This window comes from Fistularia commersonii, chromosome 11, assembly GCF_037954325.1.
Source record: "Fistularia commersonii isolate RoL2024-O1a breed Wild chromosome 11, RoL_Fcom_v1.0, whole genome shotgun sequence".
NCBI lineage: Eukaryota > Metazoa > Chordata > Actinopteri > Syngnathiformes > Fistulariidae > Fistularia > Fistularia commersonii.
In genome coordinates, this window is record NC_141294.1 from 10125545 (window position 1) to 10197062 (window position 71518).

General features: G+C 38.9%; 4 protein-coding genes across 8 annotated transcripts in view; all 4 read right to left on the reverse strand.

The window, feature by feature from the left end:
- Positions 1-12115: 12115 nt before the first annotated feature.
- hace1 (HECT domain and ankyrin repeat containing E3 ubiquitin protein ligase 1) lies at positions 12116-38839 on the reverse strand. Of its 3 annotated transcripts, none has more exons than XM_086154892.1 (25): positions 38569-38839; positions 33272-33326; positions 33020-33109; positions 32806-32910; positions 32257-32332; positions 32006-32137; positions 30791-30873; positions 30439-30535; positions 30260-30361; positions 30024-30130; positions 29316-29466; positions 29123-29185; positions 27729-28033; positions 27438-27506; positions 27174-27261; positions 25338-25449; positions 24684-24781; positions 24439-24526; positions 24203-24352; positions 23356-23552; positions 21609-21740; positions 19795-19893; positions 18688-18758; positions 18484-18597; positions 12116-17052 (listed from the first exon to the last, which is right to left on the reverse strand). In XM_086154892.1, exons 1-25 carry the CDS (start codon positions 38657-38659, stop codon positions 16950-16952), a joined length of 2778 nt encoding a protein of 925 aa, XP_086011018.1. In that variant the 5' UTR covers positions 38660-38839; the 3' UTR covers positions 12116-16949. The 3 variants fall into 3 exon arrangements, with proteins under 3 accessions (XP_086011018.1, XP_086011020.1, XP_086011019.1); XM_086154894.1 differs by having other exon boundaries at positions 18688-18795; XM_086154893.1 differs by lacking the exon at positions 29123-29185.
- Positions 38840-41002: 2163 nt separating this feature from the next.
- Positions 41003-50109, reverse strand: popdc1 (popeye domain cAMP effector 1). The gene is made up of 8 exons (XM_086154898.1): positions 49996-50109; positions 47473-47708; positions 46382-46506; positions 44721-44908; positions 44471-44579; positions 43782-43949; positions 43556-43697; positions 41003-41821 (listed from the first exon to the last, which is right to left on the reverse strand). Exons 2-8 carry the CDS (start codon positions 47690-47692, stop codon positions 41691-41693), a joined length of 1083 nt encoding a protein of 360 aa, XP_086011024.1. The 5' UTR covers positions 47693-47708; positions 49996-50109; the 3' UTR covers positions 41003-41690.
- A 192-nt stretch (positions 50110-50301) lies between these two features.
- Positions 50302-58543, reverse strand: popdc3 (popeye domain cAMP effector 3). 3 transcript variants are annotated; one of them, XR_015106789.1, is made up of 4 exons: positions 57814-58539; positions 54816-54924; positions 51767-52107; positions 51585-51685 (listed from the first exon to the last, which is right to left on the reverse strand). XR_015106789.1 is itself a non-coding variant. In XM_086154897.1 (3 exons), exons 1-3 carry the CDS (start codon positions 58317-58319, stop codon positions 51575-51577), a joined length of 726 nt encoding a protein of 241 aa, XP_086011023.1. In that variant the 5' UTR covers positions 58320-58543; the 3' UTR covers positions 50302-51574. The 3 variants fall into 3 exon arrangements, 2 of the variants coding, with proteins under 2 accessions (XP_086011023.1, XP_086011021.1); XM_086154897.1 differs by lacking the exon at positions 51767-52107 and having other exon boundaries at positions 50302-51685; positions 57814-58543; XM_086154895.1 differs by having other exon boundaries at positions 50302-52107; positions 57814-58537.
- Positions 58544-64655: 6112 nt separating this feature from the next.
- Positions 64656-71518, reverse strand: part of stx12l (syntaxin 12, like) — a 7336-nt gene continuing 473 nt past the window's right edge. The window contains exons 2-10 of the mRNA XM_086155872.1: positions 70317-70456; positions 70151-70220; positions 69968-70067; positions 68384-68521; positions 68184-68227; positions 66829-66934; positions 66669-66741; positions 66491-66573; positions 64656-66059 (exon numbers count right to left, since the gene is read on the reverse strand). Of these exons, the coding sequence (XP_086011998.1) occupies positions 65970-66059; positions 66491-66573; positions 66669-66741; positions 66829-66934; positions 68184-68227; positions 68384-68521; positions 69968-70067; positions 70151-70220; positions 70317-70416 (804 nt within the window). The 5' untranslated portion in view covers positions 70417-70456 and the 3' untranslated portion in view covers positions 64656-65969. The remainder of the gene's footprint in view (positions 66060-66490; positions 66574-66668; positions 66742-66828; positions 66935-68183; positions 68228-68383; positions 68522-69967; positions 70068-70150; positions 70221-70316; positions 70457-71518) is intronic.

Here is a 71518-nt window from a genome sequence, read left to right on the forward strand (position 1 = left end):
TCATTTAGACTATCAGTGGTTGCTATGCGGGTGGCACAGTGGTGCATTGGTTAGCGCTTCCCTCACAGCACAAAGGACCTTGGTTCGATTCCAACAAGGGAACCTTTCTGCGCGGAGTTTCCATGTCCTCCCCCGTGTCTGCGTGGGTTTCAATCAGTTTCCTACCACAGTCCAAAACCATGCATTGGGAAAAAAATGCCCCAAATGAGAGAGTGACTGATTGCCTGTCTATACATGGGGACCTGCCAAATGTATAGACGCCCGATGACAGCTGGGACAGGCTCTATCATCCCCCGCAACCCTGATGCTAAGCGTCAGACGATGGATGGATGGATCGATCGATAGATGGTTGCCATACAATGGAATGTTTGATATAGTTGCCAGCTAATCATAGATGATGAAAATCCCCATGTCAGTTTTACATACAGTGCTGCCTAACTATTAAACTTGGTGGTTTTAAGTTGATTTCCTTTTTGTTAAAAGTAAAAGTTCCCTGTCAGTCTCAGTTTTATTTCAAAAAAGGAAAACTGAAACCTTATTTGTTACGCCAGCCTGTCTAGTGGGCGTAGCTTTTCATCTTCATCTGACCCTCCACGGCTGCAAAATTGTCTCAAGACCTAGAAACCCCAATTTTGTCTTCGTGATTTCGTAATTACAGCAAAATTTGACTGTCGTAATCCATGTCCTTTCTTTGCCAGTATAACAATGGCTAAACACACATGTGAGAGGAGGAGGTGAGCCTTGACAGGCATAAAAGCTCTGCAGTGCACGTTAAAAAGGAGATTGGCTTTTGACCAGGCAGGCAGAGTGGCACTGCTATTTAAGCCAGATGACACTTTCTGAATATGCAAAAGACTTAAAATGCCTTATCACAACAACGCAAGAATCTGTTTTATGTTGTTTTGCTGTGACTCAATGTTCGTTGGCCGCATCTCAGCTGCCCAGCTGGAGCAACGGGGTGAATTAATGAGCTAAAGTAGCGGAGCGCATTAAGGTTGCAGCCTTCTGCTGGTAAGCGGCAGCAGCATGGGCTGCTGTCTCCTCAAATGAGGAGCACTCCTGGTGGGAAAGTTAGGGGGAAATGGGGAGGAGGGGCTGAAATGAGAGAAAGCTGATATCTGCAATCCTAACAACAAAGGGCTGAGCAGAACACTAGAGAATGACTGTTTTTTTTTTTTTTCTCTGAATTAGGCTTGGCTCTTCTTTTTGTTGTGGCATAATGAGCTATAAAAGAAATCTAACTGAAAAAAGGGTGAGCTCTTTAGCAGTATGAACTGTATATCATTGCTTGGATTCCTTCTCTCCCTTTCTCTCTCCATCCCTGTTTCTCTTGGGGACTCACAGTCTGCCACAACTCTCTTCTTAGCCAACTCAATCAATTCCATTTTCTGATGTTTTGCACGTTTATTTAGACTGGCAATCCACCTTCTCCATTTCCTTCTTCGGCATCCTTTCTCTGCACATGTCCCAAAATTTACATCTGCTTGATCTTGCAGATTAGTTTCCCGTCTGTAACAGCTCAACATCCTCAACATTTGCCTTAAGGACCACACTGCATCTCTCCAAAGCTTTTTTCATGACAAATGTTATGGATCAAGATTCACTTCTATACACCAACATAGGATAAGTATCCTGGTCTTTACACTTAGTGTCCAATACCTAAGAATGCGCTTCACTTTTGAAAAAGCTGATGCATCTCGTGCAAATCCTTCTCATGATCTCATTACCACACTAAGAGTCTCCGGTTATAGTGTTACCATGGCAAATAAAAGAAGAAACCTGTTTGATATTCCAATCTTTCACCTTCAGATTGCAAGAGCGTCTTTCTTTTTTGAAAAAAAAAAAAAAAAACATACCTTCTGTCTTTCTTCTAGTTTGTTGATAATCCCTCCCTCTCTCTTTAACCATTACATCAAGGAGTTTCTGAAGGTCTTCTGTGATTTATGCCAGTAATAGACTTTCATCTGCATATCACAAGTTCTGAATAGTTTTCCTATCCATCTTTTAAACCTCTTTCATCTTCCGGTGCTCTTGAGGATCATTTCACTGTAATAGTTGAAAAGATCCAGAGACCCGCCCCTGTCTTAAACTGCTTTCCATAAACTCACTAAACTCTATCTATGTATCCTCCTTGCTCAGACACGGGCTTGACAAATGAATATATTTACCATTCAGGTCTATTCTGAGGATCTTCAAACAGGTCAAATGTGAATCCACTTCTATTTTTTTTATTAAAAAATCTATTGCTTATTAAATTTAAAAAGAAATGCACACATCCATCCATCCATCCTCTGCCGCTTATCCAGCGGCCAGTCAAACACACATATAATGACAAACCGCCATTCACTCACTCTTTCGGGGCAATTTTTCCCGATTAACCTGTTGCATGTTTTTGGACCATGAGAGGAAACCACGCAGACACACATGCAAACTCCACACAGAAAGGTCCACTTGTTGGAATCAATCCACTGCCCTTCGTGCTGTGAGGCACACAGTGATACATAAGCGTTGTGAAAATTGTAACGTAAGCATATGTAATTCTGCATTGATGATTTCGGGACTGAGCCATTTTCTATTGTGGGTAAAATATTCATGAAAGTTTACAAAAGACTTGTACTTTTCCAAAATCTTTTTTAAACTAGTTTCAATAGAATGTCTTGTATTAATGTTTTTGATTTATTTGTGCCCTAAAATGTCAGTATAGCACTGCTGTCTTTTAACGCAGCCCGCATGATGTACTTTCCAGGAGTAGCATTTGCATTGTTACATGTTCCTTCTGTGGCAGTATCAGAGTTAGTTTCTCTCAGCCAGACTCCTCAACTTGACAGAATGGATATCAGGGATCTGAACATGATTCAGGGAGATTTGCATTCCAGACACAGTGTGCTTACTTAGACACTTGCCTTCAAATTGGACAGGACGAATTCTTTTAGGGATAAATCACAGTGTTGTCTGCTTTGTAGATATTGTCCTCGCTGCCTGTATATATTTTGGAAGACTGTGAGACCTATTGAAATGCACAAATATAACTTTGGAATTCTGAGCCAGTAGCTCCATGAACTGTAAAACCAACTTGGGAGGTATGTTCAGACCACAGGGACCCTCTGAGTCTAGAGGCTTTTGTTAACAAGATCCCAACAATTAATCGAACACAGCGGGGGCACCATTTATCAATTTACCATGGAAAAATCTGAAAAAGTAAAGTCACTGTATGACAGGATTCTAGTGTGATTCATGAAAGGTTTAGGTCTCGTCAGTCCCAGCATGAGAATAACAATGATAAATGTGATGGCAGACAACTATCTTCACTTGTGACACCTATCTGGATTTTCAATTGAGACACCCAGCTTCTTCAGTCTAGTGGACGGAGAAACAAAATCCAGCCCCGAACAGGGACTCTGAAGCTGAAAATCAAGCAAATAACAAACAAGACAGTTCTTCACCATTGAAAAGGTCCCCAAATGACTTGGTGATCCTGTGGGGAAAGCAGATGCTGTAGTGCATGGGGATAATCACTCAACTGTGTCCTCTGTAAATCAAAAACTGTCACTCAGACACTAGCTGATGATCAATCATAATATTACAGGGTCCAGGTCATTTCAATTGCTAGGTTTATATTTATGGTATCCTGAGGTCAAAAGCCAGACATGCAGCCAATTGCCCAAGAGACCTCAGTCAAGCATATTAAAATGATTCCCACTTTGAGACTTCTACTCCAAGAGAACACTAGAGTTTCCAATAACAGTTAAGTAACAAAAATACCATTGAGATGGGGCTAAGGTTGCTATGTATTATTTACTGAGAAAAAAAAACTGCAGCTCTTGGGAAGAACAAGCTAGTGTTCTCCTCGAGCTGGTCTAAAAGGTGGCAGTTTGACTAGGTTCTTCCACAGGATCTTTGAGACTGAGAAAGTGCTAGTGCCTATTTTTAAAGAACAATTAATAAAGTAGAATAGCCATAAAATGACCTTAATGGAAAGAGCAGTGGAGGCTGCAAGAAGGGCAGAAGGGAGCAGCACTTCTGCCCTAGTAAGAGTACTATAGATGCAGTATTTGCTTTGAAACATTGAAGTACAGAGAGGGTCAGAGGGCGCTTCGTAGGTCTAGAAAAGCATACAACAGGATCCTGAAAGATGAGCTGCAGTCCTGCATTGTAATACAATGTTGAGGTGGGCCACAAGAGTACAAGGTAGGGGCGGGGTTGTGTCAGGTACCAGAATGTATACCTTTGTTTGCTATGGTTACAGATATGATTCAGCATGGACTAAGTTTGCAGATGACATTGTGATCTGGCTTGATGTTGGATTAGAATCAAGAGATTGAGATAGGTCCTTGAAAGGAAAGAAGTTAACCGGCATTAAGACAGAAAACATGTTAAGCAGAAGTACCAAAACGGAATGGTGACTTTACAGGGAGTAGAGATGAAATTGGTCAGGAATTTTAAGTATCGCGTCAGCAGCCACACAAGTGGCGAGTGTGGAAAAGAGGTGACGAAAGCAGGTTGGACAAAAGCATTAGGGGTAGTGTGTGTTAACATTGTCAGCTAAAATGAAAGACTTTACAAGAAAATCGTTAGACTACGATGCTGTACGGTTTAGAGACAGCAGCACTGATGAAGACCGAAGGTAGAGCGGTATTTGGCAAAGAGGAGGATGTTGAGGCTCTTTTTGGGAGTAATGAAGATGGATAGAATCAGAAATGGGTCCATCTGACATGTTAGAGATAAAGTCAGAGACTGGTTCGGGTATGTTCAGACGGATACAGAATATATTGTTAGAAGTCGCTGAAGTTGAACCAGCCAGGCAGGAGGCAGAGAAGAGGACCAAAGAGGAGACGGATGGAGTAAGAAGACATGAACTTTGTGAGAGAAGAGAATGCAGGGGATTTGTTGCAGTAACCCTGAAGAGAGCTGCTGAAAGGTAAAGTAGCATTGTTTGTAAAATGTAAACCCCTAAATATTTTAGATTGAGCAATCTCAACAGATTAAAAAGGAAGCAATTTAAAAGTGGTGCACTACTCATTGCTAACTTGTGTTCAGACTTCCAACGGGCAACAAAACCATGCTGCATGGGAAAAAAAAATGCAATTATATCAAATAAACCACTTCAATTTACTCTGAATACTAAACAGCTGACTCCACATTTGTAATATGAATGTCTTCTACTACTAGTAACAAATAGCCAAACAGTCAGGGTACTGCGTCGTTCCATTTTAAAATGACAAAGAGTTCTCTCGTCTCGAAGCAACAGCTGAAACATGCCACAGATGCCCATATCAGAAACCTTATTGTTCCTCTTCACCATCCTTTGGATCAGCATTTTAAAATTTTCAGATTATTCTTCATGCAAGTAAATCACAAGTCATAGCAACCTATGCCTACTGGTGCTTGATATGTCCGATTTAAGACCTTACCTGCAAAACAATGCATTAAAGGGGGACTGATTATCAGATCTGCCAACACACATCAATGCTGACGGTCAGTCAAAATGCTCTTAAAGGGACAAATTTCAATGTCACTTTCATTATTTCCAGCAAGAAATGTGTTAGACCCCAGCTCAGAGAGAAAAAGCACCATAAAACCAGAGGTAATTGGTATTTAATACTATTACAAAAGTGTCCAAAAAAAAGAAGGCAGAGTCACAGCTATCGGGGAAAAGGTGCAAGTTGGCTGCTGCTCAAAACAAAACCATTCTTATAAAAGGAGAATGTTCCACTACCTAAATGTCCACGGGCAGAACAACAAAAGGAAACAAAATCTGCACTATCTGAAACAGGAGGAGACACATAAACATATCAGTCAGCTGCGCTAAAACCCGCACAGTGGGCCGTAGTGTTTACCCTTGGCATGCTGCACATCAGCCGCCACCTTCAATGGTCTTTGTCCAGCTTTAAAGAAGTCAGTGCACGGTGATCGGTTGCAGTTGATTGAGTTCAGGTGTACTGACTGACAATTCAGAACACCTGCATGACAAGTTGAAACACAGAAAAGGGGTCGGGGGGCCAGGCGTTTGCCAGAACAAAAATAGCGACCAGGATTTTTCTGAAGGAGAAGAATCTGGGGGAAGTAAGCAAAACAACTTCTGAGAAGCAGCCCGTAAAGCAAACGCAAGGTCAGCACCATCCCCAAACCAAGATTTTGCTTACTTTGCCAAGTGTACTGGCGTATTAACTCAGAATCCAAAGCAAAGAACAGTAATTGAATTGATTCTGAGGATAATCCAGGCCTTTCCAAAAGCAAAAACAAGTACTTTAAGCTGACTGTCTTTCTCCCTACCACTGCAAATGGGAAAATCTACCTGAACATTCAGTTAAAATGGCAGCTGAAAACCCCTGCTGATGTATTCAGTAACACATGGGGACTGTTCCTCAAAACAACGTCGTCATACTAAATCGGTTCTGTATAGGCTCAGTTCCCCATCGTGCACATGACCGATGCAATCAAGAGATTACCACAAGGCGAATGACAGTGATCAATGCACGCAAATTTAAATCAGCTGGCAGCTTCCTGCTGACGTTCCGAGTGCATCTTAACCTCCTAAATGCTTACTAAGCTCCACAAATGCACACAGCCAAGCATCTTTCAACCATAATTCAATCAAAAGGTAGCAAAGGGACAAGGTGAAACTTCACATCCTTTCCTTGGTCACAAGTGTTAGGTGAGTTGCCAGCAGTGAGAATCACAGGGGCAGCCAGAGTGTGTTGGTTGTAGACCTGAGCAATCAAACATGGCTGCCATCTGAACAGGAGGATACCGTGATTACAGAGAGAGGGAGTAGTACATGGCATTTGTCAAAGCGATTCCATTTTCCTCAGCACCGATGAGATTTTTCACATATTATGACCAAGGGGTGTGAGAATGACGAGATACTAGATATTTGTCTCCCGGGAAATTGTTACCCATGAATCCTCTCATGCACATGCAACAAAGAATAAAACTGATATCTTGAATTGTTTTATTTCTTTGTCAGATAGCTTGAGTATATTCTTTGCATATTTAGGTCCACTGACTGGCCCATATAAGTGCATTGAGTATCTACAATGAGTAAGATGCAGAGCAACATCACCGACTTGAATGTCTGCAGCAAAATAAAAATGAAGGGCAGACTGAAGAAGTAAGATGAGGGTGAGTGAGGAGGGAAAGGCAGAGAAAGTTGTTTTGCAGAATGAAACAGGGTGTTGTTGTGCTGGAGAGCAACAGCCTGGGTGTTTGAGAGCAAGGGGTTGAACAGATGTAATCAGAGTTTGTGGATGCAGAGGTAATAACTCCACAGGGGGAAGCCGTAGAAGTGAATCTATCTCTGTCACGAAGCAATGGCACAATCAGGGAAAAACCCCAGCCAGCAGATAAAGAAGCAGCAGTTTAGAGTTCAGACCTTGTATTTTTTCAGGAAGTGGATCACCTGCAAGGAAGTCGCTGGAGGAACTTAGCAGCATAGTCATGTGTAAGTACAAGGATAGCTGAAAGGATGTTACAAGTATCTCTCCACGGATTCACAAATGATGAATTACTATCAGATAAACCATGTGATTTAGGCGCGTTTAAATAGTAGTGAAAAGTAGCATGGGTTATTACAAAGTTTTCACAGAATTCTGTTATGCATTTTTAAACTGAATTGACACACCCGCGACCAATTGAAATTAAATGTCACTCAGGACGGCATTTTTTTTGTTGAATGGAAAATAGAACAGTGATACTTATACAGAAAAAAATTTGTACAAGATATTCTCTTCATCTTTTGTTTCAAAACGTTTAGAAAGCTGTGACATTTATGTTGTCTTGTGTAAATAGCGGTAGATTTTCAAATGAACCTATTCAGATCTGGGAGAGGAAAAGGCCGATGTGTGACTCCAAAAACGAGTGTCCTCCATTATTATTAGATTTGAAAATATCTATCCATCATTTCCTCCACCCATCCATCCATCTATCCACTATCTATACCACTTATCGTGCACTCAGGGCCGCAAGGGTTGCTGGAGCCGATCCCAACTGTCAATGGGTAAGAGGTGAGGTACACCCTGGACTACCCACATGGAGAGCCAAGAACCATTCACTCTGTTTCATACATCTGGGCAATTTAGGGTCTCCGTACAACCTGCTGCGTGTTTTTTGGACTGTGGGAGGAAACTGAAGGACACACAAGCAGACGGGCAGAGCGTGCAAACTCCACTCATCAGGCCCCCTCTGTCGGGATCAAACTAAGGACCTTCTCAAAAACAAATATTGCTCAAGAATTGAATGATCCAACAAGAAAAACACTTGATCCCAAATCTTCAAGTCAGAAAAAATAAAACTATGCTATCATATCACCAGTTTACATATGGACCTGTCTTGATTGTCCCAACTGGTCACCTCAGGTCATTTTGGACTTGATCATGTAAAAGTCACGTTCTGATCATATTTGGGCAGCTTCTACCTTGTATATCAGTCATTTGCAATGCACATGACTTCTACGAGCCGTATTTTTTTTTCTCTTTTTTTATCATTTCTATCATTTATTAACCGATCCTCATCAAAACGTCCCCCAACTATCCAAAATGCAGCTGTCTGACTTTTATGAATAACTAATCAGATCATACATTTTCAAATCACTGTTAAAGTTATGAGCCATTTTCACATACAGTTTTTGAGATTAGGATGTATAAATGCTCTGTTCCATCACTGACCTCCTCCTCCTACCCTGCACACCCAATTGGGCTCCGAGGTTGTCTGATCAGTTATTCCTGGCTCTCCCATCTTAACTTGTCCTCTGACTCTAAAATTTAAAAAAATTCATTGAACAAGTTTTCCCTCAGACAGGTCTTTGCCTTGCCTCTGAATAAAATTTACCTGTATGGATTTCCTTGGTACAGTACTTTGGCATTATAACTTTACTACTGTTAAATCTCCTTTTTAGTTTCTCTGTGTAAGGTGCAATACTAACATTTTTTTTTTTATTGACTACAAAACCTACTTCCCCTAAACTACCTCTTAATTCCACCAAGTGTAATGTTTTGCTGTGCTGATTTAACAATAGGAGGTGCCTTCACTACTAAAAACCCAGTAAAAGGACTAATGCAATGTAAATCATCAGAGATTTCAACAATTTAAGGCTGCGATTCTGACTCAGGGCGATCCACACTTGTTATGGCAAATATTGGCCACATTTTTCATTCTGTGTATCAGCACCTCTTCTTCAAAACGCCCTTGGTAAGGAAAATAATCATGAAGATACCCCTTACATGTAATTGTTTTGACGAGGTTGTGTATTGTTTGAAATAGTGGTCTTGTACAAGGCATAAATGATGATGGTGGCAGAGCTTAACAATCAGTTCCATTTTGCGAGGCCAAATGTTGCACTGATTTTATTTATATTCTAATGACAATAAACTAGATGGAAATGAAAGCTCACTTGCCTTGCTTGAAATGATATAAAGATATTTGCTATAATTGTACCTAGATTCATTTTCTTATTGGCTATTAACCTTTTCAGAGTGAGATGTTGGTGAAAGTCAACAACAGATATAATCTGATAGGAAGTGGGCATTTTTGTCATTTTGTCTGTTTAATGTGCAGATTTGAAATGCAACAATGTCTATGTCTATATCAATGTTAGCCCATACTGTGGACCATTAGGCTGTATCCCATTGTGATATTGTCCTGCAGAGCTGTGGGGCCCCTGCAAGTCTATTTTGACTTACAGACTCTAGATCCTCCGGTTTTAAATGTAAATACAATATGTACCCAGAATGCAAGACAGCTCTAAATTTGACCCGGCTCTGAAATTTGTGGTAATTAAAGAAGGAGAGGGCCTGTTTAGCACCTTGTGGAGCACATAGATTTATGGTTTTACTGGCATTTGTGCGGCATTTTAATAATATTGCATATTGGTGAATAATCCAAATCGCCAGCTGCTACTGCCAGCCAAAAATTGGAGGGATAAGAGATTTTGCATTTCCACTCAAAGTTTGTGTATACTCAGAAATGTGTGATCTGTATGACAATCGATAGTTGCACAAATTACAAATGTATAACAGCAATTTTATACATTGAAATGAGACATTGCTTGGCTTTTCAGTACATGACTATACTGTGAGTAAGAGTAGAATACAGAAGATTGACAAGAAAATGTCAGGCATTGGCGAAAAGCTGACTTTTGTGTTTTTTTGTCTCTTTATTCAGGTCTGCCAGCAGGAAACAGGTAGCACTTGAAATGCTGCAACAATGGCAATACCGGACTAATGTTGTAAGGATGCTGTTGCCATGGCAAGCATCCTGTGTTTAAAGTAGAGTGCAGTCCATTATTTGTAAGAAGGATAGGTTGCCATGGGGACCAGGTACTGGGGGTTAGGAATAAGGTTAGACAGGAGGATACTTTACAAGCATGAGAGCATTTCACTGGAAGTCATGTACTGTAGTGTCAAAATAGTAAGTTTTAGATCATCATCACAGTGTTGATCCAAACCTTGAAGTGAAGTAATCAGATTATATTCTACAAGAAATATGCATGGTTGCTTTTTTTTTACATGGCAGCTTAAATCCAGTCTGAAAGCACCACAAACACTTCTGAAAGCAAAGCATCAATATTTAAAGCAAATGAGTTTCCATTTTCTCAAGAGGAATCCATTTTTGCTACATTTGGGATCATATAGCACACAGATAGACTCATCTAGGACACAAGAGAGGCAGTCATTTTAGACCACCATCAGACTAGCTTTCGAAAGATTTATATCAAAGACATTGAGGCTGTAAATGAAGGACTCCTGTGCTGATTTGATTTCATGGAGAATTATGTAAATTTGATTTTTTTTTTTTTCTTAAATGATTTTGCTGATAAAACTTACCCAAGCCACAGCATTTGTCATTTGTGAACACAAAACTATGTGAACATCACAGATATGAGCACAAATGCTGTACAAAAATGTGTCTTATGAAGTAATCAAGACTTTATGTTTTATAAATTTTTCAAATATGTTGACGTTGATCATTGATTGGAGCAGTTTTCATCTGATCTTGAACTATTAAACCTTTACTGTGGGTTACCTATCCAAGGTGTATCCACAGTCATCGCTCTCATTTTTCATCTTACTACATTTTTCGAGGAATCTCTCTGCAGTCCTTGCAGCTATTAATAGCCTTTAATAAGACATACTATATGATCCCAGTGTGATAAAAATAACAAGGCCTCTGATAATTATGATGACTTATTGTGTATTTCAATGAGATTCACATAATATGGAATTTAATTCTCTCATCTTCTTTAGTTCATTTATATCTGCAGTTTAAGTAGTAGGAGTCCTACAGTAGGAGAAGCCTACTTGCTTTAAGCCTCTAACAGAACAAAATGATTATACAGGATAAGCATCCGATATATCTATGGAGATTAATATTACATCCCCAAAATAGATAAACTGAAGTAAAATTATATTTTAGCCCTGATGATGGGATATTTGCACCTGATTGATTTTGAATGCTTTCATTGAAAACAAATGGCTACTCTTGTACTCTTAAAATTGAGGAGCAATGAAGAATATTTTTTCAATGTATAGAGATTTTGTCATACCGTCACATGTTGGTTTGGATTCGTATTGATATAGTGGTACAACAAATTGGCCACGTAAATACAGTTTGTGAATTTGGTCAAGGTCCTTTGGTCAAAATCAATGAAACATGGCTGTGAAAACCCTTCCGTAAATGTGAAAATCGGTACTGGTGGTAATGTTGTTGTTACTGAGCAACATACCTGTAGATCAAAAACAAGATAATGGTCACTTACAAACCTCTTCTTATTTCATAAAAATGTAAGAGCCACAATTACTTATAGGCAGAACAGCAGTTCCTCGCTAAACTACCAGTACATTCTCCATCAGCAGATAAACCTTGTATCTTTTCTTCTCTCCAAGCCAGTCCTGAAGTTCTCAGTAGGGACTGTTTCAGCATGAAATTCCCACATTCACAAGCTATTACAAGCAATTCAACATAAACAAAATAAAATCAAGCATCACTGATCAGGCCTTTATCACACGATGAGGATGTGCTTATTTTCTGTTATATAAATGAGCAAGTAAACAAGACATCAAGGTGTCCCTTTAGGTTTTTTGCATTCCTTGATAGCTCATTAACAAAAGCACAATTTCAGTTGGATTGTCAAAACAACTTTAATCCAATAAATCTCAAAGCACAACATAGTATATGATAAAATACATTATTCAACATGTAAAGAAATCTGTAAAAAGTCTTGTTCCTAAACATTTACATTTGTTTACAAAAGCTAAGGAGGCATTCGGGACAATACTGACAGATAATATATAGAGAGGAATTTGTACACTCCAATACTGAAGTAAAGGAGAAAGCCAGGCATGTTATGTAATACTGCAATATATTCATGACACAATCCCAATCCTATTAAAGAGAGGACAAAAAATTCAAAGTGTCTGTATAGCTGGTAGAACCAAAAAAAAACGATTTTACGTTGCTGCACAGCAAATTAAACATCTTTCATGAATGTATCTCGTATTACACAAGTCAGAACACAAATACAAAGCCAAAGTCATCCCTGGAGGAGATTGCTACTCATGAACACAGACACAGAAGCACATGTACAAATGATGGCAGAATACTCACTTGGAGCTTAAACAACAAGAATTAAACACAGATAATAATTATATACCTTTAAAGATACAGGGAATATTCAGCCAACTGGGGCAGCTGGGCGGCACTTCCACACCCACCTTCCATCACAGCTGGAAAACACTCAGCAGAAAACAGGATTTAAATTTTTTCTTCTCCGAGCACCACACGGTATTCTCCAGCAGTTTTGAATATTTGGTACTGCCAAACAGCGTGTGGGGACAGACTCTGGAGGTAGTGATCTAGCAGCCTGTCAGGGGGTTTTAAACTCACTACACCATACAGATTAATGGGAAACATGAACGTTGATGCCGATGCTTCAGTAGAAAATATGAATGAAGGTAGTTTTGACAAGTATGAAAATCAGTGAGTCACCTGCACCTAAACCCAGGCCAATGATTGGCACAATATTGGGTAAAAAAAATCTGATCAGAAACTGTTATGAACAAAAGATGCTTTGAATAAATCTGCATTTCCACATTCACCAACCAAGCTTATTAAATTTGCTCATACATTTCAAACATCCACACAGGATTTTCCTCATATTAAAAGTAAATGTGACTCAGTCAATAATCTGGTATTTTTTCACAAGTTATTTGCTGTTTCCCCAGCTTATTCGCAGTTTGGGTTTTCTTTTCTTAAACTGTAAGCTAAATTTAACAAGAAATCTCTTCATTTTTATAACGCTGGTAAATTTCGCGATAGTGTTGCAGCACTGAGAAACATTTCAAATCACAAAATCATACTTTTGCACATTCGGTTAACAAAAATGAATTACCAAATTAGTCCCTTTTCTCGTGAGGACATAATGAAAGAACCTGCTACAATATCTGACATAGGATCTAAACATTTAATCTAACTTTTAATAAAATTTCATTTTAATTAGGATGAAAGAGGGGTGCCATTAACTTGGTAAGGGGTCAAGGCATCATGCATGCTGCCTCTGTTAATATCACGTAGTTCTAAAGGTTGACTACCACATTATAATAACTGTGGTCTGTAAGTTTATACTGCCACCAATACTTAAATGAAAAATACAAACACTGACACAGATTCCTGGTTTCCCACATAACTAGTTCAGCCAACAAAGCAGAGCATAGAAACTCAAGGTATCATGCTGGTACTGGTGTTGATATACAGTGTGGGCTTTCTTGACGGGAGTTGATGGAGAATCGAGGTAAAACTGAAATATTTTCAATGAAGACTTTCTTTTAACTGAACATGGCATAATCCTGGCTCTTTAAAAACGTGACAAAAAAGATCCTGTGCTACACTGAGATATTGTCCTGGGGTATTTTCCACGCTGTGAAGGGTTTTCCAATTTCCTCCTTGAATTATACACAACATTTGAGGCAAAATAAAATTACATTTAACCTCGGAGGCAGATATATTAATACTGAGTCCATCTACATGGAACAGATTTCATCAGTATTCAAGATCATTTTAAAGATAGAATGAAACATCTTTCCACCTGTACTAACCCCGAAGAAAGCACGTATGCAGACCTACACCTGAACGCACAACAATCAAGAGTTATTCTGTTTCTGTCTTTCAGCTGAATGAACGTGTCACACATCACCTCCATATGTAGAAAAAGAAAAATCTTTGAGTGGATATTCAGCAGTATCTACAGTATTTCAAAAGGCTGGCACAATATTGTGTAGTAATTATATTATTTAATTATCATCAGTCTCTGTGTTTATTACTTATTATCAGGCAGAGTAAGTAAGTTCTGTATTTACAGCATAGCCATCACGGTCAATAATATTAAACTTCCCTGCAAAACTGATGACACCATTTCAAGTCAGAGAACTTTTTTCAGCAGAGGAAACTGGATTTCTGCTTGTACTATAAATGTCCAAACAGATGTTGTTGTACTTTGCAAAGAATTCTTTGTATGAATCTGGAGCCTCTACTTACTGCCCCAGAAAAAGCACTCACCTCACCAAGGCGAATACAAAAATTCATAGCTAAAAATAAAATTTAAATCAAGTTTTATACTGCTCAAATGCTAACTAAATCAATTCAAGATGTATTCATTTTTTACTACAGAGAATAAGCAAGTTGAAATTACTGTAGTGTGTTCAGCTTTGACATAAAATTTGAAAAGGTGCCTTTAAAATAAGCAGCATTTTACGCAGTTTAACATCAGCAGCATGATTATGTTACATAGCTTTCTCAGCCAGTTGGACACATTTTGACACTTAATACGTACCATTTTCTATTTTAGCATTGATCGGGTATGCACTGATTGGTGAGCAGGGAACCTTCTCACGATTATTTTCTCTAGAAACTGAGACACACCAAGGAGTGTTAGGATAATCAATTCCATGTCAGATGAATTGTCGGAAAATGCCTGATGTGACACGGACAGTGACAATGTAAACATGCAGAATAGCATGAGTGCAGAAATGATGACAGGAAACCATGAAATTACTGAAATCAGTGAGAGTAGAGCTGTGTCCAGCATTTAAGGACATCAAGGGATTTAAAAACAACGGCCTTTGTTTTCAGCTGAATGTTTGTAAGTTAATATGTAGCAGTGCAGATGAGTTGATGACAACAACGGTCTTTTGTTGGTGTTTATTTAAGGAGAGTTCTGGCATAGAAGTTAGTTAGGTAGACAATTGGATACACAATTGTCACACAGTCAGTTTCCATTCGCTTGAATTTGCAACCCGGAGCACTTACTGCATTGGGTTGTTTTAGGAGAGAAAGAGAACCTGGAACCTGTTTTTGATTAAATAAGATCTACCACAAAAGAGAAAAGAACCTATAACTGTCCAGTGAGGATGCTGGACATGCTTGGCATTCACGTACGCAAATACACACGTGTCTCAGAACACAACACACCTTACATTTGTTTTTCAGGTGCTATTTCTAACAACTTGGCAAACTTTTTTTTTTCATATACGACAGGTTGACCTTGGAAACCAGATCATAATTATTCAGGATGATGCTAGTAATTGATAAAATCCTTCAAACTTTCAAATGCCAGAGATGATGTTTTGATGTGACTGACATTTAATTTTGAGATATAAATTGTTTGGGGATTGTAAATTAAGTTTGTAATTTCATTTTTCCAGCTTGAAAAAAAACACAGTTGGTAACATTTATATCTGTAAATATATTGTAATGTCAATAAAGATGTTTTTTCTCTTAATTTTTTAAATTTTGTTTTGATTTTAATTGTGTGTGTGTGTGTGTGTGTGTGTGTGTGTGTGTGTGTGTGTGTGTGTGTGTGGTGTGTGTGCAAGGGAGCAACGGGGTTGGATGCTTTGTGGTTTTACCCTCTCTTCTCTTGTTTGTTGGACATGCTTCAAAGACAAAATGCAGATCACAGCTAATCAGCTCTCTGGAGATTCTCTCTTCTGGTAAAGGTACCCCCATGTTACTGATGCGTCCAGACAAATATACTGTTGCCTCTTCAAGGGACATAAGGACTGACATTGGGACTGGCATACCAAATTTTGCCAAAAACACAGCTATCAATAACTGAAGGTTCTGAAGATGACCTCCATGAAACTACGCACCGGCACAAAGGTGATCACTAGGATCATCATGTTATTTAGCCAAAGCCTGATGAAATAAAAAAAAAAAAAAACAATCATCAGATGCTGCAACCTCTGCAGTTTTATATAATAAAAATATAACCAGAAGGGCAATGTGCTAAAGGAAAGGCTAAGATTTACATTAACAATCTTTTTAATGCAGCTTCAAGTGGATTTTCCCTCAGATTCCTTTCTTTACCATTAACTGCACAGCAAAGACTCATTCTGTTAAATTTGTATTTGAGTAAACAAAGCTGTGATGGTTTGACAGCGAGCTGGGGTGGCCAAGAGATTATTTGGGCACCAGGCCTAATTATCTCTTAGACAGTGATGCAATTTGCTCGACTACATCAGCAAGTAAGCTAGTATTATAAATGTATAACGAAGAATACACTTCCATTTCTTTATTCTATATTTCCATATTGAGTATTCCATTTAAGGATTTAAAACAAATACAGTTTTTTTTGCTTTGCTTTGTTTTTTTTTTTTCAAATAAATCAAAGCATGAAATATGTGAAAAGAATAGATATCCCTGTATCATTTCTACAAATCCCCAGATACAAGCTTCAGTATAAAAACAAACAAAAAAGGTATTACTTGCACAGATGGGAGGTTTGGAGAAAGAGATCCTCTCAGTTGTGCCACTTCAGCAGCTTCTTAAAAAAAAAAAAAAATCAGGGTTTCCCTTTTTCTTTTTTTCTGTCCAGCAAAAGAAAGCAGTGGTCAGCTTCATAGAATATATCTGTGAAGGGGGGCTGCAGTCCCTCCGAGCAGCAAGAAGTGATAAGATGTTTAAGCCATGGTGTACCCATAGCTTCCACAATGCAGTGCTACCAGAAGTCGGTCCCTCAGGACTTCCTGGCTTGGGTATTCAGGCAGTTTCAGCATGTTGATGCTGTGTAAGGAGAGAGATCAGGGAGAGACAGTCAGAACAGTGTGAGCTCTGAGGTCGCAGTGGATCACAAGCTGGTGCATCATTCCATGCCTGTCCAAGAGGGACCTGCAGCAAATTGAAGAACCTGTTTGCGGGGAGAACTTCTTTCTAATTTCAAAGCATGCCACAGGAGTGGAAAACCACCAATAGCGCTGAAAATTGAAACACTGCCCTCTCGTGGTTGGCAATATTTAACCAATAATACAGAGAGCAAGTTGTTGGACAAACGATCTACTTATCATGATAACTTAAGGATGCTTTTGTTACTTGAAAACAGTATCCTGCTTTCGATTTTTAGGGTAGATCCACATTCATTTTAAGTTCTCTTTCTGCTCAAATGAATGTGGGTGCTGCTTGACTGAAGCATGCAGTGGTTTCATCAGGTACAAAGTTAATTGCTTTGAAACGCATTCTAGTGCCATTCTAGAGGTAATTTAGCAGGGAGACTGTGACTGCAACAAAGTGTTGCTTTTAATACAGAAGAACAAAAGCAATACAGCGTCTTATCACTGAGAGGGACTCCAAATCTGATATGATTAGATTTAGAAACATTTAGCCAGAGCCAAAGGCAAGCAAGCAAGCAAGCAAGCAAATAAATAAATAAATAAAAACTGTGAAATGCAACAGAAGCCAAAAGAGACAGAGAAGGGTTTGTATTCCTTCATATAAGGAGACCATCAAAAAACACTGTTAATAAAAACACTGTATATAAATGAAAAAGAGAGTTGGCAATTAAATTTGGCTGACTGGAAATGTAAACTCAGGTGATTTTTGTTTTTTATTCTAAATAACTACTAAATGCAAAGGTAATTTTTGAATGTGCTTTACTTCATTTCAGTTCTAAACCTTGCTGATTTTTGTAAGCCTGAAAATACCAAAGCCACTAGATAGCTGTGCATTATCTTTAAGTGATTATAACATTATAAACAAGCTAAAAATGTTACCAAACACTCCCTCATTCTTTCCAGTGGCATACTGTGACAGATTGATGCCATTAATATTACCAGTTTTTACCGTGATTTTACCAGGACTGCCAAGGACTTAAGCAAAACCTTACAGCAAACAGTGGTTGGAGGCTGACAACAGTAAAAAAAGAAATCCAGCAAAAAACACTGTTATTATGTGTGTGTGTGTGTGTGTGTGTGTGTGTGTTTGTGTGTGTGTGTGTGTGTGTGTGTGTGTGTGATGTTGATATTCTACCTGCAGTGGAGATTAGCAGCTCTTCAGAGGAGCATTACCATGAATAATGGATGCCGCTTTGCTTACTGCTCTTCATTTAAAAATAATGATAACTAATAGTTTTATCACCTGACTCTAATCCTGGTGTATTAGTAACAATTTTCTAAACTGAAAAAGATGAGAAAATTAAAAAAGAATTGCCAGCAGGTTTACCATGTACTAGAGGTAGGCAGTAGGTTGGAGGTGTATGGCACTGCAGCAATGGTAAACTTCTGTAAGCCGCTGCCACCCATCAGATAAGCAAATCCACCGTGAGGAACCCTGGAACTGAGATTGGAAAGAGAGGGAGGAGGACTTCACTTCTCTGGATGTTTACCCACCCAACTATATAGAGGAATGAAAATCCATAATACAAACCTTCCAGTGACAAACTGAAGCATCAAAACTCGTTCTTCCTGAGTCAGGCTCCGCACAACTTCCCAGAACCACTAAAACATAATAGCAAGTAGCTAACTTGAGGGCTACCTGGTAAAAAAAATGCAGTTCTCAAAAGGTAAAGTTTTTTTAAGAGTTACAAGTAACATTAAAACGTCGGCTTTAAAATATTTAAGGAAACTTTGTTTTCCCAATCTTGGCAGTTAAGATAAACTGTCCTCTTGTTTTAACCATGTAAAGAGAGATTGTAAATGCTGATCTGTGCTTGATCCTTCTACTGTGAACCGTATACAGTCATTTTTTTTTTTCCCCAACCACAAAGTTCCTGAAATATTTCTAGATAAAATGAAAGACGCTATTTTCACAACAGGGAGTGTGGCAGGGGATGAAAACACGTGTGTGATTCGACTCACCTGGTATGTGAGACTCATGTAAAAGGTCCAACTAGTTAATTAAAGATCATGAGTTTTTTTGTAACGGGTACAGAAACAGGATGTGTAAACCTGCTGTTATAGTCAGCCCTGGATAATAAAAATTCAATCTCATGCTTGAACATAGAACAAATGAACATTCTTTTTTCTTATTTTGGTCTATGAGGTCTTATAACATGCATCATTGCTGATCACAGCACAGCAGTGCTTTCTCAAAGGGACTGACAGTGTGTGTGTGTGTGTGTGTGTGTGTGTGTGTGTGTGTGTGTGTGTGTGTGTGTGTGTGTGTGTGTGTCTGTGTGTGTGTGTGTGTGTGTGTGTGTGTGTGTGTGTGTGTGTGTGTGTGTGTATTAACTTATCAAGGAACTGGAGCAAAGCAACTGGACAAATGTAATTTACATGGGACACATGGAAAAAAGACACAAACAATATCTAACAGGTCAAATGATGAGGAAAGACAATCCAGGTTTGGTTGCTTTGAGCCAGACACTAAAGTCTGAGGCAGGGAAATCAATTATGTTATAATGTCCCTATGCGCCATTGCTCTAAAAGTTTTGATTAATTACATTAATCAGCTACCTGTTACTACAGCAAGACATGCAAACTGGTAATCATGGACGACAATAGCAAGCCAAACGGAGAACAGAGAGTAGCCTACCTGTATAACAAGTTCCTGAGAATCATAGCCACTGGTGTACTCCGTGTTCCTGTACCAATCCTGCACATCAATCTCTGGCATCCCAGACAACAGGAGTTCCTAGACACATGCACACAACCAAACATGTATGTACACAAAGACAGTAGCACAATGTGGAAATAGAAATGGGGGAAAACTTGGTCCTAATGGTTGATTTTGAAAAGGGCGTTCTTCCAATCAGAGGGTTTGCTACCCCAGGTTGCATCTGATAGCTTTGACTAGACATTTGTATTGCAGCTTTGAAACCACAATGTGTGAAAGCACCATACAAGCTGAGACCATTTACTGTTTGCATGGGGGTATAGAGGACATTGCCAACTAAGAGCTCTGACAAACCACTTTTTTCTCCCATATTTTAAGTCAGTAAACCCCACTATCAGGAAAAGTCTGACCCACTAAATCCAATGTAACACTCCAGAAACAGATTGGCATAGGAACCGTTTAGCCCCTGGTGAATATTGACATGAACCAGGATTTGAAGTGAGTGACTACAAGAATCGGGGTAAGGGAGCAAAGGGGATCAATATGACTGAGGCATGCTGACTTTATATAACTGGCTGAACTGGCACCAGTAATTCCTATCTCCAATGTGAAAGCAGGGAAGAGGTTTCAGCCTTCAAAACAAAATCCAAAGGCTCTGGGAAGTCAGTTATCAGCTGTAAAAATGGAAAGCATGAACCAGCACAGGGGGAACCTACTTGTGACTCAATTGTTTCAAAACCTGAGGCTACCAACTCTTTCCCCATGCAATGATGACATTCTCTTGTCGTTTTTTTTAGCTATATTATGTGTGATGATGTAAGAATACAGTCAGCTTGTAACCGAGTTTCTGATAATATCAAATACAATATTCACAAATGCAAAATAAACCATTTTAAAGTGAATTTACTTTTAATAACTGCTATAGACACAATGTAATTCTGCCTTTTGAGTCATACTTTATGCCATGAAATGAAACTCTTCAAAACCAGCAATGACCCAACAATAATGATTTATGAATGATTGAAATTTAGTTTCAATGATTATCAAAAGGTTTAATAACAAAACTCAGTTAGTGAGTTTGTATTTGTTCCTTTATGTATTTTAAATCCATTCAGAAAGGTTGTTTATACCTTAAACATGATTTACTTTTAAATAGCCTTTTTATTTCTCTTTAAAACAGGAAATTTCATTAAAAGTTTTGAAGGTAGCCGCTGATTTGAGTTTGTGCCCATTTAACATTTGAAGTAGTTTAATTTGCTCAAACTAAATGTCTGCAATTGCCCTTTTTGACTCACAAAGAAATCACTATGAGACCCAACAAACCATATCAGTCTACACCTAATTTAAACATACCTCTAGTTAGGAGATCAATTGACCAATGCTTTGGGGTACTACGAGAATCTGAAGGCCACATATAAAATGTAGAATAACAGCTTGGTGATTTTTAAACTGTTATGGTGGCAGCAGCAGAGATTGAAAAAGCTTTTCTGTTGTTGACTTGTCAGCATCCCTGAGATCTGCAATGACAACATGACCGAGGCGTGTCCGACTCACACAAGGGGGAATAATCATCTTGCTACATAATTGATCTATCCAGGACTGAGGACAGCACACGCGGCTGACGAAAAAAGAAACATCAAATTAAGCTGAATAAGGGGGAGGAGCTTCAAGGTGACCCCCAGCCTTCTGATTCCACCCATCCAAACCAAGGCATGGTTAATGCCCACATCAGAAGCTTGCTGGAGGGTGGATAGGGGTGGGATGAAAGACTGTAAGACTGATTTAAAACTCACCAATTCATATTCATCAAACAGCTGGATGAGTGAGGGGGGGATGAAGGTGTGGAATCCTTGCAGAAAGGCATTTATTTGGGGCTGGATGGCCCGCGTCATTCGTAGTTCAGTCACTAGTTGGACATACTCGGCCTAAAACATGAAGAGAGAAGCACGCCACAAACACAAACACACACATACAGGGATTCAAGTCTTTAAGATGCACTGATAGGCTACAGAAAGCTCTCACAGAGCTGTATTCCGGTTTAGGGAGGCCGGTCTCTCTTGTGAAAACATTGCCATCTAGAGGCACACTGAGGAACTGCTCTGTGGAATTGGGAGTCATAGCCAATAGGTTGGAGAAGAGACATCAGCCGCTTAGACTAAATGAACAATGAATCAACAAACGAATGGGTAACAGTCATGGCTGATGGTACTACGGTCATTAGTGCCACTTTGAGACACCCAATTGCATGTCAAGAAGATTGAAAAGTCTTATGACTTTATTATGACTCTCAATATCCAATTTGTTTCCTTTTACTTTACTTTCTAGCATTTTAAAGGAACTGATTTTTGGCAGGTCAAAACACCACGAGGTAATGCAGCAGCAACATTGTACAGTGGGCAGCAATGGTTGGCACCCTTGCCTCATAGCAAGAACATCCTATGTTTGAAGGCCAACTGGGATCTTTGCATGGATTTGTGTGTTTGAATACCACATGGGTTCTCTCCAGAGACCTTGGCTTCCACCCACTGTTCAAAATCATAATACGCCATAGCTGGTGAGCGTCTCTAGATGCAGGGGCTATGTGATGAACTGATAAAAGCCTTGGGTGTAACTGGCTGTCACCAATTGCTGGCTGGGATCAGCTCCAGCCCTGGAAAATCCAGGGAGTAGGATTAACGGTCTAAATAACAAATGTATACCCAGGCAAAAAAAAAACCAAACACTTGTCAACAGTTTCATACTTGTGATCTATTATTATTGGCCATCAGCAGCACTTTTCACAAGCGTCTCAAAAAAGTCACTCCTCTCTGCTCCACTGAATATTTGTACGCCCATCGATTTTTGACAAGAGCTGCCTCAATCAGCACAGTGCACTTCAAGTGAAACAGAAAAATCAGACACACGAACAGCTTTGCACCAAGTAGATTTTACAAACACCAGGGCAGATGCTTGCATACAAGAATAATCCACTTGAATATATAGCCTTTTTATGCAAGGTAGAAGACCAAATACGCAAAAAAACTAAATAGAAAGATTGTATTATCAAGACAGCTGGGATGGGCTCCAGCACCCCCCGCGACCCTGTGTGCAGGATAAGGGGAAGAAGATGGATGGATAGGTGTATGTGTGTGTGTGTGTGTGTGTGTGTGTGTGTGTGTGCGTGTGTGTGTGTGTGTGTGTGTGTGTGTGTGTGTGTACACACAGAGGGTACAAAGAGAAATAAAATACATATTTGCATTTTTTTTTCTTTTCAATGAGGATGCAACAAATATAATTAGATTGTCTTTAAAAGGCCCTCTGTTCCAAACATACTAACTGCTTAGTACCTTCTGCTTTTATAAAGTGGAGAAACCTTAATTGTGTTAAAATTACACAGACAGGTAAATATTGCAGAAGGACATGACACATCCCACTATGATGGACTTCCAGAAGAAAAACAAATCTAAAGAATACTAAAGAACACTTTATAGTATCCAAAAACAATACAGAAAAGCATTGATTCAAATGTTTGTTGATTATGGATGCATTTGAGTTACATGCCTTGTTGTCTTGTGTGACCAGAATGCTGGTGCCTCCAGGTTTGAGTGGCACTTCCTCCATCGCCCCAAACACATCTGTCTCCACAGAGAAAGTGAGCTCTAGACCAAGGTCACTGATGTCATTGTCTAGGATCCATTGCAGGTTTTTGGCATATTCTGGATCGATAGAGGAAACATCCTGGTAGTTCACAGGGATACCTTGGACACACAAGCACATTATACACATAACAGGACAAAAATTAGCATTTTAAACAACACACAATGTGAATTGTAATTGAGGGTTTGAGACCAAGTAAGCTGTGAACATTAGACAATGTTTCAAGGTTGAAAACCTGTTTCAACACAGAGATTATCTTTCTATGAGAAAATAAAACAGTATCAATGTCATGGATTGATATAATGCATGTGTGAGAGCTTGCACACTTCTTCTGGCATGAACAGAATCCTTTGTTAAATGTGATTTATAAATCTTAGCTTCATTCTATTAGCAAAATGCACTTTAAGTGTTCTAAATATCATTATGCAAAATGGCTCATTAGCTGATTTTTTTTATCACTTGATTGACATTTAAGCTATAAAATGTTGTCATTGCTGTGGTAATTTAATATTACACTGTTTATTGGTCTCTAAAAATCAGCTACAGCAGATTGTCAGTTTATTGTAAGACATAGCTTGGATTTCAGAGATACAAACCTTAATGTTGGAGTTTCAGTTGCCTTTTAAGTGAAACATTCGTGGATAAACACCAAATATTTGCAACAGTTCTCAGAATCTTACACCTAATTAAGTCATTAGTAATCCTGACATCAGATTTTGGTCACCATTAAGTATAACCATGTTCCTCTCACCCAGTATGTGCTTGTAGAAGGAGCGGGTGAAATAGATGTTCACCAGCTGTCGGTGGTAGAGCGCCAGTCCCAGGATTTGGCCTGCAAACCGGAAGTAGTTAAGGTGATCTGGGTTCACTGACGAGTTGCTGTTGGGCTGGAAGGTTGTACCTGTGGAGCACAGAAGTTAACCTTAATACTACACAGAGCGTCTTTTTTTGGTTGATAATAAACCTGATCAGAAAGGTGTTGCATACCATCAGCTGACTGAGTAAAGAGAGCATAGTCTGGATTGATTATCTCGTTGGACAGAATGTCAAACCACTCCCTGACCACACCCTGCCCCTGTAACATCAAGAAATGACCATAACAAAGTATTAAATCATGACTGCTGAGTTGAGTATCCAGTATCATCGAACATGATAGGAGTTTCATTATTTCCAACTTTCATTACTCCCACAAATAGAGAAAAGAAAAACAAAAAACAAAACACAAAACCCACCATCCCCTCCTCGCCATGGAAACGGACTGCAATGCCTTGTTTGAGTTTCTCATTGGTGGATTTGGAAACCATCTCACAGCTGCTCCTGAATATGGAGTCTGGTGATGTGAGGGTGGGAGAAATAACATTCAGCTGAATAAAAAATTAAAGTGGAGGTTTTCAGGAAAAAAGGAGTGGAATCAAAAAATCTAAAAAAGCTGGGGAAAATTTGTTTTTTTATCAATTTTCCAATAATACATTTAGTTCATCATTAAAATTCATTTTATTTGACACAGTCAGATCATGAAAGTTTATCTGAAACTGAATTGACATTTGTTTCATATTAAATGCAATTACTAATCAAGTTCATATGAGGCTGAATTGTTCTTTTTTCTTTGCCTGCTTTGTTAAGGGTCGCCACAACGAATCAAGTTATTTCGAAGATTCGGCTATATTAAACCTCTTAATACACAATAACCACAATTTAGTGTCTGGAGACACTAAAAATAGCTGACGTTGATCCTACGGGGGTTCAAAACTCTGTGCCATGCAAAGCAATATTCTATGTCTTTGAAAATGTCAAAAGTAAATAGATCTTTTAATGTCTTTCCACATGAATATGTCAAAAAGAGCTCGCACAAAGAAAAGAAAAAAACATGTGGCGGTATTTTGTACCTCTGTGGATGAGAAGGATGTCGTTCTCGTTGACCGGACGATGAACCATGTCTGAGTCAGGCTGACCCACCAAGAGATGTTCATAGAACCACTCACAGCGATCCTTGAAAGGCTGGGAGGTGGTGAAAGGGGGTAGGGGGATGACACAACTTGAAAACAACACCACACAGCACTACCCTGAACTAATCACTGCTTAGCTTGTCTTTCAAGTCTCAGACTGTGGATTTTTTCAGTCTCAACCGACGGCCTGGAAAGCCTTCACAGTTGAAATACTCGTCTCTAATGCAGAGTTGAGGCTGAGCTCGATTTGCATAATGTATGCCTTTGTTCTTTAAGCGTTGGCGGTGGAGTGAATGATGAGCCTTGGAGGGAGAGAGAGCGAGAGGCTTTTCCTCCCGGGGCCACAGGGCACACTGTGAGAGGAATCAGGAGATGAAATCAAATTCACCAGGTTAAAGTCTGTAATTAAAACAAGGGCCTGCTCCCCAGTGAGCAATAATCCATGGGTAACGAGGCTGGAATGCAGCAGCTGAAGTATGAATACTGAAGAGTGAGTGAGTGGCGCAAAACTCAGAGCAGCACTTAAAATTTATGGAGCTGCATGAATACAACTTAAGACGAGTGTTATTGCCATGGTTACAACACGGTTAAATGGTCCTGAAGTGAAGACAGGGAGTCTTCAAAGTCACTTCCACAATTCATTGAAGACACAAATTGAAAGACAGAGTGCCTGGTGGAAAACATAGAAGACTATAGGCAATCAGGTATATATTTTTGCACCCAGGCGGCACCTTGTATACAACTGATATTATTGTATACAACAGATATTTATGTTATAGAACATGATTTTAAATAATGACTATTTTTTAGATACAGTTCTGTAAAATCTGTTTTTGTGAATACATTTTACAGGACATTCTCCACCTTAAAAGTACTTAATGTAGTAAGCAAAAGTCTCTAATTCAAATTTACACTCACATTCACTCAAGATATCAAAAAAATCTGCCATGCAAAATAATGACCAATAATGGGAAGCAGAGGAGGGCAATAGAAAATTATTAAAAATCAGAAGAGTAAAACTAGTAACAACTACGCAATCACATGAAGCTGTTTTTCATCAAGCCTCTTTTTTCTTCAATTAAACATATGCTTCACGGAAGCAAAACACAGATCTTTGTGCGGAGCAATACCTGCAAGATATAGAAAACTGCAGTGCGACGAGGCAACAAGAAAAGGACGGGAGTATGTCATGCAAAGTTCTTTCAGACACTTGCAAAATTGCAATGTGAGACTAAAACTGAACAAATCTTATGTGTATAAAACAACAGCAATCAACCTTGGTTAAGATTTTTAACTGAAAATGCCTCAAGACAAATTGGCACTCATTTATGGAACAAATGAAAAACGGTAAACTGAGCAAACACCACCTTCCAGATAAAACTGTTATTTACCAGTATTGGCATCATGTTTCACCTTACACAGGAAATTTGGAGCCACGTTCTGCAGTTTCTTAAATGTCTTAAAACAAAAAATCCAGTTCAGACGGGAATCAAGATGGTGAAATTCCATTATGAAGTTTGGGTATTATAAAATACAATTTTGTTCAGTATATTCAAAAATATCTGGCAGGTGCAGCTATAAGAACTCAGTCTCACACCAAAGTACTATCAGTTTGGCAAGCCATGCAGAGTTGATTTTTTGTAGTTGTTATATTTGTAGTGAAGCATATTTTTTTAATTATATACTTGCTAATACTAAATAACCATTCAAAAAAAGTAAAAGAAGAGACTTCCATAACCAGTTTTCTTCAAACACCTGATAAAAATGACTTCTCACCTGGCCCTTAATGATATGCATGAAGCGAGACATAAGTTCGGGACACTCCAGCAGGAAGTGGAAATGGTTGAAGATGATCTTTGGATTGCTTCAAAAGTAGTGGCACAGTCGTGGACAGAGGAAGACACAGGAGAAGGGGAAAGTATGGAAACAAACAGACAAGTGTTAAAGTAAATTGAGAGGAAAGAAGTTTCTAGATCAATAGCCTGTCTCTTGGCACTGTGTGAGGAGGTTGATGCGTGGCAGAGAGCCACATTGACTCACCGGGTTACAAAACACTTCAGCACCTCGTCATGTTTGCAGACAAACTCAATGAAGTGAGGAGATGTCATTCTGGGTGATGAAAGAGTTGGATGCCAAGAGTGAGCCAAGAAAAGGGCAGCATTGACAATTGTTGTGTAGCATCTGCCTCACAATTTGATATAAATAACTCATTCCAGCACTCAAATTGGTATCAGATTAGAATATAGGATGAGGTCCTGCCAGAATTTAAATAAGAAAGGGGGTAGAGCTAAAAAATAGACATGTCAAACTGGAGTACAAGCGAGCACTGACCCTTGTGGCATTTGGCAGGAGCAACACATGTAAAAGGCCTGGATTACAGCACTGAGCCGATTGGCTGTCATGGAGATAACATCCTCTCCATCCGCATACACTTCCGTTTCCATGACAATCTGCGCATCCAAAGATGTTGGGAGCTTTGGCGTGGAGTTAGAGTGCTCAACCTCCCGCTGTTTGAGAAGCAGAGAGGCTATCTCACTGCTGGATGTGGAGGAAGAGGGGTTCTTCTTATTCCTGTCCAGCTCAGTGGAGATTAGAACCAGCCACTCATCCAGAGAGTGCCACAGCAGCTCCAAGGGCTGTCCACACAAGCAAACACGCACACAGACCGACAACAGAGAGGTGAGAAGTGGACAAGCATAAAAAAAATGGCTTTGGCTTCCATGATATCTGCAAGTTTCACAAATGTTAATTTACAGTTTCAGCACAGATTTGAAATAAGACCAATTTCCCTTGAAAACAATGACCGTTACAAGATAAAGCAATGCTAGATAGGAGCAAACTTATCATTTATCTTTTTTTCAACAATAGTTTGTGATGTTTTTGTTTCTGAGAACTTAAGCCGACATACAAACACAAATTAAATACCTGGCTGGTAAAATTATGGATCAGGCTTGAGTGTGAATATTGTAAAAGACTTGAAGATATTCTATAAACCACATACACCAATATTTTGTAAAGGCATGCCATACACAAAGTAGATAATTTTTTTTTTTTTTTTATTTCCCTCTCACAGCAATTGCTCACACAAATACCCAACACACAACTCTAAGAAGATGCAGAAAGTGGAATTTATTTTCAGATACTTCAGAGAAAATTATAACTACCCTGTTGTTAGTTTTGGAAGTGTTCTGAGTATACTCATAGGGTTTTATAACAACAACCGCATCCAGAAAACTATAGGAAATGAGGGAAATTCTCCAAACAATACCAAGTTAAATTAAAATGAAGCAATCGCAGAAGTTGAGGAAGATGAAAGCTCTGCTTTGGCTTGGGCACTATAACAGCATACACAGAAATTTCAGATTACGGCGCTGTGTCATGAATCATTCCTCCTGTTTATGTAGCCATCCATTACTTTTTGTTAGCGTCAGATTGATCTGCTATATTCTTTTAGTATCTTATATTACATGGTAGAATTTATGAGAATTACACTGTCCATATTGCCCAATCCTTGCTGCACCTTAATCCACCACAGATTTTAAAGTTCCAGTTAATTTTAGTGCTTCTATTTAAAAAGAAGATGAAACACTGAAGATTAGATCTGAAAGTCGAAATTACACTGATGATAGTAAATAAAAAAAGAATCTCTAGTTGTAAAGCCAACATGTCAGTATAACTGACATGCTTTGGTACATGACTAACTGCAAACTTTGTTGATGGCTTACATCTAAGACAGCAGAGCACTTGTCTCTTAGTACCGTCTCCACCTCCATCTGTTTCACGCACATCTGCAATTAGTGGAGCAGTTCTTACTGACATTGGTTTAGTTGGACAACATCAAATTATTTCAGTCTCAACAAATGGGCTCTTCCAAGAAGCTGCAGTAAAGTCTGTAAGACTGACACACTCTGTACTTACCTTAAAAACCTGACTCCGTGGGGTTTTGTTCCCATTGTAGCCCATGTCATTACCATTGTTGGGTGATGAAGGCCCCAAGCGGAATACATGGCAGAATATACGAACGATTCTTAGAAGACTCTTCATTTGGGCTTCAAAGCTGCTGGAAAGACTAAGGAGAGCAAGATGCACACCACTTAGGTAAAAATAAACTACCGTATCTCAGCTCACATTGGTAACTAAATGGCTGCTATCTGGCTATTACCATTTGATTGTACACTTGTTTTACAAAAACTTGGCAGGCCTCAAATACATCAATAATGAATAAAATGTATTAATGAATAAAAAAAATGAACATTATACCTTGGAAAGCTTAAATGCCATTAACATAAAACAACTGGATAATAAATACAAACAGTTGTTGACCAAAACCTGTAAAAAGCAGGATATTTAGGATAATAAAAATGTGGCTGCTTACGATTAGGTGGCAATAATATGTTTCATAAATATAATTATATTCAATCAGATTTACTGAAACACCTATATTTTTCCACAAGTCTGTATAGAGGAATAATATGTCAAGAGGAAATATTTCAAAAATTATGAGCATTGGACACAGCATGAATAAGTCATGCTACGGAGTCCTGGTGGTCAGTGGAGAGGCCTAGGCTGATTAAAATGGACAAGATCAGTGAAACTATTTCAGGCCAAATGGCATTCACTTTGTACCTGAGCAGCTTGTGTCCATTGGTGGTGGCAACTTCTGCTAGACTCGTCAGGATCCTCTGATAATGACTGTCACCCTGTTGGGAAACATGCTCAAGGACCTGCCTGAGCTACATGTCGCACGCACGCACGCACGCACGCACGCACACACGCATACACAAACACATTTTATTCTATGCTCACACTAAACTGTTTTCGTATACGAATTTTGTTCAAATCTTTAGAAAACATGCTCTAACCATATTCTCTTTGATATCCTCATTCTGAGTCATCTGGATAAGCATCTGAAAGAGTCTGCTGTGGTGCTGAATAAGGACCTCACAAGTCTCTCCATATCCTCCCTGAACACAAGGGAGACACTGGACATGAGTCAGAACATGACAGAGGAGACAGGCCTTCCCTGTGGTGAGGTCCTGACCTGCACACAGAGATCCAATGGTGTGATTCCATTCTTGTCGGCAAGGTACTTGGCGCCTCGAGAAAGAAGAATCTGTGCTGTATCCCTTTGGCCATGGCTATAAAACACAAGTTAAATTGAATACAGCGTCAGGGGATGACATTTTTCATACATTATATCTGTTATATTCTGCAATTTGTATACACAAATATATATTTTAGAAACTTCAAAAACTATAGTATTTGGAGTAATAATATACTCTGTAAAGCTTCCTTTTTAGCATCAACTTTCTGTGATCACTGAGAGACACTAATCCCCAAAAACCTCTAACCTTAAATGATAACACTGCGAAAAAGGTCACTGATGACATCACCTGCAAGCAAAGTAAAGAGGCGTGGCTCCAGAGACATTTGGTCGGTTTATATCAGCTCCACTGTCCAGAAGACACAACACCGTCTAGCCAGATAAAACACACATTTCATGCACTGGAAAACAGTATGCTAGCTGAAAAGGCTATGAACAGTCCTGTTTTTGCAAGCAGTTCTTTTAAGTTCATCTCACAGTACTAATAGTTCTGTTTTCGAGGCTATTCAATTTGTTCTGAATAGTATAACGATATCTAGCGCAGAAATTCCCTAAGTGGGGGCTGGCTCCCACACAGTGCTTAGCTAGATTAGGAGACCAGGATCTGATAGTCAGAACTATAACAATATATGGTTCAAAAGTCCTATTGTAGAAGATAAAGATCAAGAAGTCAGCTTATTTTGTGCTAGAAATCTTTTGTATGGCCACTACCTACAGTTTTTGGTGGTTATCAACATAAATGTCATAATAATCGTTTAACAACACTGTGTAAAATGGCAAGATATCGTCCAAACACTAGTATAATATCTTGAAGAAGCATAGGTCTAACATTATTGAGTATAAAGCAATAATTGCTATATAGAAGTCATCTTTGGACTTAATTTCCAAAAAAAAATCCCATCAAGGCATTTAACGATGTCAAATTTTGTAAAAGTCAATGCAGAACACTGATGAAGTATACAATTCCTTTTTTTGTAAAAGGGAAAATACATCATGAACTCCCCTTTAAGATTTTAAGGAACATTTTTAATATCTTTTATACATTCCTATGTTGTTTGTGTAGTTAAATGGTTCTATTTGAAGTTAAATCTATGCAATCTCAAAGAATGTTGACCTGAGCTCAAATAGTCAAACTGAGTTTAACAAATCCATAGTTAAATGATGTTGCAACTCCTGCTAAGAAACAGATTCATAGTTTAAAAAAAGTCGAAATTCCACAAAAGGACCAAAACAAAACACAAACTAGTATCTGAGTGAGCATTAAAACCATTAACCTTAAAATGATGACATTACCCATCCCTAATGGCTGGAATGAAAGCAGTGACTCAGAAAGGAAGACTAATATTGACTTTAGACCTAAACATCAACTTGGTATTCAGCCAGTGGAGGCAGGAACAATCAACGCATCCTTGGAGAATCAACACCCATTTTAACTATTTATTAATTAGGGTACTGGGGGATTTAACTCCTGAGCAATTAATGCAGTATTTCTAAATGGTCTTACAGTTTTGTGCCCATTTTGACAGGCTACATGTAATGCAGTCTGCCCCATTGCATCCTCCACATCCACGTTGGACACATGCTGGACCAGATCATGGAGCAGCTCAGTCCGGCCATTCACTGCCAGCCAATGGATCTAAAACAGTGGTTGAGAGAGAAAGAATCATAAGAACAGTATATCAGCATTAAATATATTACTGGAAATGTGTAGGTAAATCAATATGAACAACATCTAGATTCATGAATTCTACTCACAGCAGTCAATCCCTCATTGTTGCAAATGTTAACATCAGCGTTATATTCCAATAGTTTACCCATACATTTTTTCTGCCTAGAGAGAGGACAAGAGACAGAGACATTTAGCATAATGTTCAGTGTTTCACATTATTCCCACAAAACAGTTGAAAACTGTGTTTTCATTACATGCAAATTACAACAAAAATAGCTGATAAAATGACCCTTGTTTTGGCCACACCTCAAAAATAAACAATGAGTAGTACATTGCCAAGCCAGAGGGAAATGCTAACAAAACATGAATTGGAGGTGTAGAAATGACTGGGGACACATTACTGGGGACCGAATAATGCGATCAGGAGAGGAGAAGAGTTGTCAATAAAGTTTGAATCCCAGCAGGTTAGACCTTTGGATAGTGACTGTGAATAGCTGAGTGATCTTTACATACAAAAAAAATGAGGGAATCTGCATGAAACAAATTGGTATGTCCCCATGTGAACTCACTGGACCATGTGTTACAGGACTGATCGCAACATCTGCACAGAAGCTGAAATTTCAAGGGGTTTGTACCCGTTCCTGGCAGCAAGATGCAATGGTGTGCACCCTGAGATATCCTGGTAGTTGGGATTGGCCCCTCTCTTCAGCAGCAGAACTAGACACTCTACTGACCCGCAACTAGAAAAAAAAGAAATGTCAGTGCAACAGCCAACGGCCCAACAACCAGTCTTGCAAGGAGGTTAGAAGAAATTAAGATTGCTTTTTGCAGATTGAAAAATATATTTACTTAGCAGCTATATGAAGTAAACTTCTCTTCACACGTCCAAAGGCATAGTTTACATCAAACTTGGAGTTGAGCAGCAGCTCTGACACTGATCTGTGAGGAATAGAAAGGCATATGTGTTAATCACTTATGAAACACATAATAAAACAGATACTCCCAGCTTTAGGTAGTGCAGAAAAGTGAGAAAGTGAGAAATGGTAGTAAGCTTTTTAACCAAAACAGGCAATGCCTTATGAAGTCTGGTAGGATGCTTACCTGTGCTGGTCAGCCATGACCATTGGCATGAGAGTGTAAACTGCAGTCTCATTGTCTGCGGAGGGAGTGTAAAAATTTACATGCTTTAGGGATAAACAATATAATCAGATAGAGAATTTGAATATTGAACTTGAAGTTGGCAATGTGTGTGTGTGTGTGTGTGTGTGTGTGTGTGTGTGTGTGTGTGTGTACGTATGTGTGTGTGTGTGTGTACGTATGTGTGTGTGTGTGTGTGTGTGTGTGTGTGTGTGTGTGTGTGTGTGTGTGTGTGTGTGTCTCATTGATCATCATTGGTCAGTGGGATAAACAAAATCCACTTTCCCGATTTCCTGTTTGCTGTTTGCACATGCAAGTAGGGTTGAATAAATTAGTATGTGATTGCAGTACCATAAAAGGGATAAAGGGGGGGACAATTGTGCCGGACTCTGCATATTTTCTAAATGTATTTCTCTGAACAGATTAACAGTTATATAGTGTAGGTTGGATATATCGAAAAGGTGGTGAAGTAACTATAGTGTGACATGGGTTGGATAACCCATGCAGTCAAATAGCAGGCCTCTGAGGCACTTTTCCAACTATCAGAAGCTTGCCATACATGGCAGTCTTGACGATATGAGAGATGCAGGATGGTATCAAGGAGAGAAAAATAAAAGTTAAATAACTTGAGACTCTTTGATTATGATGGTTGTTTCAGGGGCTGACTGTGCACATAAATAATGAGTACATGTGTAAACAATGTTAACCTAATCTTTGGGCAACGAAGCATAGCCAGCTCACATGTTGTCTTCAGCAGAGTTTGAACAAATAATTATTTATTCATACAGAGATTTGCTGGGTTCAATCCTGAATGGACATGGTGTTGTATAATTGCTAAGATGGAAGGCAACTTAAATTACATATTTGATATGTAGTTTTTACACACTCTCTTGTATTTCTCACAGAACCACAGATAAAAGAAATGTAAGGGATCCTCAAGGACTAACAGCACAGATTCTATATTCCGTATTATGGTATCGAGTGTGATCATTTGAATGATGGCACACAACACAGGAAGCACTGTAATCAGCAGCAGATCATCTTTACTGGATATGTTCCAATTCTAAACTTTCATATAGGAGAAGGAGCTTCTCAGCAGCTGCACCCAGGATTGAGCAGTCCTATTTAGGAGCCCTTCTGCTCAGCCCAGGGAAAGGAGGAGGTTAGAAAAGGTACCCTAAACATAGTCTGCCTCAAAAACTCCTGTCTGGATTCCCGCATCCAGAGGGATCACCACTATGCGGTCTGAAACATATATATATATATATATGCTGCTCAAAAAATAAAGGGAACACTTGAACAACACAATGTAACTCCAAGTCAATCACACTTCTGTGAAATCATAGTGTCCTCTCAGGAAGCAACACAGATTCATTTTGACTTGTTTTAAGGACATTACATCAAAGTTCGATCAGCCTGGAGTTTGTTTTTACACTTTAATTTTGAGTGTGATTCCTAATCCAGACCTCCATGGGTTGATACAATTGATTTCCATTGATAATTTTTGTGTGATTTTGTTGTCAGCACATTCAACTGTGTAAAGAGCAAAGAATTTCATAAGAATATTTCATTCATTTAGATCTCGGATGTGTTTTTTAAGTGTTCCCTTTATTTTTTTGAGCAGTGTATATACACAAAAGTATACTTTTCTTCTGGTAAAGAAACCTGCTGACAATCAATGAATTATGGAGTGGGCCTCACAATTAAGAACAACCTCATTACCCATCCCTATGGAATCCTTGTGGGCATTAATAAACGCCTGAATGAATGATCATATGCTTGATGCTTGCCAGCAATCAGGTTATGAGCGCGTACGCACCAATGCTTGACATACAGAGAGAGGTGAAGGATGTCTTCTACAATGACCTGATCGGACACCCCCTAAGGAAGACAAGCTAATCCTTCTTGGAGACTTCAATGCCAGAGCAACCACAACCTATGGAGAGGCACACGTAGAAAAGAGGGGCTTGGAAATACCAACTGCAGTGAGAAATTACTGTTGACAAAATGCTCAGACCACAACCCTGTCATCACTGATACGCTTTCTGCCAAAAGAACTAGTTCAAAATCTCATGGATGCACCCTCGCTCGAAAACCTGGCACGTCACTGACTATATAATCATCCACTCTAAAGACCGTCATGATGTGCTGAACACAAGAGCAATAACCAGTGCTGATGATTGCTGGACTGACCACCTCCTCATTTGCTACATCATGTCTCTCCGCCTACTGCAAAAAAGGAGGCAAAGAGAAAGCAAATGCAGCCAAAACGCAATATAGACCAGCTGTATGGCCCCATTCACTGACAACAGCTACATGCTGCTCTTAGCGTAGACTTACTCGAAAAATATTCAAATGACATTTAAAGCAGTGGGACACATTCTCCTAAACTATCATGAACTCCTGCAAAGCATCCTTGGCCTGAAAATGCGGAAACATCAAGACTGGTACGATGAGAAGAACACAGAAATTCAGCAGCTTATTGTCATCAAGTGGCACACTTTAGTAACCTGGCAAAATTACATCAACCGCAAGGCTAACAGCAGCCTGTTCCAAAGCAAAGGACAGCCATCCAATCACAGGTCAGGAGACTTAAAAGTGAATGGTGGACCAGGAAGGCCCTGGAGATTCAGCTACTTGCCAATTCTGGGGATACTAGGGGCTTTTTTGAAGCCACAAGAGCAGTATATGGCCCCAGTCACTGCTGCCTAGCCCCCCTTATATCTAGAGATGGACTCAAGCTTGTGAAAGACAGGGGAACAATAACACGCAGATGGAAAAAGCATTATGAAGCTTTCTTGAATAGGGACACTACCCCACAGTTTGAGGCCTTGAACCAGCTCCCTCAACAGCCAATAACTGAGAACAAAGGAATACTGCCGAGCCTGGAAGAGGTACAGGATGCTATTAGAAAGATGAACAACAACAAGATTGCTGGAGCCAACATCCTAAAACACATCCATGCCCTGTTTCTCAGAATACAGTAGGAAGAGAGAATCCCTGCCCAACTTAGGGATGCCTTCATTGTCTCCATTTTCATGTAAGGAGACAAGGCAGACTATTGGAACTACCTTGGTATCTCTCTACTTTTCCACCACTGGGAAAATCCTTGCCTGAATTTTGGCCAAGAAACTGCCCCTTGTCAGAAAACATCCTTCCTGAGTCTCAGAGTCACTTCCGCTCAAACAGGGCCACCACAGATATGATTTTCATCACCAGCCTAATCCAAGGAAAATGTCAGGAACAAAATCAACCCCTATACCTGGCCTTCATAGACTTAACCAGTCTTTGACTAGGTGAACCATCAGGCTCTCCGGCTGGTTCTGGCTAAAATTGGTTGCGCAGAAAAGTACATTCAGGTTATGAGACTGCTGCATGACAACATGTCAGCTGCTGTACCCGGCAACGTAGGTGATGAGACGGGATCCTTCAGGGTTGGCAATCCTGTTCTACCCTCGAACATCACAGTCTACAACACTAGTCTGGATAATGGAGACCACTTACCATACCTTGGCAGCATTCCCTCATCAAATGTGAATATTGATGATGAAATACAGCGTAGCCTCCTCTGTGCCAGTGGGGCTTTCTTTAAAGCTCAGAAAAAGAGTCTTTAAAGACCGTGAAATCCAGGTAAGGACAAAAATCCTGGTATACAAAGCAGTAATGCTCCCACTCGTCTGTATGGGTCAAGCACTTAAAGGCACTTGAGGTTTATCATCAAAAATGCCTCTGGAAAATCCTCAGGATAAACTGTGGGAATCGCAGTATTAGGAGGTTTTATTAGAAGGTTGACATTTCCACCATCACTGCCACCATCATTCAACACGATTTTAGATGGATTGGACATGCCGTTCGTATATCTGACACCCACCTCCCAAAACAAGACCTTCGCTGAAGGAAAACGCGCTCCTGGTATAAGGAGAGGTATAAGAACAACATCAAAACAAACCGGAAAAAGTGCCACATAGACCAGAAAAAGTGCCACATTGACCTCAAGGTTTGGGAAGACATGGCTAAAAACAGAACGACTTGGGGACATTCTGTCCATCAGGGTGCTGCACGATGTATCAGTGACCTCCACTATGCATCAGAAAACAAGCACCGACTCAGGAAAGAGAGAACACCTGTCAAACAGGCCCAAACCAAAGCCCCCAACACAAGCACAAGAATAGCCGAGTCCAGGATTGGGCTCTCCCAACACCTGAAGACCCACAAGGACCAAGAAGGAGGATAGACATTCTCGACCACGAGTGACGGCTGATGATGATGATTTTGATGCTGATTACAGGTTTGGCATCAACGTGTGATAAGCGCTACTGGTGCTACTCTCCAGTATCTGCACATTGAAGACATTTTATATCTCACTGTTACATGCTATAATTTCATTTTTGCCACAAAGACTAAACTTTATGCTCAGTTTATGAAACATAAAGGGATCAAATATATGTATTCATAGATAAAAGACATAATAACTGCTAGTCCCCTTTTGGACACAAAAAAGGGCTAAATGGATTACATTCAGTAGACTCAATTCTAAATCCTATATAAAATACTGTATATGTATATTTCAATTTGAATACATTCAGATAACATAAGTACATCAGCAGATAATCTGACTGATTATCTGCAATGGCCAATAATCAGCTTAGACTGAGTTTTACTCACACATGTTTAAAACAATATTATTAAATAGAAAAGAGGTCCCACAGGAGATTTTTAAATAAATCCAAAATCAGGATGCAACCTTTGAATAAACTATAGACCTACATTTTTTACCTGTTGTCAGCATCAATTATATATATAATGTCAGAATTAAAGAAAGCAAATATCAATTTAACACAATAAGACAAAAGTAAGCTATAAATTATAAAATTAACTTCTTGTTTTTCTAGATAGTATTTTAGGAGGTTGTTGTTTTTGTCTCCTTCCATGTTTTACATTAAGAAATCAACTTATAATTGTTATGAGTACTGTTATCATTGTTCACTGTTACTTTGTCAAAATATTAAATCATTTAGGCACCTAAGTGTGGAACTGGACTTTCTATATACACAAAATAAAGATCATTGGAAATCCGTACCAGTCCTACACAGATGTATCTAAAGACTGCCTGCAACTTCATGTTTAAGGAGTAAACAAAACCGCAGCGGAAAAATATAATAAATAAATTTAATTCTACACGTTTCCAGGCAGCCATTGTCACAAAAAGACAAATACCTAAACACATTGTTTTAGGATAAAACCTGGTGGAGGGCTGTTACCTTCCGGGAGTTCCACGGTCCTGGCTCGGCGGAGGGAGCGGGTCAGCCGGTTGAGCTGTACGTTTAGCTGCTCCATCGCCCGTTCCATCATAAGTGAACGGTCGACCGTGAAGAACCGGGGGAACAAGGCGTCGCCCGTCGGGTTTATTTGTCCCGAACGACAAAATACCGTTCCTGGGCGTCATCCATGACCACTGACGGGGCGGGGAATGTGTTTTGGTCTCACGGAACACTCACTCTAGTTCCCGTTTCCCTGCTGCCCTCCTCAAACCCCCGCAGCGCTACTGCCCGAGCTCGGGTTCTTCCTGTTTTGATGACGTCAGAACATGACAGGTGCCGTGTGGGTAATGTAGTCGGGCTTTCGAGAGCGACCATGAGTCAGCGTGATGGTCGAATATTGTCATTTCGAGTTTTCGGGAAATAAGAAATGTCTGGGTGTGTTTACATGTCCCAAACTTCTGTTCCGGTTTGTAATACTAAATATGCTTTCACAGGCTCCCCAGATTTGGCTATATAAATTATTACAATCCACTGTGTGGACATTGCAAGCGTTTCAAATATCTCATAAGTATTTGAGATGAGAGATGAGATGAGAGATGAGAAATTTCATTGTATATTTCTTTTGTTGTGTCAGTTGGAGGACCTGTTCATTTTTCTTTTTTTTTTTTTTTTTTTGTTCAATCTGCTGATTAAGAAAAGTTTAACAGACTGAAGTTAAAATTATAAATTATTAAGGGGTAGAGCGGGTACTTTCCTTTCCATTGTGACATTTCAATACAATAAATTGTGTTTTTTTTTAATTGCTTGAGCTATCCATTGTTTTAATGACATTAACTTAGACGCTTGCATGGGCATAAAGGCAAGCAGTTGGGGAAAAAAATATTTGAGACCAGTCATAATTTATTTTCATTCATAAAGAGTGAGAATTATGCTCTTATCTGTTTTTTAACTGTATTCTAATTAATTTGACTTGAATTCTGTTCTATTTATGATTCCAAATAAGGTATCACCAGCCTCAGACTCTAGGAATAATGCTGCAGCATATCTCAGATAAATCACACAAGTGCCATGTTAAACAATCCCTGTCAAATTTGACACTCAAAACAGTTTCTACACAGAAAATGGCTTTCAGCATTATATTTTCAATAAAATTACAAATACGAAACACTTGATTCTCATGCTTTTTTGTTAATGGCTTCAGCTTTCACTCATTAATTGAGACAGAAACTAACTACATAGAGTGCGAGTTGAAGAGACATAATTTGAAAAGTTCTGGAATTGATGTACACTTAGCTGCATGGCAATGTATGGCCACATGAGGGCGCTCTACATCTAAATAATCAGAGCTATAGTAGTTAATACCTATGAAATACATGACGTTGAAAATGTAATATTAATGAAATTGGATGTTTGTATGTTCGACATGCATATGACAGTATAAGCATAAAAGTATCAATTTTTTAAAAAAGAAGTTCAGGGCTTAAGTTTTTGCATGAAATGCTATCGTGAGATAGTAAAATTGCAATGGCAAGGCTGTTTCCAGAGTCTTCAAAACTCTCAAGAAATCTTTCAAAAATAGAGGGCAAAATTTATACAACAATCACCTTTCAATATGAATGCAAAAAAATTGGCTACTTTTTTTAAACACTGTAATTTAAGCATAATTGACCGACCAAGCGCTGAATTGTTATCTTTGTGTGAGAAGATTAAGTTTTAAATGATTACATTACCTGGGTATTATATTGCACAAATTGTTTGAAAGAGTAGCTGGACCTAGTTTTAGCAGCCAAACTCACCCCAAAGGATCCGCATTAAAAGTAATGCAGTGAATGAAAGCTCGACAAACACAAACAGGGAAAAATACACGCGTACACACACACACACACACAGTCCAGATCATTGTAAAAGGCTGCTCAGTTCAGACATAAAGCCTGAGAAACATCTACTCATGTGGAAATTTTCATACTTGTCAATCATTTCTTTAGCTGTGATGTTCCTAAGAGAAGTTCATATTTATTTTTTTCCCTCTTTTCCCCTTTTACACCAAATGATATCCAATTCCCAGTAGAGTTAATCAGTAATGGTGGGCATCCCCTCCCTCAAACAACTATAATAGTCCTTGTTTGTCAGCCTATCATAGTGTGGCAAAATTTATTCATTTATTCAAAACTGGGAAATGATTTGTGCCTGTGTGAAATAACAGGGAAAAAATAGAAATAACATGCAACGCCACAATAACTACACACATATAAATAAATCATTTCTGTTTATGTGCTTTACATGCTTATGGTTGTCTGTCCAGCATCACAACACTTACTAACACAAGTCTTTTGCTTGCAGGTTTCAGAGTCCAACCACAAGGAGAGTTTTAAGGAGAACTCTGAATTTGTCATGAAGAAAATAATGAAAAATTGAAGAAAGGTAACAATGTAGGTTGTATAAAGAACATTTTATTTATCTCACTCAACTGTGCGTTTTTTTCTGTGCAAAAGTGATTTTTTTTTTTTACATTTGCTGTCCGCACACCATATCATCTTACATTATGTTTCAACAGAGTTTCTCAAAAACTTAAGTGTCATGTTGGACCTGAAGAGCAAAACAAAAGCTTGTAACACAAACACAACTTTCAGAGATATAACAGTGTGTAACAGTGTTGTATGAATTAATTGTCGGGGTATGTTTAATTGGGGGGTATGTTTCGTATTTAAAAAACATTGACCCCAGTGTCAAATGGAATACAGGTAGTAAAATGTAGGAACCCCCCTAAAAAGACACTCATTGCAAACTGTACATGCACACCACACACCACAACACCAAAAGGCCAAGAACTACTTATACTATTTTCACCCAACACTTTGAATATTTATCTTCCTCTGGCAACCTCACTTAACTCAAATAGATGGACATTAAAACACTTTGGTCGAACAAGGAAACTGAAAATATTGGAAATAACAAAAATGTTGGCTTAAAAAAAATTAGCAATTAACTTTGAGTTGCTGTTAACATTTCACTTTGTATACATTACAGAATTGTATCAAATAATTGAAGCAGTTGAATGGCAATCGCTTGGCTGATTTACATGTCAAAATAATACATAAATGACAGTTTTTATCCCATCCAGGTTATACTTCCTCAGTGGATGTGCTGGACAGGCGCCTAGACTTCAAGAGGGAGGAGTCAACAAAAACATCATCCTCCATGCCTTCCTCTATTGGCTTCATCTTGGACGAGGTCTTGGTGCCTGGAGATTTTTCTATAAATAACAAAATAAGTTAATTCAAGTAAAAGTAATTGGGCTCATTCTTGTTAAGGCATATTTCTCTGACATGCCATAAAAACAATACAGAAACTACTTGAGACTAGAGGGGAATATTTCAAAATGTGCATCCACACACATGCACTTAGATTTTGATTAGAAATCCTTTCTATCAGCACTAATTGTCGATGCATTTGAACACCCGGAGAGTTCTTTGATGGAATAGAACCAGGGCTACAGTGCTGAGCTAAAAGCATTTTGAAGAGAAGCCATCCACTCGGGGTGCTTTTAGTCAGCTCCAGGCTGCCAATACTGAAGTTTTCCAAAGGGTCTTCTCCAGATACACGTGTAATTAACATTGTGTGAATGAGACTGGAATAATAATAATCAGAACATTATTCCGAATGGCTTAAAGGTTTGCAGTTGATTAAGTCAAGATATTCGGTCTGTTAATTTTTTTTTTTTTGGTTTGTTTTTTTTTTTTCCTTTTTTCCTTCCATCCCCTACTGAGAGTGTGAAGTTAATAAACGCATTTTGTATCACCCTATAACATAATCATAATCCCGAGGGCAGAATAACCACGTTGCACCAAACATAATTAACTCTTGCATCTATTTCCAGAGTTTATATTACAGTCAAATACATTTTTCCTTTTCAGTTAATTATTGAGTTAGTCTTACCGGAGGTACTGCATATTCCTACACACACACACACACACACACACACACACACACACACACACACATACTGTATATACAAATTTATATATATATATATATACACTGCTCAAAAAATAAAGGGAACACTTAAAAAACACATCCTAGATCTAAATGAATGAAGTATTCTTATGAAATACTTTGCTCTTTACACAGTTGAATGTGCTGACAACAAAATCATACAAAAATGATCAATGGAAATCAAATGTATTAACCCATGGAGGTCTGGATTAGGAATCACACTCAAAATTAAAGTGTAAAAACACACTCCAGGCTGATCGAACTTTGATGTAATGTCCTTAAAACAAGTCAAAATGAATCTGTGTTGCTTCCTGAGTGGACACTATGATTTCACAGAAGTGTGATTGACTTGGAGTTACATTGTGTTGTTCAAGTGTTCCCTTTATTTTTTTGAGCAGTATATATATATATATATATTTACCAGATATTCTTTATATTATTAATGACCACCAGTCTGTTGTTATTTGGACATTTTCCAATGCTGTTTCTAAAGAATTAATGATTTTAATACATCAATATGTGTATAGGTTTGCATGTATGAACAGGACTGTCTCAGGAAATTAGAATATTGTTATAAAGTTCTTTATCTTCTGTAATGCAATCAAAAGAACAAAAAGTATATTTTCATGATATTCTAATATTTTGAGATAGGATTTTCGAGTTTTCTTAAGATGTAAGCCATAATCATTAATATTAAAATAATAAAAGGCTTGCAATATATCAGTGGATTTGTAATGAATCCAGAATGCATTACCTTTTTTTGTTTTTGTAATTGCATTAAGAAGATAAAGAACTCTATCACAATATTCTAATTTTCTGAGACAGCCCTGTATATGCAGGATAAGACGTTTCTGTATATGTCCATGAATGTTAAGTACAATCTCAAGCACAAGTTTTGCATTGCTCTTTTTTCAAACAAATTTTCTTACAAACTATGCTGCTCATCAAGGTTGGTTTTGAGTGTTCTAAGCCTGGATGGTAAGAGAAGACTTACGCAGCGAGGAGCCAGCAGAACCTCCTCGTAGAATCTGGTTCAGCACGTCGTCAGTGTCGCTGGTGCTTGCCATGCTGTTCCTCATCTGCATCATGGACAGCTGAGAGCACAGACTAGGCTGCCGGTCCATCTTTTTCACTGCCTGAGACACATGATTATCATTATCATCATAGCATTATCGTGTCACAACAAGAAAATTTTGCAAAGACAACAGAGCTAAATCCACCTTGTCGCTGAGAGTGGGGTCATTGAGAGAGTAAAGTTTGTTGGTAATGTCTTTGCCAATCAGGTATTTGAACACCTCATTGAGGAAGGTATCTGACTCCAGGAAGTAGGTGAGTCTCTCTCGAGACCAGCATAAAAACTTGCAGTTTTCTTCCGCCACTATGGTCACCTTTTGATCATTTAAGAAGGAAAAAAAAAAGGAAAACAGAATATTATTAACAAAAAGAACTGACAGAGGTGTTGTGTTTTCTGACATCAGAGAGAAAATTACTGCTATTTCGTCCAAGCACTCATCATTTAATTAAAATTGGAAAATGCAGATAAACACACTGAACTCAAATCATAGTTATAGTCTCAATTCAAACATCTATTCAACAGTTTAAACACTTTTCATTTATTTTCATATATTTCATTTATTTTTATACTTGGAGTGGTTGTAAATAGAATTCATTTGAAATAGTACAGCTATTTTAATGAAAAGGTTTGGTTGTTTCTTATGATTCATGCTAGAAGTATTTTGAGGTACTTGGGGAAGTTGGTAACTGGATGACGCTTTGATGCTTTGATTCTAGACCATGTAAACATTGTAATACTTGTTCTAAAGTTAACATGCCTCTGAAACCCCAACCCCCTGGACTATGTTTTTCTTGTCTTAAATCATCTGCTCTCTGCATCAAGTGTGCAAAATACCTGGAACTTTTCTCCTCTGTGCATCACAGTGGACCTGAACTCAGGAGAATCAATGAATGAATTTGTGTAGATGTTGTGGAGGAAATGGCCGCGGTATGAGACCTTCATCCTGTCACACAATTGTTAAAAAGCCAAAATGAATTTTTCAATTAAAAATGCTGTCTGAAAAATACACATTGGGAATATCTTGATATGCATTCACTTCCTATCACTGTATCAGTAATAGTCCGCCCATCTAAGTCACACATACTTTCCTTTAAGCAGAATACTGAGACGTTCATCCACAGAGGTCTTGTCCTCGGCTGCGTAGGTCTGGCCTCTTTTTAGTGTCTGAATGGTGCAGAACTGGCCAGTGAGCCTCTGAAACAAAGCCTCACGGACATGTAGCGGCTCAAACATCCGTTTGTACACAGATCTCAGCTCCCTGTCAATTTTGATCTGGCAGAGACAACACAAATTTTCTTTTATTATTTCAACATCACAGTAAGAACAAACATTGCTCATGTACCTGTCAAACATCACCAGACAGGGATATGGATTATACACGGCTTGGATTTTACACAGTAATTTTGACCCTTAAACAACAACAGCAAGAGTAATCACGCTAATAAAAATAACTATGATAATAATAGTAACAATGCTAATAACAACAACAAAAACAACAATAATAATAATAATGATGTAGGGTTACACAGTGGTGCAGTTGTTAGCGCTACTGCCAAACAGAAAGAAGGACCCTAGTTCAGTTCGAAAGGCCTTTCTGCTTGCATGTTCTCCCCGTGTCTGTGCTGGATTCCTCCGGGTTCTCCTGTTTCCTTCCACGGTCGACCAAAAATGGCCCTGATTTGTGAATGAGATCGCGAATTGTTGTTTGTCTTTATATGTGGCCCTGCCTTTCGTCCAGTGACAGTTTAATATTACTATTATCATTATTATGGGGAAGGTTCCAGCAGCACCCCCCTAGCACACAAACCTGAGTGCTTGGGTGCAGGATAACCAATATAAATAGTGAATGAATTAATGAATTAATAATAGCGAAAATAATAGTAATAGCAATCAAATTAAGAATTGTGCTGATGGTAATAATACCGGTAATTAGAATAATAATCATTATTAATCTTTGCAAAATTATTAATTATTGATTATTATTATTAATCAATATTATTAATAATAATTCAAGACTTCTGCCATCAAAGTGCTGTATAAATAAGAAGATTTGAGTATGATCATATGACATGGAAAATGTATTCATTAACTTTATGACAATTCTGTCAATGCTGTTGCCAAGTAGAGTAATGATTATGGAACAATTAACATGTTTCCCCAACTCTTCTTATTTTTTGTTTTTGGTAACTCCTATCAAGTTTTATATTGCAATTCACACTGTTCTAATGACAATATTCACTTGAATATTTTAAAAAACAAAATGGTCCTTAATCAGGATGTGATAACTTGTAAAGGACAAGAGAAACAAAAAAACAGGACAGTCATTTGGATGTCTGAGGCCCTCGGGGGCTAGTCCGAAAACTGATTGATTAATCCTTGCTTGTGGATTAAAAAAAAAAACCTTTTTGAATTCAAAGGCCTGGTGGTGGGGCACTGACGCGGGATGACAGGTCTTCTGTCTCATTATGAAAAGTCCCGGTCTGATTCTGTCAGCTTGTTTGGGCCCCTAAATCCCCTGGCAACAGACATGGATTTTATCAAACTTGCATCTGATTACCATGAAGCAGGAGGAAACCCACGAGGATACATGGCCTCCTTCTTTAGTCAGAGGGAAACTCAACCTTCAGTCTTTGCATAAATTCCCCACCCACATCCCCCAACCAAATACCTGCCGCCAGTATTTGACTTTAGAGTGTGACGTGACAGTCAGAACATTAACTGCGTTGCACAGATTCCGCAACTCACCGGTCTGCGTTTGTAGAGGAGGAAGAACAAGTGCATGAAGTTTACCACCAGAAAAACCACGTTCCAAATCATCACATCCAGGTTGCAGCGGTACAGAGTGGCCCAAGCAATGAAGAGACCACACCCTGTCAGAGAGAGGGATGAAGCACGATGAGTTCAGGAAGCGAGAGATACCATTAAAGTACAGAATATAACATACTGCGGATAAAAAGGATAAAAAGTTTTTGTTTTTTTTTTAATTAAGAATGATTTGGTTTAAAGAAAAGCAAATATCGAAATAAGTTCACTGAAGCGATTGTCATGGCAATCATGCTGTCATGCCTAACCTGCAGCGGTGCATTTTGTAAAACAACAACAACTTGGACTTGGATTTTCAAGTGCAACGAGGAAATTATACCGCTAAAAAGAAAGTGGGAGGAAATGACAATATGTAATTGTAAATGTAATAATATGTTTTAAAAAAAAAAACATTTATTTATATATTTAATCAATCCACTTTGTTTTATTTTTCCTTCAGACAGCAATGACAAGAAAATTAAATGAATCTACTGAGGCAAAGCTATTGTGTAATAGTCTAAGCAAAGATAATAGAAAATGCAAAAATATTTGGACATAAAAAACCTTCAGTAAGAGTAAATGTGTACTTGTGAGAAGGCAGTGTGTCAGGTTGCGCTGACAGCTATTGTAAGTTTTGTTTTGTTCCTCCTTCCCTTTTCTTATCCCTCTCTTTTCAGCTCTCTGAGATTTGCCTCTGCTTAGGGCCTATATAAATAAATGACCCCCCCCTGAATTTACAACCACATTTCTCATGAATCCTGCAGCTTCCTGCCACACCACCCCCACACAAAGTTCAAGATAAACATATTGGCGATACTTTTTCCATTCACCACTCTCTCCTCTTGTCTCCGCTTCCTTTCCCAGAGTTGAAAAAAGGCTTCTCTCCCGCATGAGAGGCTTGCAACTAAATCCAAATCTCTCAAATCCTAAAGCCCACATAATAAACTCTTAGACGGTAAAAACAAACAATCTAAGTAACCCTCATCAAGAAGTTTGAACGGGAACGGTATCGGTAGGTGGCGCTGTGAACAGACCTGTCATCAGAAGAAGGCGCAGCAAGATCATGTGCAGGCCTAGGTTGGAGGGGATGGCCAGGCCCAGCAGCAAGGACAGGTTCCCCAGATGGAAGAGGAAGTGGTGGGCCTGCTCCCACTCCTGGCAGGAGGTGGCGTTGGGCTCCGTGGCCAAAAGTAGCGGCGTGGCCGAGGGAGAGGGGTATGGCATGGTGAAGAGTAGGGGGGAGGAGGAAGACATTCTGCAACAGGGTCACCTTGAGGAGGAAGGTAAGGATGGAGGGCATGCGACAGGAGGAAGATGAATCGGTCAGGGCTAAAATAGAAATGCAACGATGCAGTCATAAAGGATTTCTTCTCATTTTCAAGGCAGTTTGGGAAGTATAATGCTTAACTGTGCTCCACATGCTGGTGATTGTGATCCCTCTTAATTCAACTTCTTTTCCTAGTCCCAACTGTCCCATCATCCCACTAAGTCATGTTCATGGTCTAAATGATTGAATTTTTTTTTCTTTATTTTTGTAACCTGGTGAGGAGCAGGTCCATCACATTCTTTTCAATAGAATGGTTCTCAGTGTTCTTAAAAAGAGGTCTTGTATAATACAAAACCAAAAATCAGAGCTGGAAAGTTCTGTTCCGTTTAAAAAACGTTTCTAGATTTTCAGTGTCTTTCAAACCACGGACCCTCAAAATTAGTTTGTGTTTGAAAAAAAATTTCTATTCAATCTCTTTTACAATTCTATCATCGATAAGATAATTCTACAAAAATACAGAATTTTGGCATACTGTGTTTTGTTTTTACTTGTAAAGGATAACACATGGTAATGGACAGGTTGAGCATTATTATGCAGGCAAAGTGGCTGCTTTATTTATTATTTTAATTGGTCTTTAAAATACTGCTTGATCCAAAATTTAGCCAAAGCTTCAATAATGGGGGTGAACATATCAAAAGTAGCTAAACTAGTACTGAGTTGATGGTATTATAGATGTACCGAAAATCTACTTTGCTGTAGGATTTGATGAATTTAGTACAAAGCAGTCGACAACTTCGGCAGACCAGGAACTGTCACCAAACACACCCCTTGTTTGAGCTTGAAGGCTTCGAAAAGCTCAGGGCTCATTTAGATTTTTTTTTTGATCTAAAGTTAATAATTTGGTAAGGCTCACATGATTACAATGCCATTTAAATGAAAAGGCAATTTGCAACAAAAGAACATGAAGTATGTGCAATTCAAGGATTTGTCCTTTACTAGTACAGTTCTGAGCAATCAAGTACCATGTACGCTGTCGCCACTGACAGTCTCCTGTGTTTTTGTCATCTCACTCACTTCTTTCAACAAAAAACATATTTGCGTCAATCAAGGTGGATAAGTGATGTAAACAAAATTTGGCAAATTTGCCGCAAAATAGGGAGTGGGCAGCAGGGTCGTATAATCCCTTAAAACCACATGCACACCGGCTTCTCTCTTTGCTGATGTTTGGAGCAACCTCCTCCTATTTGAAATTCTAAAGTTGCGTATTTCGTTTTCTATCACTAGATTGCCTCCTAAATATCCAGTTTTGTCCAAAAATAAGACTGATTCCAGACCCATGCAGTCTGGAATGAGGTATATGTTGAAAGAAGTCAGCAATCAAAACAACAACTCGTTGGTCAAAATAATTTGTTAGATTTTACATATATTGCAACATTACTGTCAGCAGAGTGACTGCGTTTAAAATAATTCATAACCATGCAATATATGTTTATGACCTATTATTACCGTTAATATTATTACTATTATTATTATTATTATTATTATTATTATTATTATTATTATTATTATCATTATTATTATTATTGGTAGTAGTAGTAGTAGGAGTAGTATTTGCAAGTGTATTTGCAGTCCCTATGTCCTCTATTGTAAGTCGCTTTGGATAAAAGCGTCTGCCAAATGCAATGTAATGTAATGTAATGTAATGTAGTAGTCTTTTAACACAAGCAGCGATTTGTTGCTGTTAAACATTATAATACCATCAAAAAACTAACGCACGAGATGAAAAGAATACATATACTGATAATACATCTGTGGACGGGTTTGTTGAATGGGCTGATCTGTCTTTCAGTTCATCATATTCAAACACCTTGATGCATTTTTGAGTGGCTGGTACAAAACTTCTTTGTTAATAATAATACACCAAACTGTAACTCTCCCTTGTATTTTAGATGAAAATGCATGCCATTACATCCTTTTATATTCCAACACAGTGCCTGCTTGTAGCCAAGTATTTCTGTTCAGCCAGAAATTTTAGGCAGCTAAACATTTTTTTTTTATTTTTTTTTTTTTAGTTGAGTAAATAACAAACAGTTTGCCTGCTCTTTCAGTCCCAGCTGCGTGTTCTTTCTGGCTCCAGAGCTGGGAGGGCTCCACGTAAAAATAGATGCGGTGACACACATGCAGTGACCAGAGAGGAATCTTTAAACACCTAACTTTCAAAAACTGCTCATCAGGGCACAGAGAAATGAGGTGGGAATAAAAAAAGAAAAAAAAAAGATATGTTACTTACCAGTTCAGATGCGGATGGGATGAGTCTGTGAAGGGGGAAAGAGGGAGGAATGGGTTCTGTGAACGATTCTACACGGAGAGACTGCAGGCTGGACCCTCAGATGGTGGGGGGGCTTCACAATGTGCGTCGCACATTCCACAGGGCTGACATGGAGGGACGAAAATGGACAAGGAGCCGAGAGCGGCTGAAGGTGCAGTGACCAAAATCTCCAAACGGTGGAGACAAAGCACAACTATAAGTCACAACGAGGGGAATCAGAGTGGTGAACACAGGAGAACACACTTAATATGCATTTAACATATTTTACTACAGTCAGTTTTATTTATTAGGGGTCCCAAAGGAAGCATTCACACAAAAAAGAAAAAACAATTGCATTCACAAATAAATACAGACATGGATACATACATATATATCCATAGATATAAATACATACATAAAGAGGGAAAATAAAACGGGCTTAATACAACTATTCAAAACACTGGTAATACCACTTAAAAAAAAAAAATCAAGATAAGATGCACAGGTATCCTAAGTAGGCATTTACATCCAAAAGATGAAATTGATCATTATCTTTTGAAAGAAATGTCTCATTTTATTCAGAAACCTTTTGTAAATATCAATATTGGTGTGGAGATTTAATCTGAGCATTTTCCCCATGGCGCTCCATCTCAACAGACAGATCAAAAGTAAAGATAAATTATTCATGCAAGTTCATATTTATTCAGTATTTTGAGTTTGAATAATAGTTAAGGTGCATTCAATGAATTAGGCTTTAAAAGTAAATAGATAAGATTTATAAAATTCAGCAAAACCATCTAATATCTCTAAACATGGACTATAAAGCCGATTCTCTCAGGAGTCTATTTTAGAATGAAGTAAATTCTAAAATGGAAATTGGATGGGCAAACTAATCAAATTAATTTGAATTTAATGACAAAATGTTTTCAATCACTTCATTGCCAAACAAACAAGTTATTAATGGTTATTTGTTACTTTGCATTTTATTTTAGAAACAAAGACCACTCAGGGAAATGCAGATATTGGACAAAAGCAATTTGAAAAAATCAGGTATACTTATTTCTTTAGTAAAAGTCAACCAGTGCTTTTCAGAAGCTTCCCCTAGTACTTTGTATTACACTTAACAAAAACCCATCGCTGACTGAAGCAATGTGCAGAGTGAATCATTTCTTTTTTGTAACAATAAATTAACAATTTACATTAACATTTCACATTTTCACAATGATCATATCTGGCTGTACAATGACACAGTAGTACAAACACTGAAAGCCTCACTATAGAGCCACAATGTATTTAAACACGGTGAATAGTGGACTTAAACAGATAAACTGTAAAATCATACTTTTTAAGGTGCACAAAATAAGCAAGTTTTCAAAATCTCTGAACAAAGTGCAATGTGGTAGCAAAAGAAAATAAAGGGGCACTTATTGTTACACTGATATTTATTTTTCTAGTACAATTTTATTCATCCAACGATACATTCTTGTTTTCCAGGTCAATTGTATTTTCTTGTTTCTTCTCCTTTGTCTCTTGCTTGTCTGTCCTCCCCCTAAGTTCAAATCTAATTGTGTGGGACGTACATGAAGAGATGAAAAGTATCGCTGGAATCCATTAACAATTGTGCAGGCGCTGAGAAAGTCTGCATCCTCTGCACTCCCTCATTTGGCCGCCCCTGTCATAATTAATGTGAAGAAGTATAGTATAAGTTATGCCATGACGAAGACTATATCAACATGATTAGACGTCCACCCACTGTTCTCTGTGAGCCACTAAATTGTCTGCCGCTGTGTGAGCATCTTGGTATATGGGTGAGCCTCAGGCAGTCCTTCCACCCTGCACCGGCACTTGCAGGAAGACATCTGCCTTTTCTAATTCTGTCCCTGGCATGTGACAGTAACTCGGTAAGCGGAGGTCATAGCGGTGTCCGGAGCAGTTGAAAGCCTTGTCGTTTAGGGAGTACAGCTTATCTGCAATGTCATTGCGCACAACCAGGGCGAAGATCCTGGCAATGTAGCGATGCTTCGCAAAAAGCAGATAGAGCTTCTTCCTTCTCCATGCCACGTATCGACAAGGGCTGTCAGCCCAGAGAGTGACCTGCCGGGGATTGAAACACGACAGAATAAATGACTGAGGCAGTTTAAAGTGGGCCAAAGATTCTAGAGGGATCTACTGAAATCCAAATCCACTCAATTGACAAGTCGGAACAAATAATAGATATCCTTTCTGCTCTGTTTGTGGAGCAGAACCTGCGGACAATTGTCAATACTTCAACATCAGCAGACCTTTTTTATTGATTTACTAAAGGACGTAGGTAATGATAGCAAAATCTATCAAGGGTATCGGTATGATACTATAGGCACCTCGGTTTCTGACTAAATAATTATACCATGATTTGAGAGCTTGAGTTATATATTGGTTCTGCAAATGAGTTTGGAAACCATTTCTTTATTTCTAGAAGTTTCTTATTCCTTATTCTTGGTGCTCTGTTCTACAGAATACACAAAATTCAATCTCTGTCTTTCTCTTGCGATTAAGCAGTTAGTACTCTATGTTGACACGCTGACTTCAGGTCACCTTAGGTCATAACTAAACATAGCTTGTATCCAGGTGGGTGCCTGCTGCATTTACAACTGACTGATCAGATCATTTCACATGGACTATTTAACCCCTTCATGCATGGCGGTCACTACAGTGGACAGCTATTAAAATTTTTTTGACTCAGTATATCATGGGTCATGCATCAAAGGGTTAACTGTAAGCTCTTCACCAGTGCTCTAATTACATACAGATTATACCTAAAAACTAAAAAGGGATTGGGGTCTAGATGATTACATGGTACAGTAATTTTACATTTTGGCATCAACTCCTGAGAAAAGAGCATTTGCTAATTAGCCTATTTAAATTTTTACACTGATATGTGGTGGTAACTAAGTTGAAATGTTAATACATTTAAAAATGGAAATCAAAAGGAATCAAGTGCAATGGAAGCAGACGGAGAATAATAAAACATGTGAGAAGTGTCCACGATCAAGAAAGGGTCCAAAACATTCTGATCCCTTGGCATTGTAATCATATGACCTCATTGTTCATTTTTTGATTCGCCATCTAAAATAGCAATGCAATGGCATCCTGTACAAGACAAAATATCACATGTAATTGATGAATCTCAGACACATTGTTTTATGTGACAATCGCAGGGAATTAAGATGTTTATACACCTGAGATAAGCTGTCTTCGTAGAGAGGTTAATGAAAGACTGTTATATTATGTAAGATCTGGTCTGAATTTATTTACTTTCAAATTTTTTTCCCTGGGAACTACACTTTATAAAACTGAAGTTGTTGGTTTCTTTTTTTTTTCCATACACACCTTTTCTGTTACTGGTGAAAGGATTAGGGGAGCCGTGGCATTGACAAGACATCCAGTCCTTCTGTCTCCAATCTGAACTCATCAGCAGACTTCTCTCCATGGCACTTGTGTCTTTTGTTATTGTTGGTGCCCAGATCAGAATCAATTTTGCAGTGAAAGACCAATCAAAATTCTGACTGAATCCCCTCTTTTAAGTCACTAAATGTGAGTGGTTAGGTTTGCTCTGGGGGGAAATTTGAATAACACTGTGATAACAAGTAAGTGAACTCTCCTGGATGATAACCTTAACTAAAGCAGAGAAGTTGTACATATAGCAAGTACAGCTGCTCTAAGTCTGCGACTGATGCACAGGCAAACTCCTCCTGCCTGGAGTTTATGTGTTACCTCCCTGACACAGGGATAATGTGAGCCCCAGAACCATTTATATCAACAGACGGCTCAGAATCAAAGCTGTTAAGCCAGTCATCTCTCCATGACTGCCATGAAGCAAACATTCATGTATTCACCAACTGCCCATGTAAACATTTTATTCCACCAGGATGAGACATCTGTCAGGATATAAAGGGAATGAAAATGTTATTGTTGCTGACACCCTTCCTTTCATATTTTACGAACATTACTCTTAATGTTTCGGTCATTATTTTTCATCCCATGATAACAAAATATCTACTGCGCTAAGACCAAGGTGGAACATCTCATATCCACCCCCCTCCAAAAAAAAACCAAACCAAAAAATAAAAGAAAAATATAAATATGTATACTAAATTCATTGGAATTAGAATGGAAACAGTTAACCAGCTTACCTACACTGGCACAAGATTAGCCAGCAGCCTCAACTAACATTTTAAAGCTACTACCAAATTAAAAACATTAGCATAAGGACAGAATATAACTGATTTTCTATTTTTATAATGACAGATTTACAGAAAATTTAACTCAGGGGAATTCAGTGTTAGCCTGCAGAAAGATGTGCTTGACCAACAAGAACCTATATATGTATTGAACTTAAAGATTAACCCCAGGGCTAAGTAAGTATTCTTTGCAAAAATGGGGAAACCCGTAGGCTTAATGATATATGGGATAACAAAATAAGATTCCTTGAATCCAAGAAAAAAAATCAGAAACCAGTTAGTCATTTTGTAATTCCAGCTTGTATTGAGCTGTGAGATGTTACCACAACTCTGACACCATCACTGGGACCAGAGGAAAAAATATAAACCCAGCATTATACAATCACTCCAATTTTAATATGTGGCTAGTGTGAAAAAGTCAGTGGCTTCTAATGTTGACTCAATACCTTTGTAATACAAAGTTTTGCGCTTGTTTTTTATATATTTGGCAAGGTTAAATGGTCAAATTCAACTTGGAATGATAGGAAAGGTAGGAGTCGACATCCAAAATGCTCACTCGCATGCGTACGGACGGACAGTGACCTGGAATATGCCCTCTTCTGAAGGTCTGAGGGAGTCCCATTCCGGAGAATCCAGAAACTGGAAGGGGTAGATGTAGTGCAGGAACTCCCCATTCACTGTCACTCGGACTCTGCAGGGGGCAAGCAGCAAGTATTAAAACCTTTACAGTATCCCCACTTAACACACTGAACACCTCAGCTGACATACTTCACAACCCTAAATGTGAATAAATTGGTGATTCACAAAAAGCCCCCTCCAAAAATTTAAATATGAGGTGCGCCAAACTGTTGGTTAACAAGATATAAACATAAAAGGTGTCAATATGTAGAAATGAATTGTACTAAATCATATTTTGAAAGAGTAACATGGTGTTCGGTTCGGTTCAGTGTTCGGTTTTTAGACCACAATTATTTATTCTTTATCTAAATGATATTTGCACAGTATCTGGTATTTTCATTTGTATTTTATAAGTATAATTTTAAGATATTGTGCATCTATAGACGTTGGACTATTTAAAGTAGTAAACAGTAGCTGTGTCCCTGTGGGTTTTCAAAATGAATTTATGGTTTGACAGTGGTTTGTTTCAGAATGGCAAAGAGACAACAAATATTAAATATAGATGTGTTTCAGTGTTTGGAGTCAAATTGTGGAATGAATTGAACTCAGAGATGAGTTATAGTTGTTAAGTTTAAAAAAATGCTTTAAAATGTCAAGTAATTAAGGGCTATCATTTGAGTGATGGCAATGTAGATTAAGGATCGAAGTGTAGTCGTGTAACATTTGTAACATTTTTGTTACATTTTATTGTTTTCCTATTTCGTTTTTCTTTGTGTTTTGTCTATCTCTAAATTTTGGCATTGTTGATATTCCACTTTTTCAGTGTATAGTATACGATGGGCATAAATAAGCCTTGAGTTACAGCCTGCTAATTTTTCTGTTTGTAATTGTGAGTAGTGTATGAAGAATAATGTGTTGTTGTAAAAACTATAAACTGAAATAAATATTTTTCATTAAATTTCCATTTTCATTCATCGGTACAGATGGCTTATTGACTTGGATGACTAAAATCAAACAACCCTAAGGAGGTATCCCAAATGATGACCACTTGAAAGGTTCAGATGAATTACACAAGGTATGCGTATGTGCACACACCTTGTACATCAATTGAAAACCGTTTTTTACATTCCCTTTGCAGCTCAGCACCTTCTGTTGACAGAAAATTAATAGGAACATGATATCCATCAATACACCCAGTGACTCCAGGAAAGTTCCCATAGTCAAAGAATGTATTTTGTGGGTAGTCTGATCATCAGTATCATGGTATTTGATGTAAATATTTCCCAGTCCACATATTGTTTTGCAGACTGCACTCTTTTGCAATTGATTCACTTAATACACCACACAAATCCACTGGATTGGAAGGTGTGGAAGGTTCTGCACATCAAAATCCTCAAGGTAATAAGTACTTGTAACAAAGGAGGTATCGGGGTTCACATCCGTGAATTGGAGAGTGAATGGTTGTTGGTCTATATGTGGCCCTGCGATCAACTGGCAACCAGTCCAGGTGTACCCCGTCTTTCGCCCAATGACAGCTGGGACAGGCTCCAGCACACCCGTGACCCTGACTGCAGGATAAGTGGAAGTGGGTGGATGGATGGATGGATGGATGGATGGATGGATGGATGGATGGATGGATGGATGGACGGATGGATGGACGGATGGATGGACGGATGGATGGATGGATGGGATTTAGACCAAGATTAGCTCTCATCTACCTTCAAGAAATTCGATTATTCATCTCCAGACAAGGTTAATTCTTAGAACACTATGTTTTAGCAATGTTTTAGCAATTTTTTAGCAAAAAGCAATTTCATGAGAGGTTTGAAATGGGATTTAGTCTAAAACTAGGACTTTTTCCCTAAAGGCAAAACTGGCCCACAGATTTTTTTGGTCAGTGGTTTAATAGTTTGACAGTTCACAAAACTGTTAATGTATTTTGAGGTTTTTCTTCTTTTTTTTTTACTTGTCTAAGAGACACTCCCTCCACCTTTTTTTGTCTTACCCGACCCTTTCAAGTTGCATTAGATCATTGGTTCTTTACCCCAGTTCGACCGAACCCCGGGGCTTCACTGAGTCAGTCTCAGGGGTTCGACGGAGGTCAAGACACAGACCTGACTCGAATAATTCAAGTCAGGTCTGCTTGGCCAATGCTGGCTGCAGGTGATCATGCTACACAGGTGAAGCTGCACATTTCTGAACTGGTCTCTCAAAGGCAACAGATGATAAAGGAGGGTTTTGTGAATGCGCACATCGATGGCTGGAATGCAGAACCTCCTATCTGAAAAAAAACACTTTTTTTTGAAAATGAAAAAAACGTTTAATTAGATTATAGTATGGTTTTTGTTAAAGATATTCAAGAGTATTCTATTGTTCACAGACTTTATTTCTATGTTACAATTTAAATATACAATGCATTTTACCGCTGACAATGCAGATAAGTGTTTTTTTCCTAATTTTTTCTGCTACTTTGTGCACATAGGAGTTTTGTCATGTGACATTTATGTCAAAAGAAAGAGCGGGATTATCTTGCAGATAGATTGAAAATGTGGAGCCATCCCATGTCTCACCATTCAATGTAAAAACCCCAAATCGAAAAACTTGCAGATAGGAGGTTTTGCATTCCAGCCATCGATATGAAATCGGTGGGGTTGAGTAACTCCAACAAAGTTATTTATTTGATTTTATTTATTTTTAGTACCTCCAACAAGGTTAAAAACCAGTGCATTAGATGCTTCGGCAGCGTGCTACTGGACAGGGATTGGTTTATGAACAGTTGTGACGTCACAAATTGATCTTGCATGAAAAATCGATTCACGGGAAGACGTGGGCGTTTTAAAGCGCTTTTAAAGTGCGTGGTGCGTTCAGATACCGGTTTGCAGCTCAGGATATGCCGAAGCCAAATATAAAGTGTACCGGCGCGGCGATGTCACACAGGTTACGTGCGTGTTTGTGTGTTCACCTGCCAGATAGGAGCACCGACAGCTTATCGATAGCGGTTTTGCCCTCGACGGCGAAGCAGTGGTCCTTCTCGATGGTTCCGACGTCTCCGTCACAGCAAGCCACTATTTTCCCGAAGTGCGAGAGCGACACGCCGAGTTTCTTGAACATGCAGTTGTAAAGCTCCTGGAAGTCTTTGTCGAATGAGACATTCCGTAGTCTGTAGCCGACGTGGAGGACTTGTCCGAAACACACTCCGAACAGGGCGAAACTCCACAGGAAGGAGTCGGTGGTGCACAGGTCCGACCAGGACCAGAGGGTGGAGCAGAAAAAGCCCATCGTCAGGAAGGTGAACAGGTAGAGAAGTCCGTAAAAGCCGCTTCCGCCCATGAAGCCGAGGAGGAGGAAAATGTTAGCGAGGTGGAAGACGGACCCCTCCGAACCGTCCTTCCACTCTTCGCACAAAGGGTAGGCGGACTCGGTCTGCTCCACTGTGAAGTTCATGGCCTCGAAGTCCGGAGGCTCCATCTTTCCAAAAATAACAATAATAATAATAATAATATGATGTAAACTGGCAGGGAGCGTCACGTAAAGTGGCAGTGGTTGTGGGAAGCGTTCAAAAACGCCGCCCGTGTGAGGCGACCCGGCGGGATCGTCAGTCGAGCGCTGACACCTGACTGCGATAAGCTGACCGATTCCAGTCCAGATTAGACCGGAAATGGAATGAGAGGCGAAAATAAAAGTCTCCTGTTTTTCTCTTTCGGCGTTAAATGTGTGGGAAATCGAGATGTGACGATCGAGTTGAAGCGCATGTGGATGACGAGTGACTTTTTGTTTGGAATACATAAATGAATTGGGGTTGGGGGGTTTTTTGGAGATATCTTTTGTTCATCACCTCAGCCCGTTTATTATAGAGAAACATGTAATTACCCTGATTCACATCCAGTCCTTGCCCCGGTCCGGATCCCTTATCTTATCCAGTTACGGTCATGTATAGTTGCAAATAATGATAATGATGATCATGATCATCATCATGATAGTCAGTAAAACAAGGTTTTTAAATGTGATATTGCATTGTTTTTCATGTTTACTCATTTTCAGTCAACATGACACCTTCGGCTTTTGATCTTATCCAACAAATAAACAATAGTAATAATGAATTTCAAATAAAAAAAACTCCTCACATCAGTTTCCCTGCCTCAAGGCAGGGAAGGAGTCATATAACCTGTTTGGAATTACTGAAAAAAATGGCATTTGTTGTCAGAGTATAAGTAGTGACTGAGTTATATTGATGATTAAAACAATTAAATAAAAAGATGCCTCCAAAAACTATTCTTTGTGTATATCTCTCTATATCTATGGATCAAAAAGGACAAGTGTGATTCTTAATGTCCTGGAATGAAGCTGGTATGGGTGAAGCGGGTCTGATGAAACACAAGAACAATGAAGTCACAGCAGGCCTGCAGGGTGTGTGTGTGTGCGTATGTGTGTGTTGGGGAAAAGGGTGAACTCAAGTTTCTCCTCATTAATCAGAGCTACGTCTTCCAAGCAGGTGGTGAGTGATTTTTGTAGGCCAGGAAAGCATCAGCCCTCCCTTTGTGTACCTGAACAAGGTGACTTTGACTTTTCACTCGATGTGAGAGGGTAGGTAATGTATATCTAGGACACACAGAGACCCCCGGAGCCGTGTTCCACTCAGGCATTCATGAGCTGCAACAGTTGTTTCACACAAGATCATGGTTATTCACTTGAGGGGGCTGATGACATGGGAGAGCAGTGGCAGTGGGGGCAGATGATAGCTTTGGAGCTATTTATACTGACAATGACAGAACATGGTGAGTGTGTGTGTCAGGAGTGTGCACATACATATGTTTTACACCATGCATAAACATCTGTGATTTAACTCCAGATATCATAAGTCACCTGAGACCTGCTAAATATAGAACATTCCAGACATGGACAGTTTTTGTGTGTGTGTGTGTGTGTGTGTGTGTGTGTGTGTATGTGTGTGTGCAGGCTTGCCTGCTTATAGACAGCATCTGCACAGTGAAATCAAAGAATGCAGTGACGAAATGTCTTTTAGTAGCACTAATGTCGGTATGTATTCCGAGAGGCTTGCATGACCAGTTCCACACATTGTATCTGTGGCGCTGTCCAGAGACAGTAACAGCAATAATTAATTTGCTTCAGTAGACGAGCCTTATCATTATCTGCCAGTGGGCTTATTTATAGACTTCTCGGCATGGCACATTTTATCTTATGGGAGGGAAGCCGGGGTTCTATTCTGGTGCCATAGTGTCTCAGATTTCACCCCACAAATGCCAGCAATCAGTAACTATTGCACTTTGCTAGGCATTTCAATAAAGATAATTCAAGCAGAATAAATACTCCATGGTAACACATTCATGTCAAAATCTTTCCTATACTGGATCAAAATCTGCTGTCTTTATTGTTGGGTTTGGAAGTCTCCATGGTGATCCAATCTCCTGTAATTTTAATTATTCCTTTTCTCTGCTTGAACACTAGCTTTAGTTTCCCACATGAAGATGCCTCGTACTGCCATTGGCAACTATTGTTTTAGGGCAGAGAAGAAAAAATACTACCCAGCTGTGAAATCATTAAACAGAGCTACTAGAATATGACTAATTAGACCATATTTTGAACAAAATAATTTCCCTCTATATGTTTCAGAGATTCAAGATTCAAAGTGTTAATTGTCATGTTTATGGAAACATGTTTCCCTGTACAATGAAATTCTTACTTTGCTATCCGCAGTGCATCTAGATATGTATTAATAATAAATAATGGTAGTGTAAACAATATTCTAAATATGAACGTTGAGTGCAGCTTGGTGTGATTCTCACAAAGTGCAGGTGCAAGGATGAGTGCAGTTTAAACGGACAGTACTTCCATGTGCAGGACTGGCCGCTCTTCTGCGGACTCTGCGGTGGTAGATGCTCTGCAGAGAAGGCAGTGGGGTTCAGGTGATCCTCTGCTGTCTTTACCAATTGATGCAGGCGTCTGCGGTCAAGAGCGGTGGTGCAGTCGTACAACACAGTAATGCAGCTGGTCAGGATGCTCTCAACAATGCAGCTGTAGAAAGAGGATCTTAGGTGACATGCCAAACCTCCTCAGCCTCCTTAAGAAGTACAGCAGCTGTTGAGCCCTCTTAACCGTCTCCATGGTGCTGCGGGACCAGGTGAGGTACTCGCTTATGTGGGCACTCTGAGAATCCCTCTCAACCTCAAGACCTTGGAGGAACACTGGCTGATGATGTCTCCTCCTCTTCTTCATGTCCGCCATCATCTCCTTGGTCTTGTCCGTGTTTAAGCTGGGGTTGTTGTCCTCACACCACGACATCAGACTGGCCACCTCCATCCTGCAGGCATATTTTTGATGTATCTTATAGAACAATCGCACTCACACAGAGGTTAATAGAAAAAAAAAAACAGTTGTGAGATCCTTACTTTGTCTCTGCAGATAACTTTAGGTATCACAAATGATGTGAGAAAATGGATTCAGAGTTCTAAAATCACCTGAATATTGTATTATATTGTGTTTGACTCTGATTTGAATGTAGATGTCAAAAAACCCTAATGAATAAATGTACTGTTTGACCTCCTATCTGGGCATTGGAGAGAAAAGTGCACAGTCACAGAAGAAGCTGGATAATCTAATCTTTGCCGGAGATTCAAACAATCTGTCAGACAACTATAAGAACTTTGAAAATTCGCCCAATACAGTAGCTTACGTCGAGCTAATTCGGCCATTATCTGTCCAGACATGGCTTTATTGACCCTGTAATAGACCTCCATCTGAGCACCACTCCCCTCTCATGGAAGTAGCACATCTAGATGAGATTTGACAGGTTTGTTTTTCTCTATTTCAGTGGCAGGGACTTGCAGGCACCTCTTAGATAGGACCCAGGCGAGTGAAAGGTGTTTGTGCCCCATACTACCCCGTACTCCGAGCTGCAGAATTTGAAATGTGGAAGAAAATTGTTCAGTGAAAGTGAACAGAAAGATGTGAGTTCTATCATTGCTTTTTTTTTAGAACTTCCTACCTTGGCCAATGCTGTCATGCATCTGTCAGGGATTGAAGGTACACAGAGATGCAAAAAATAATGCCCATTTATTCTTTGTAATCGTGTTTGATCAAGAGACTACACTCCCGAGACATGAATCCAGTCTTTGTGCCTTCTGCTGTCTATCCATCAGGTGGACCAGAAGCCTTGTCAGTGTGTGTTCACAAATCTAAAACTAAAGGAAACAACAGGAAAGGAGCAGATGGAGGATTCAGCCCCAAATAAAAGAGATGGTGCCAAGCAGACATGGCCGCCTTTCATTCTTTCTGCATAATGAGGGAGTAGTAGACAGGTGATTTCTATCTGACCTTTTTTCAGCGTTGCCCTAGAGACGTCTATGGTTTAAGGGAACACAGACTTTCTCTGCTCTAAAGGCCAGGAGAGAAGAGAGAGTAAAGGCTAACATTGTTACACGAACATCTTCACATACGCTCTACAAAGCACAAAGACGTTAAAGGGCAAAAGTCATGTAAGATCTGCCCTCCCGATATTTTCACGATATTTTCACAGATAAGCACCTTTAAATTCATGGCTACCATTACACTTTTTAGAATCAAACACAAAACCTGGGACAATTGAGAAAGAGCAGTGGGTCACTAAATTTCTCTTAAAGTGTTAAAATGCATTCCTTGAAAACAATTCATCCATCAAAAATTACCCATGTTCTCTCATTGGATTTTGGTCCAATTCAGATAGGAGCTGCCGTCAGGTTTAGTCTGCTAGGGACAGGATGGTTACAGGCAACATGGCACAGAGAGTAAGGAACAATTCAAACATCAAATGTGTAGCACAGGTAGTCAGGCAAGGGACAGTGGAGCTACTTTTTTCCTGTATACAGATTCAGGAGACAGACAGACACGCGTGAGAGACACTGGGTATGTGCTCACCATGATCTGGCGCTCTGCAAATGGGATCCCGGGAGTTTAAGAACACCAGGATTGGTGACGGGAGAGATAGGAAATACTGTAGGTGTGCAGCAGCCCCCTGAGTAAATTATCCCCAACCTGCATGAGAAGGAGATACAGGGAAGAAAAAAAAAGATAAACATGCGCAAGAACACAGCTGCCTGAGCTGTGACAGTGTCCTCCTGGAAAAAATGTCAACCATTATACTTCATGTCCATACAAAAAAAACAACAATAAAACTAGTTTGTTGCCGTTGCAGCTTAATCCTTCTGCAATAAATAAGATTGCTGAAACAAACAAATCTGCAGGTTTTCCCAAAAGAGTATATTGTCAAAAGTCCCTACAATAACATTTACATAACAATACAATACAGTTTATAGAAAAAAATAACATTGGCTATTGTTTAATTTCTTACCATTCATTTCTTTCATTACTGAATTTCAGTACTGCCTATATACATTATTGCTGAAGAAACATGTCCTTCACACAATATTGTTGTTCTCAAAAGTCACCTCAAGGCGTTGTCTGGGTACCTTGTCTTGCAGATGACGGGATTTTTTTCAGATTATCTTGTGTGTTGAGAGAATTTTCAGGACAGGGGGAATTTTACCATCCAGTGAACCAACTAGTCCATTTCTGCAACTGCTATCAACAAGGCAATTTTAAAAAAAGAACAAAACAATGCTTCAATCACAGCAGTTGAGGTCATGTCGGTCAGAAAACAGAAAACCCACCTGCCCTTTGTCGATAAACGCCACCTGGTCTTCAGCTAACAGTGGGCTTTCAACAGTAACAGCTGAGTGTGGGAAGATGAGCTAATGTGCCCGGCCATGACTAGTTGCATTTTTTTAAGGGGTAAAGTGCATGTTCAGAAAAGTGCAGACCTCTTTGATGACCAAAAGGACGGTAAGACAAGTAGAAAATGACAAACAAGTATAGTGAAGCTCATCTCTGGACTGCGTGCCATGTTCAGACTATGCAATGAAGCACATACACCATGGAAGAAGATTATAATATTACTTGGTGGGGGAAGGATCTGAATTTGCCTCAGCACAAATCCCAAGAAAATCTGTCTGGAAGGCAGCTTTACAACTCAGGTGGCCGCTGTGAGTGCTCAATGAAGGAGGGTTGGGCCGGAGCAGTGAGGGCACCATATTTGGTCAGACCCAATGACCTTCCAGAGATTTCTAAGGGTTACTATGGTTTTTTTCCATTTGTTGAAAGATGATGTGTTACCAAGACAACCAAGATGCTAGCGTCATTACATCCCACAATGCTCTCATATTGTCTATTAAGTGTCTGACTGATATTTGCTGCAATCTGTGGGTCCAGCATCTTGACCTTGATACTCTGATAAGGAGGACAGGTATATATTTACAGTTGTAGGGCAAAAAACTGTGAAAAAATACAGCTACTTTTCACATTTAGCCTTGGTGTGTTTCAATCAGCAGAGTACTGGACGACTCTTAGTGTGTTTTAGTCCACCCACTGGCTCTCCACTTCACTGTGGACAAGTGCAATTCAAGACTGATTCTCTCTGGAAATCAACTTGTTTTAAGTGATTGGCTGACCTGTGTAGTGGACAGAAAGGTCATACATGGTTAATGGTAAAAAAGCAGCATTTCATACAGTATAGTACTTGAAATATTTATTTGTACTATTGAAAGCACCTTCTCATTTATTTAGTTGTTGGAGTTGAAGTACAACATTCAATAACAATTCAAACACTCATATTTGAATGCACAACTATCAGGTGTTCAGCACCTTGTTTATGGATTATCTAATAGTGTCTTTATTTGTTTTCGCTGAACCTCGCCGAACCCTCACCGCCACCCTCAAAGGAAAAACTATTTCAGAGCAGATAGAAAAGGCTGATGAATTAAGCAAGAATTCAGTAAAAACGGTTACAAGAAAAGCATTTATTTTCAGCTAAAAAAGAACAACGTCTCTTATAGTCATTTAGATAAAAAACAAAAAACAAAAACGCTGTCCAGCTGTCAGCAGCAATCTGATGCTGCCCTCTAGTGGACATAAAATAGCACTGCATCTACTGCACTTCATAGGTGGAAATGTATTTAAATCCCAGGGGCAAATAGATCCTGTGGCCTGTTTAGTCCAAGGTTGTCTCAGTTTCGTTCCCTTGATTTATTAAAATCGTGGTGTATTACCTGGAAATGTGGAACACAGAATTGTGCAACATTGTATTTGGTTGGTGTTGAAGATCACGCTAGTTTTTCATTAGAGGAGTTAGCTGCCTCTTGTGTTGGATTTTAAGAGATATCACTAAAACAAATGTGTAGACATGGAAGGACACTGCTCTCTTTTTATTTCACTCTCTCCACTCCCAACACACGCTCACACATGCTCACACACACACACACACACACACACACACACACACACACACACACACACGGCATCATTCTTCCCGTTTAGATAAATATTTAGTTACACATAGCAATCATCACACAGTCATTACCCTGGTTTTATTGCCACAGGAAAAAAAAAACTGAATAATTTGCACATTTCAATATTTCAATATCCTGGTAAAACATTTCCAATGACAGATATCAATGTATACAGGGAACAGTGCAGGGCATTCAAGATGAACTGACATTTTGGTCAATCCATGGAATTCCAAGTATGGCATGGAATTGCAGTTAAGCAGTCCATCATGTGACTGTGTGGCACATTGGTTTGAAACATTTTCTTCCTCATATACTTACATTACTTACATGGTTAAAAATGCAGCTGGTTCGTAGTGGATCAAAACCCCTATTTCGAAAGTACTTCATTATTCTGACTTGATCTGTTGTCTTATAACATTAGATAAGGCTAAAAGTGGCTCAAGATCAAATCAAAAATCCCAAATTGAGATAGTACCTGGACATGTGGAAATCTGATTTCTTTATTGCAGGCTTCACTGACGCAGGGATGGTTACAACCCACAGTGTTTCTAAGTTGTCTTTACATGGGATGCCAGAAATACGTCTATAAAGGTGATGGCATCGTCACATCTCTTAAATGTCAGCTGTGGTAGGGTGTGATGATGTCAGTCACGTTGTCCTTTTCCAAGTAGAAGAAGTAAAAAGTTTAGCAACCCTCATTTTAAAACTGCTGTTGGTCGCATTGGTTTATGTCACACACATACAAACAACATATAACTGCTTGGAAGTTCTGCTCTTCTCATTAGACAGCTTTCCAGATGATGATGAGGAGGATGATAAGGACAACCGACAGCACCATGGAAAGCACACAAATCTTCTTGCGGGATTTCCTCTGCACACAGTGAAAAAAAAGCATCAGATGAGGCAGGTAACTCTACAGCAGTTCTTCATCTCAGAAAGACAAGGATTGGTGATTTATATATATTTTATTTTGACAGAGGAGATTGCCTATTGGAGATCCAGGCATGATTAATACTCACTGATGGAAACCCGGACGGCATATTTTCTGTGGATTCTTTTTTTCACCTATTTATTTGTAATGTTTTAACTTGGTTTAATTCTCTTTTCAGATGTGTTTTTTTTTTTAACTTGCAAAATTTGTTTAGTTCACCAAACCTGTTATATTGGTCCACTGATATTCAACTGAGATTTTTTTAAAACTCCCAAGTCCCGCATCATTGTAGCCTCAGAGTCTATCGTATCCACATTTACATTTTTGTCTAAAAAAAAAAAAGTTAAGGTGATCTGTCCTCGTGTTCTTACCTGGTAATAAGCTGCTTGCTGAAGCTGGATGGCACCTCTGTCGACATCAATCTCAGCTCGATCCACGTGGGCTTCAATGCTATCTGTGGATCAGACAGAACGTAGCAAAGTCTTGATTTCAGCTAATGTCCAAATAATTTATTTAAACCAGTGTTAGCCTTTGTGTCAGTTGAGTTACCAATGGTCTGTCCCTGAGCGTGGATCATCATAGCTAGATCCTTGAAGATCTGATTCACATCCATTATGTCAGTCTGAAAGGAAGAGGTTAAACACAATCTTTTTACAGCTACATAGTGTGTTTATAGCTCTGTGAAATGTCTAGTAGTTTAAGTTTGCACCTCAAGCTGTTTAATGTTTGTCTCCTTCTCCTTGATGGTCTCAAGGTCCTCCTGAGAGACTCCAGGCATCTCACTCTGAGTCTGACACCAACCAGATTCCCCTTCACTGCACAATCACAAAGTTTAGATTAAATAACTCAAGTGGTAATTCTGGCCTTGTGATTTTACATGGTTTGGGGGCGGTGGTTCAGCTAGGTTTCTAATGCATCCAGTCAAACAAGGAACATTATTGCTGTGAGGTAGGAGTGTTAAGTACTGCACCAATGCACCACATGTTATTATTATAATTATTATTGTAGTAGTTGTAGTAGTACATGTTGCTGTTTTTATTGTTGTTGTTGTAATGAGTAGAATGGTGGTTAAGTGTTTTGATCTTCCATCTCACAGTAAAAGGGTGTCTGGTTTGATTCTTATGGGGCTTTTCCCAGTGAAGTTTGTATGTTCTGTGTCTGGGCTTGACATGTTCTCTGGTTTCCACTCACAATCCACAGTTTAGTAGAGACCCTAAATTGCCCAGATATGTGAATAAGAGAATGAAAGGTCATATATCTCTATGTGGCCCCGAGATCGCCCAATGACAGTTAGGACAGGCTAGATAAGCGGTATAGATAATGAATGGATATTATTATTATTATAATTATTGTTATTATTATTTTTAGTAGTAGTAGTAGTACTAAGTACAATCAATTCATCCATTATCTAACGCTTTTCCTTTCTTTTCGGGTGGGGTACGCCCTGAACTGGCTGCTAGTTGATCACAGGGCCACATATAGAGACAAGATTCACTCTCTCATTCACACATCTGGGCTATTTTTTCCAATTTATTCCAATTTGGTCCTGCATTTTTTTTGGACTTTGCATGTTTATTATTATTATGATTATCATTATCATTCGTAGTAATAGTAGTAGTGGTGGTGGTGGTAGTCACAGTATTATCTGCAGAACATTCTACTGGCATTGATTTGAGCATTACCTGGCAAATGTAATATATGATGCCCTATAGTAACATAGCTGCACTTATGAAAATATGGTATCAGCAACACTGATGTGTTAGTCACACTTCATTTAAGATAATATTGCTCTGCTGAGCACCTTGCAGCCAATTCCATCTTTCATTGCAGCAGATTTTGCAGTCAAAACACTTTTACATGATGCATTCCCTGACCACTAAGAGTTTATGAACAGTAAACACTAGGCAGTTACATTTGGCTTGGATGCAAGCTACAATTTTTAGATTGGTTTATAGTTTGGTGGTTAGTGAAGGGAGTGTTAAATAGCCCACACCGCAAAAAGTTACTGCCAAAGGAATGAGCAGAAGTAAAAAAAAGAGTAAGAATCCATTTAGGAGAACCAACTTTTCAAAGGTGATTAACGGTTCGTCTGCATTTGCTCCATCTCCCTGCGAGCGAGGCAAAACAGAAATTTGCATAAGCCAGCATCTATCTTTAATGAAACTATTTGATTAGAAGTAATTCATTTAAAAACAATGTCAGATTGATTCTATTGTCAGCAAAAGTTTTTCAGCTCCAAACCAAAGAAGAAGTCTTCTAGTTACCATGGCCCTGGATCCAGCTCGAGCTCTAACCACTGACTCTTTCTCTTTCTCAGCGGCCTTCCGCTGCACCACCTGGAAGCTGTTGAGACTTGAGGAGAAATCATTCATCAATCGCTCCTTCTGAAGCTTTTGCTGCCTCTGGATAACAAAAAAAAAAAAAAAAAAAAGACAAAATAGAGAATTAAAAAAAATTATTGATGGAATATCTCAAGTTATTCTTCACTAATTAGAAAACACACACTTGGGTTATCTGCAGCAGATTGACAGACTAGCAGGGTCACCTATACTCATAGGTTACCCTACAGGAGTTTTGACACTTTCCAAACACAAAAAGCAAAACGAAAAAAAAAAAAACAGAAACAAAACAGTTCTAGAGAACTCAATTTTTAATTAATTTCAAATTTCAATTAAGAAATTGATATTTCTTAATTCTTTAAGAAACCTTGTGAATTACATCAACTTAACACTTCAACCAACTTCATGATGTTGTTCCCGAATACATTTTTTCAATTCTGCGTGATACAAATATGTAAAGAGACTTTTCATAAAAAATCTGGTGGCTAGTTAAGCTTTGGGTCTCAAAGCAAATATCAAAGAAAGTATGACTCAGAATCACTACTCTCCTTAAGCAGTTATCTTGCCAGTACCATTGCAGAAGTATTGTTTGGAGTTTTCAACAAAGCTTGTCGATGATACAAAATATATTTAACTCAAAAACAAAAAACATCCAGAACCTTAAGATTGAGTTGCTAGAAATAAAACACTGCAGTCATTGTGTAGCACACACAAACCTCTGAAGGTACCAGTATATACTGTATCATGTACCACTAAACAATATGTATATTGCAGTGGTTCTTTCAGGGCTTCTGTATGGCTCTGAGACCTGAGCTCAAGTTTGAACACTCTAGCATTCAGTGTCAATGGCTTCAATAGCAGGATCCCAAGGTGAATGAAAGTCATTCACTGGCCTTATACTGAGTCTTTCCCACAATTATTCAGTCTATGCCTCAGGTGCACCTCAACCCTAGAGGTGCATCCTGTGCATGACAGCTCAGTGTGATATCGCTGGACCTGAGGCTTTGCAATTTCAGTGTAGACCGAGCGCTCAACCCTGACGAAGGCAAGATGGAGAAATCTTGTGGCTTTGGTTGGCGATACGCAGCTTGTACAAGAGGCTTAATGAAATAATGAATGACACACACGCACGCAGTATACGTATACGCACATGTGCACACACCCAAGTAAGTTTTAGGTGAGGCTGTGGGTGACAGCTCCCTAATTTGTTATTTTTGATTTTCTTTACATTTCCCTCTCATCTTGTAGTGAATCTTTAATATCTGATAATCTAATTGTGTTCCATGTTAAATAAACCAATTGCAGTGTTGCAAGAAAAAAGGGACTTGTAAAAAAAAATCAGATGAAAACACTTTCTTGAAGAACACTCTTAGAGCACCTATTCCTATGGTTTTGGATTAATGTGCGATGATTATTTTATTTTGCTCATGTGGAAACACATTTTTCAGAAAATAATTAATATATAGGCTTTTTACACAAAAAAAGATAAGAGCAGATACATGTACTGACCTGCTCTGGCACAGACAGAAACGGGGAAGGTGATCCCAGCTCCTTCAGGTTTCTGTTGGTCTCTTTAACCAGCTGGTTAGTGTCTTGCTGGAGCTCTTGTCTGCAGGATATCATAGCTTGTTAGATATACATTTAAATATATCACCAGATGGGAAAGCAGACTGACACCAAATCAGTACATACAGTCTATCCTGGAGCGTTGAAGTTTCTTGTTGTGTCCCAAGTTGTTGAAGGAGACTTTTCATATGACTGGCTACAAAGATAATCCCCAGCCTTTGTAAATATTACGGACCTTCAAAGAATTAGATTTGTTGTAATGTGTCAGAGGCCTATTATTCAAAACACTTACTGTTCTGGTTGATCTTATGGATGTTGGAACTGCATGTCTGGATTATACTGCCAAAGTCCTCCTGTTGGTATCGGGCGTTTTCTGCTGTCAGGAAGGACATCTTGGCTGCTGGCCACTGGCCTCTCACACTTAAAAAAGAACTGAGTTGATAGCAATTGCAAGAGAAAACAAGATTAATTAATTTTTATAAAATGTAGTATTCTGACGTGTCATCAACGGGATTATATTTCTATATATAGTATCCAGTTATGTGGGTGGCACCGTGACACAGTGTTAAGCGCTTCAGCCTCACAGCATGAAGGACCCTGGTTTGATTCCGACAAGGAGTCCTTTCTGTGTGGAGTTTGCATGTCTCCCCCACGTCTGCGTGGGTTTGTCTTTGTGCTTCGCTTTCTTCCCATAGTCCAAAAACATGCAGCAGGTTCATTGAAAAAAATTGGGAAAATTGACCCGAGTGAGCAAGTGGATGGTTGTTTGTCTATATTATGTGGCCCTGCGATTGAGTGGCAACCAGTCCAGGATGTACCCCGCCTCTCATCCAATGACAGCTGGAATAGGCTCCAGCATCCCTGAGTGCAGGATAAGCAGCAGACAATGGATAGATGGATGGTATCCAGTTACCCTTAGCTATTTGTGATTAGTGAAAGAAAAGGATATAATTTTTTTTTTTTAAACCAAAGTAAAAGAAAAAGTATGATCATTCCTTTTTTTAAGGCCAAATGTCATTGTTTACCTTGTTCTATTTTCAGATCAGAGGTATTCCATCAAAACCATCTGAAAGGAACACCAGCTACACCAGGTTTACAATAAGAAAGCAAAGAAGGATGTTAACGTGGATGATTGAAGCAATTTAGGTAGAAATACTGAAGTATTATAAGTTTTTGAATACAATGTGGAAGAAAAACACTAAACATGACATGCATCTCGGACAAGTAGACAAAAATGTGAAATGTAATTAACTATTTTATAAAAATACACAGCTGCTTCATCTATTATAACTTATTTTAATGTTAAATATCATCAATAAATATTGAACAAAGACTCGGATTTGATAATCAATGAAGTAAGATGTAAAACTGCTGATCAAACTTCGATTTCTATAAAGCAGTGAGAGACTCTTAACTATGGAAGGATATAGGTATCATAATTTCTAATTAACAGTAAATGACAACTTAATGAACAAGTCGATGAATCTTGATGAA

What these genes read in the sequence shown, in the direction of transcription:
- hace1 (XM_086154892.1), bottom strand. Translation starts at nt 38,659, where the DNA reads ATGATGGAACGGGCGATGGAGCAGCTAAACGTACAGCTCAACCGGCTG. An exon ending in AATGGACACAAGCTGCTCAG is followed by an intron (nt 29,467 to 30,023) that starts GTACAAAGTGAA and finishes TGCTCTCCTTAG; the next exon opens with TCTTTCCAGCAGCTTTGAAG. An exon ending in CTTTACTCAGTCAGCTGATG is followed by an intron (nt 24,353 to 24,438) that starts GTATGCAACACC and finishes TGTGCTCCACAG; the next exon opens with GTACAACCTTCCAGCCCAAC.
- popdc3 (XM_086154895.1), bottom strand. Translation starts at nt 58,319, where the DNA reads ATGGAGCCTCCGGACTTCGAGGCCATGAACTTCACAGTGGAGCAGACC. An exon ending in TCGGTGCTCCTATCTGGCAG is followed by an intron (nt 54,925 to 57,813) that starts GTGAACACACAA and finishes TGCCCCCTGCAG; the next exon opens with AGTCCGAGTGACAGTGAATG. An exon ending in CAGAAGAGGGCATATTCCAG is followed by an intron (nt 52,108 to 54,815) that starts GTCACTGTCCGT and finishes AATCCCCGGCAG; the next exon opens with GTCACTCTCTGGGCTGACAG.
- popdc1 (XM_086154898.1), bottom strand. Translation starts at nt 47,692, where the DNA reads ATGTCTTCCTCCTCCCCCCTACTCTTCACCATGCCATACCCCTCTCCC. An exon ending in TCCTCTACAAACGCAGACCG is followed by an intron (nt 44,909 to 46,381) that starts GTGAGTTGCGGA and finishes TGTCTCTGCCAG; the next exon opens with ATCAAAATTGACAGGGAGCT. An exon ending in ACAGAGGAGAAAAGTTCCAG is followed by an intron (nt 43,950 to 44,470) that starts GTATTTTGCACA and finishes AATGATCAAAAG; the next exon opens with GTGACCATAGTGGCGGAAGA.